Raw genomic sequence first — 72,089 nt, 5'->3', positions numbered from 1 at the left:
AGGGCACCCAAATTGAGCTGATACATCTGCAACAGAGTTCCCTTGCATAAAGCACAGGAAAAAATTGCAGGACAGGAAGCAGAAAGATTGTAAGAGCAAGAGATTCAGAGTGCCTGCTGTTAGTGTTGCCTAACATGACAGGACTTCATCCAAGAACTCTCAACAGTATAGTTCATTAAACAAGATAGCACAATGACAGTATCCATTGATCTGCCAGGATAGTGGGGAAATTGCACATGATTCCAACCCTAGATGAAAAGCTATAGGAGGTGCATGCCTGCTGAGAGAGGGAATATCATTTTCTTCTAGGGATGACCTCTCATATAGGTTGTGCAGCCTTAAGTAGTCAGTCTTGCACATATGTACATACAAGCAAAAGTAAATAGATTCAGTAGATTTTATAATATATATATATATGCATACATATACATGCTTATATATGTATATTATATGTATTTGTTTGTGTAAATATAAACACATTTAGCAATAATAATTTTAATACAGTTTATGAATTTGGGAGGTAAACATGGAAGGAGTTAGGGAGTTACAGTGGTTTCAAGAATAAGTTTCTTAACTTTTATTTAAGAAAAAGAAATAACCATAATTTTACAGAAGCCTTATTGGGGTCACATATGGCTAGAACACCTTTATTTTACAGATGGAGAATTAAGAATATGGTTAGGCAAGAACAAGAGGAACTAGATTTATTTGCAAGTAGTTTAAGAGCTCTGTAGCAGCTCTCTGTGTGAGCCAAACTTCAGTGACTCTCATCCACTCCCCAGGTTGTACTCTCCAGGGAAGCTTTGACAAATGCAGATTTCTCAGAAATAACTCCCAGAGAGACTGAATTAGGGAGTCTCAAGTGGGGTCTTAGAAACTGTTTTGGAATTAAACAAACTGGCAAACAAATCTCAAACAACATCCCATGTGATTCTAATTTTGTTCTGGGTGGTAAAGCACTCACTCAAGGTGACATAACTAATTAGCTTCACAATCATCCTTAGGTTCAATATTTTCCTGCCTTATAGATTTGTAGAGAATATGAAAGTGTTGGACTCTTTTAAGAAGAGGTGTTCTAAATGGCAGGAGATAGTCAGGATTAATATAAGGTGCCCCTATCCAAGGTAGGGGACATTAGTGTGACTTTTATCTGTGACTGTAAAAATTTCACACCCATGTCTTCATCTATGGTCAAGAGATAGTAATCATAATATCATAATATCTGATGCAATTCCTCCTATGAGGTTTAAAGCCATTAGCTTTTAGTAACCACTTACCTCACAAGCGTATTAAAAGTCTATAAGAATATATGTATATATGCATATATGTATATATGTATGTATATATGTATATATACACACACCCACACCTACACGTATATACATATGTATATATATATATGTATAATATGTATGTGTATATGTATATATGTGTGTATATATACATACACATATGTGTGTGTATATATATGTGTATATATATATATATGTATATATATATATATGATTACTGGTAGTTTCTTTAGACTCCCTATTATAATGAGATTGTTTTCTTTGTATAATTCCATTTTGCCTGTGTATGTGTATACGGTATGTACATGTATGTATATTCATGTTGAGTTGTGTGGGCATGGGTATATGTGTGTGGCATGTACATGTAGAAGCCCTACAGTTGACCTTGGGTGCCTTCTTCTCTAAGTTTCCACCTTACTCATTGAATTGGGATCTTTTGAGAGTGCCCACAGTTTGTCAATACTGATAGTCAAGCTAACTAGCTTAATTCCTGACCACCTATCTTCATCTTAGCCTCTGAATACTGGAATTACAAGTAGAGCACCATACCTACCTGGTTTTTCTATGGCAGCTAGGGACAGAACTACAGTTGTGATAAATGTATGGAAAGCATTTTACCCACAGAACCATCTCTAAAGCCCATTTCTCTTTAAAACATAATTATTGGTATCTCATACCCTGAAGTCATGGTTGGTAAGATCTGTATCATATCTCAAAAGTTTTAGGATAATTTTCTTGTAACTAATTTGTATGGTTCCTTGTATCTATGTGTCTGTGTTCATGTATGTGGATGTTGATGAAGTTTCATGTGTACTTGTATGTGGAAGACAGAGGGAAACTTTGAGTGCTGTCCCCACCAGTTTTGTTGAACCCGTGTCTCCCGTTAGCCTGGGGCTCATTCAATGGGGCTAGGTTGCTGGGCCAGTGAGACCTGGGGTCTCCCCAATTCTGCCTCCTGATAAAGGGATGATGAATGCTCACTACCTTGACTGGATTTTTTTAAAAATGTGTTTCTGGGAATTGAACTGCTGTTCATTCTTAGGCTTGCATGACAAGACTTTACTGTCTAGACTATGTCTTCAGGTTCGCTATATGAACGCTGATCCAGACAGATCGTTGTATTCACTGCTTTGCTTGGTAACTGTGATAAGATACCACATATGAAGTGATTTAAGGAAGAAAGAATTCATTCTGGCTTACACATTGGGGAAATGTACTCAGCTTGTGACAGGCATACAGCAGAGGCAAGCCTGCTGGGCATCTTGCATCCACAGTCAGCAAACAGTGAAATGAGTGCTGACATAGCAGCTGGCTTTTTCCCTTTTATCCAGGCTAGAACCCCAGCCAAAAGGAAGGGTGGCACACGCATTTATGATAGTTGTTCACACCATCCATTAACCTAACTTATATTATCTACTGCATACAGGTCAAGATATTTGACTCCAAGTTTACAAATCTGAAAGGGTCCCATCACGTTGAAAACCATAAACTATCAGAGTTGGTAGCCTGCATTTCAGCCTCTCTAGTAAACAAATGTAATCCTGACTCATCAAATACCACCTCGTTATATAGCATTGTAGTTTGCTTCAGTGAAGCACAGTCCTATGCTAGCCCTGGATTTTCCTACACTCCATGAGGCTACTTTCTGCTATATTTTCAATGTCATCTCTATGGTCTTCAAGGAAGCTGAATCAACTGAATGCAATCATTTTAGAAGTTTTATTAGGGAGTGGGGTTAGAAGACGGGAGGCCAATATCTCCTTTGTCTCAATTTAGTATGACACTAATGCTCAGAGAAGACTTGGCTGAGTTTTGAAAGGGTCTTACATAGTTTTTCATTCTCCACCCATGGCACACACGAATCCTCTTAAATGTGTGAGTAGTCTGTGCCCACTTCACAGGTGTACTGTGTTGTACTGTCTGGCACTGTGAAGGCTGTTCAAATGCAAGCTATTCATTTAGATTCAATGAGGAAAAAAATTAAAACTCAAAACCAAAATCAATACTTATCTCTTTGTGCCTACTTAGTGGCTGTAGATGCTGGCTTTCATGAGTAATGGATTCAAGCTCCACTGAGACCAAACACTAAAATTTATGGACTTCTCCATCGTCATTAATTAATAGTGTGCACACATAGAAAAATAACCAGGCAGAACACTTAGAAATGAAATTATTGCTGAAGCACTGACTACATGGTTTTTAAGTGGTCAGTCAGGTGAATAAAATGAATAATTAAATGTGCTGCACAGACAGGCAGCATGAACCAGTATTCCAACAGGTTTCCAATTCTCTCTGCAGAACATACAGCTTGCACCGAGATCTGCATTGATTTTATTCTTATCTATTTCTCATGGCCCCTTTGTAGCTGTGTTTTCTCTGTGCGGGTTTAGAGGGGGCCTGCTTCATAGTGTATGATCTCATAAAGGATGCTTGAGGGATTCCTTGCAGTAAGTAACCGAGGACTTCATTTCAAGCTACAAACCTGCAGAGAAGCAAAAATGAATATGGTCTTAGCATAATGAAAATTATGCTACCTCTTAGCACTCTTTATATTTGTTGCAATGTAATTTCCATGGGGAGCTCGCCTTAGAAAATCCATGTCCTATTGAGAATAGCTGTTCTGAATTGGAGCTATGTCAATTTCATAGCATATTTCTTGAGAGAATTTTTATTCTGCATTTGAAACGATGGAGAAAAAAAATTGGCCCAGGTCACTGGAAAAGGAACTTAAATTATATGGCAGTTTTAAATTTTAGTTTCCATGTATCCACTGCCATTCTTTTTGTTTCTGATGTTTTTATAGATTTATTTGACCATTTGCATTCCAATTTCTTGGTACGGTTTTGGCAGTTTTTATTTTATTTGTATGGGGGTATGTGTGCCCATGTTGTGTGCTAGTTCCCTCAGAGGCCAGAAGAGGATGTCAGTGGTTGTGAGTCTCCTGGTGTGGGTGATGGGAAGTGAACCTAGTTCCTCGTCTAGAGCATCAAGTGCTTTTAACAACTGTGGCATATCTCTGGACTCATTTGTTTTCTGTTTGGGGCTTTGTAAAAGCTGATTCCATTTGTTCTTTTCCAGCTTCATACATGTACATGATGCAACCTGATTACTCTCAATTTTACCTTTCTTATCTTGCTCTCACCCCTGTTGTGCCCCATCTACCCTACAGATTGTTTTTCTCACACCCCCCTTTTAATACAGCCACTTTAATTGGTCCTTCTGAATTCTATGCCTGCAGACAATGCATTGTGATCATATTCACTCTTCCCTTGTCTCTCTAATCCAGCTAGATCTACCTCCCTCCACTTTAATCCTCACCTCTCCTCCATCCTTCATGGCCTCTTTTTTATATTTTTACCACACCATACTGCAATTGGTGCTGCCTATATGACCATTGGGCCATCTACTGGAACATGCTTCCTCTATCAGGAGCCACACCCTTAAAGAAATCTGTCAGTCCCTTTTTTAGAAGCCATCAACCGTCATAAAAATCTCTCAGCTTTGAGTGAGGGGCTAATGAGGCCCTCTACACTCCATCCTGGAATGGTGATTGACTTAGTCTTGGATAGTCTTATGCAGGCACCCACAGCTTCAGTTAGATTATTAATACATCAGTCCTGTTATCTCCAGAAGAAAAAAATAATATTCCCGGGTCTTCTTTGACTCCTGACTCCTATAATCTCTGTGTTGCTTCTTCTATAATGTTTTCTGAACCTTGGGGAAAGGGTATGTGATATGTGGACACTTTTCTTGTACAAGTCAAATGTTAACTATTTTATTTAGTCTTTGCTGAGTATTTAGTCTCTATATCAACTATTCAGTATTGTCAGTACTATAAGAAAGCAGAATAGATAATGCTTAACAAATAAATTCAAGTTTATGCTTACCAAAAATTATTGGCTTGGACATGGACCATGAGTATAGTTTGATGTTCTACCTGAATTACCTGGCTCACAGTGCCAGCAATGATAGCAAAACATGGAACGGTTGACATCACTTGGGGAGAAATGGAGCTGTAAAATGGGTAGTTATTATCAGCCTTCTCTGGCTGGTCTTTTCTTCCTTGCAAGCCATTTTTTCCAGATATCTTGAGTTCAGATCCTGTGAGGCTGGGCTACTGCTGGCCAGGGAGGAAACAGAGAACCCTACTGCCTGTGCTTTGTGAATCAGAAAGTGTTTTCCTGTTCAGGGTCTACAGAGGAACTCCCAAAGGAAAGAAATCACAGTCAGAGTTCATAATCTCTGGTGTTTTGAACGTTTTTCTTTTGCTTTATTTGCAGGTTAGAGTCCAATAGCCTGGGAGCCCTGTAGTTGAGCAAAAGAAAAGACTTAGCCTATGAATTTTGTCAGACTCCAAGGGAAGGCAGAGCAAAGACAAAAGGCTACCATTCATCAGGCAGAGCTCAACAGGAAGAGAAAGCCATGTTCTCTGTAGATGAGGATCCAGGCAGACATGATAGTCCTTCAGAAAGGTAGCCACACGTCTTTGCGGAACACATTGGAGTTGCACTGGTTTGCCAGATCACAAGGCTAATTAGGCCCAGGCAGAAGGAAGCTCAACATTCCAAGCCTGGCTGGTCTTCTTAAGGTGGTGCTTCTTTGAAGTCTGAGCATTTCCTATTGTTTGGTAAAGCTTCAGCCCTTAGCTCTTTCCAGAAAGGATTTGAGGGAGCTTAAACATTAATGAAAATACAAACCATAACTGTGTGTAATGAGCCAAATCCAAGCCTATCCAAATAAAGAAAATAGAATAAATATTGTGGGGGAGGGGGCTGAACTTATTGCTTCATTGGGTACTGGATTTGGCACAGGGGCAAGTTTTGGGGGATTGTTACCAGGGTAGTTCATCATCCAAGACCTCATTTAGAGGAAGATACCTTGTCAGACTGTGGGACTCCTCAGATTACAGTGTCATAGCTGTTCCCTTGTCCTCTATACTAATATTGTCCTTATTTTAGTCAGAATTTGGTTTAAGTAAGGATCACGTCAGATATTATTAACAGTATGAAAGCCAGACACAACTCCCAAGGACAAGGAACTAACCTACTTCCTTCCTTCCTTCCTTCCTTCCTTCCTTTCCTCTCTCTGTTCCCTTCTTTCCTTTCTTCTTTCTTTCTCTCTTTGTGTTTCTCTTTCTTTTTTGTATGTATATGTATATGCACACATGTGTGTTTATGTACATGTATGTGAGAGCACACACCCATATGCAGAAACCAGAGAAAGACAAGATACATGGTGACTTTTTCTATCACTATCTGTCTCATTCTCTTAAGTCAGAGACACTCAGTGACCCTGGGGCCAGGCTGAACGCCATCTAGGCCTGCTGATCCCACCATCCTCTCCTTTCCACACATTCCTTCTTGTTACAGGTTCATACATACCTGTCCACCTTTTCACATGAGTTCTTGATTTTAAACTTGGGCTCTCATATTTGTTCAACAAGTATTCCTCTTCATGAATTTTTACCTGAGCATGGGAAGAGACAACACGAATCCACTCGAGGTATAAAGAAAAATACGTCTTTCTTTCCACCTGGGGACCAGACACCTATGCCAAGCTGGTGATTTCTCAAAACAACTGCAATAATTCTAATCAGACTTGACCTTCCCAGATGTCAGTCCATTTTCTGTCGCTATAACAAAATATACTGTTAATTACTATGCAGAGATCTTATTCAGGTCACTGGTTTTATGGGAGAGGATATGCGTTTATGTGTTTGTTCGTGCAGGTGTACATTTGTACACATATGTGCATGTCCGTGGTGCAGTATGTACGGAGTACAGAAGACAAACCCAGGTGACATTCTTCAGGAGCCATTCAACTAGAAACATCTCTTTGGCCTAGAGTTCATTGATTTGGGTAGTCTGGATGGATTGTAAACCCAAGCCACCTGTGTCTCAGCCTCTTCAGCAATGAGGCTGCAAGAATGTGCTGGCTTTTTTGTTTGTTTGCTTTTTAAACATAGGTTCTGAAAATTTAACTCAATCCCCTGCTTGTGTGGCAAGCATTTTACTGACTAAATTACCCTCCCCCTCCCAACTTCTGGTTTATAGCTTTTAAGGGTGAAAAAACATTTTTTATGTTAGTCTCTAATAATGTCTTATAGAAGATGAGATCACAATTGCAGAAGGAACTGCAGAAGAAATTACATAGTAAGCCAGGAAGCCAGAGAGTTTCAGGGGCCAGGCTTGTTCATTAACCGTAGTTTCCTCTCACAAGAACAAATGTATTCACAGAGCTCAGCCTTCCATTCCAAGGGCAAATCCCCAGTGAGCAACCTTACTTTCACTAGGTCTTAGCTTTTAAAGGCTTCACCATATCTTCATGTTAAGGACTATCCTTCATACTAAGGACTAAACCTCCAACATGTGTGGTGTCCTTGAAGAACAAACAAATCATATACAAACCATGCCACATAGAATGTTGAGACATTCAGTCTTCTCTACCCAATTCCAAAGAGAATGGGCATATCTAGAGAAGTATTATTTAAGATATATAATGTAACTATTTTCAGTTACATTTTAAAAGTCAGTTTGTCACAGACTAGATTCATGAAAAGCGAGTCTCAATTGAATGATTGTCTAGATCAAGTTGGCCGAGGGGCATGCATATAGGAAATTGTCTTTATTGTTAAATCAAGGTAGGAATACCTAATGCATTTTGGGCAATACTATTTCCTGGGCAAAGGTTCCTGTATTATGTAGATCCAGTGACATCTATCAGAAAGCACACACAAATGAGTATGTTTGTTTCCCTTTGCTTTTGATATCGCATACGTATTTCTGTATTTGAGTTTGTACAAATCATCTAACCTTGTGGCCAATAGCATGCTTTTCATTGTCATAATATGATGTATTGTAGTTGTTCAATTGCCTTAAGTGGAAGCTTTATGAACTCTATTTGAGGAATCCTAAGTGAACTTTATAGCTCTTATTTATTTTTCAGTAATAACAGCAGCAACAGTAATAACAACAACAAGAATGACAACAAGAAAAATAATACGCAAAGCCTATAAGAAGTCACTTAACATGGAATACACTAAGCCAGGAGGTGAGTTTGCATGTGCAAGTGTGTGTGTGTGTGTGTGAGGGTACATGTGTATGTATGTGTTTTTAGCTGGCAGTCACTAAAGAGTCACTGTGACGGCACATGTATGTGAATAAACACATGTGTTTGCATGCATACATGTCCCCACTGTACCATGGAAAGTGAGAACTGCTCACTTCAAGTTTAGATATTTGTGCAAATTAGATGTATTTAGAAAACCAGGACACTCCTGCTGTGTCATTTTCTGAGGACTGCTAAAACAAAGGAAAGCAAGTGTGTGGGTTAAAATAAGAGAAATTTATTTTCAGACAGTGGTGAGAGTTGGAAATTTGGAGTCAAGACAGTAGGAGATCCATGCTTTTCCTGACAATTTTTCAAGGCTCTCCTCTGATTCCAGCTTCTGGGGTTTGTTGGCAATCGTTTCTTTTCCTTGGCTTGCACATACCCCACTCCATCAAAGTGCCTACCTTCTCCCACTGTGTTTTACATTTTATGCCTCCTATGTGTAACTATTCTTATATCTAAATTTTTAAATTTCCCTCTTTCATAACAATAATAGGCATAGAGATTGAATCCATACTAATGGTACCATTTTCTCTCACATACTTCTATCATGACTTTTTTTTTCCAAATAAAAGCACATGCTGAGACACTGGATGCTTACGACCTCATAATAATCTCTTCATTTGGAGGGAGGCAACAGGATTGAACTCCTAACTCTTTGCATGTCACCCCTTTAAAAGAAGCCTGGGCTAATGATAAGGACTCCTTTACTGGCTTCACTGCTCATGAGCAGCTCTTTCGTGCTTGTCTGCTTTCTGTCTCAGAAGGCTGGCTCTTTCAAGTAACATTTTGGGAAAGTTACTGTGTGGGTAGGCTTAGAGCCAAATTCTTTTTTCCTTTGAATTTTATAATTTTTCCATAATAAAGACAGAATTTTCTGAGGAACAAATTAGGGTGTGTTGGCATGAGTTCTGCCAAAATCCCAGATGCTGGGCATTTCTTTTCATCATGGAAAAGGGCCCAGGAGAAAAGGTGTGGAGTTCCCTTTAACTTGATGAAAGCCTGGCAGGTTAAGTGACTAGTCCAAGGTCACACACTAAGAGTCAGAGCCAGAAGCAAAAAATAATAACCCTCAGATGATCAATGCAGATCAAGCAAATGCCATTGCTCCCACCTGTGCGCTTATCCCAATGTTAGAATCTCCTTTGAACTTGGCTGTCAGAAGTGCTGGGTTTAGAAGTCAGGCCCTTCCTCAAGCCTCACTTATTGATCAAAAAGACTCTTCCCTTTGACTTTTCATTGCAAACATCACGTGCTTTCCACACAATAAAACAAAACAAAGCGCCAACCTCTCTAGAACCAAGAGTGAAAATACCAGCTTGAGACTATTACTTTATCTTAGTGTAAAGGATGCTTCTTGGTAGACTTTTGGCTGGGCTTTTACTTAAACATGGAAGCACTGTGGGGATGACATCATTGGGGTGTGGGGAGGTATAGGAACTGAGTGGGCACCCCTGTATTTTAAAGTTGGGTCTTCCGTAAAATATGTGCATGGTTTTAGAAATGACGTTAAGCACCAGTTTTTTTTCAAATCTGGGGGTAAAGTCCATCGTCTCTAACTTGTGGTAATGGTTTTCAACTATAACTGGGTATCCACTAGCAAATAATACAATATTTTGTTTGGTATTTGTTAGTTTGCAAATAACCCAACAATAATTATATTTTCTTGATTGCTCTCTGTATAGATAACATTAAGATAGAGTTATGGAAAATCTCAGCAATTCCTCTTATTAGCTATTTAACATTAGCTAGTTTTAACCTTAGTTACATTTTTGTCTGAAAAATAATGGGGAGGATGATATAAACTCTTGTGATAGTTTATATTGATTTCCGATTTGACAGGCTTTGGAGTCACCCATGAGACAAACTTTTAGGGACACCTGTAAGGGAATGTTATGATTATAGCAATTGAAATGGAATTGCCATAATTGAATGGCCTCACCCCTACACAAACAGCAAGCTTGGGGACTGGCGTCCTTTTGTATGCCATGATGATCTACATCATAAATAGGAGAAAGCTATTTGAACATAAATGTTCATTGACATCCGCTTTCTGAGTATGGATGTTATGTTATCAATCTACCTCCATTCCTGACACAATGATTTTCCAGGCCATTCCTAGTTCTTTTCCCTGTCCATTGTGATAGAGTGATTCCTCAAACTGTTAGTCAGAATAAGCCCCTTTCTCCCTAGGTTGCTTTTGTCAAGGAATTTGTATCACAACAAGAAAAAAATGTAACTAACACAATGCTAATACATTTCAAAAATGCTATGGGATTTATTTCCATTTATAATCACAGATTGCATAGTGGATGGTAAAGAGAGGAAGTTAGAACAGAAACTTCAAGTCAGGCCCACCTACAGTGTTATACAGAATCACCACTGACTAAGAAATCACTCAATGATCAAGGAAATCTCTCTCTCTCTCTCTCTACCTCTCTCTCTCCTTTGCTAGCTGTATCAGCTATATCACTGGCTGGCTTATATTCAGTTAGTTTTTTTTTTAATACAGTTCAGGAGTATCTACCTAGGAATCTATTTTCCTTCTAGATGCATATGTTCAGTTTGAATAATAGTGTTTGTTGAAGATGCTGTCTTATTTTTTTCACTGTTTATTTCCAGCTTCTTTCTAAAAAAAAAAATCAGGTATCCATATGCGTGTGAATTTATGTCTTCATATAACATCAGTTCAATTCTATTGATGAGGGTATCTGTTTTTATGAACATAGCATGCTGTGCTTATTATTATAGCTTTGTAGTACAAAAACCCCAAATGGATCAAGGACATCAACATAAGACCAGGTACTCCGAATCTGACAGAAGGAAAACTTGGGGAAAGACTTGAGATTATCAACACAGTTCTGGACAGGAAGCACTAGAACAAATCGTTGTTAAACATTATCTTATGAAGGTGAAAAGCTACTGCATGAAAATGGACAACAATGTTAGGCAAAGGCTTCTCAGGAAGCTGGGTATCAATCAACCTCAAGTTCTAGCTATATCAGTCTTGTGTATAAACTCAAGGGACTCTACACCACACCATGCAGATACTATAGCTTTGTACTAGGATATATATATATATATATATATATATATATGAAAAGAATATAAATGAATTCCACATAATATGGAAGACAATTACTCCAGTTAAATAGTCCAAATAGACATCTTAAATCACCAAGTAAAACTTGTATGTATGTATGTATGTATGTATGTATGTATGTATATGTTACATATTGTTGCAGCCTTTCAAAGGGGTCCCTTGGAAACCTAAATATCAAAGGCTGTGCAAAGGGCACAAGTTACTCTCCTCGGTATGATTATAAGGGCCTATAGATAAAGGCAACACTTTTGGAACTGAATATGGAGAAGTCAAGCTAGTTAGAAGTTTCACCCCTATTGAATAACTAGCGTTCATGGTATTACAATATATCATCATGTTATTAGAAGAGCAATATAATCATCAGTATCATCTAGCTGTAAGCTCCGTGTCCTACAAGTGACCTGCCTGAAAGATGTATTTGTAAGATAGTGGCACAAATGTTATAGCAATAACCAAACAGTATTTTTTTTTTAAATTGGACTTAAGGTCCCCTCAATGAGATGTAACTCATCCTTGCTATTGCTAAAGAGAGCAAGAAACTATATAGGCCCACGAAGAAAACCTTTCACCCTCAAACTCCTTTACTCAGGACTCAGGGATTGACACAGAAGGGGGGATAGAAAGATTATGGTAGTTAGAGATGATAGATAACTCCATCTTTCAGACCCAAGGCTGGTGTACATGTATACTCCTAGAGCTTGAGTCAGTAGGCCCAAGACCGCCACAGGTTTCAGTGAAGTCCAACTACTGAAAGAGGGAAGTGAACACAGGGTCACACCCCTAACCAAGGAGTTACTTGGAATAGATAAATCCTGGCGAAGGGAAATCCATTTTCTCCAACAGAGTGTTGCTGAATCCAATATTAACAACGTGGCAGAGCAGGCCCCATGTTTGAGGTGAACACAAAATAACTTTTTTACTTTATTTTTTGGTTGTTTCTTTTGAACTTTTGTTTTGTTTTGACACTTTTTTGTATCATTGATCTTTGGTTTGTTTTGACTTGTGTGTGTGTGTGTGTGTGTGTACTGGAAGAGTCAGTAAAAGAGGGAGAGAGAAAAAATAACAAAGTTGGGTGGATATGGAGATCTGGGATAAGTTGGAGGAGAGAAAATTGATCAAAATATATTGTATTAAAATTGTAAATAGAAATAGAAAAATAAAAAGAATATCAATTTTTAATACTTGTGAATGTAAATTCACTTGGTTATTCATTTTCTGACTCAGTTCTTTCTTTTCTTATCTCTAGGCCATTTTATTTCATTTTCTCTTTGATCATGGTCTTCTCTTCTATGCCTGTCTGAAATCCATACCAATGACTAGACTGAGCTTAACAGCTGATTATATTACAAATTTTTCTATTTTAATCAAAGAAGAAAACCTCTTTGATTACTCAGGAATTTTATAAATTGACTTAATCTTTCAGGTCTTTTTATCTATCTAATAATGAATGTTATTTTCCACTAATTTAGCTGTAGTTCTTTTGAACTTTTGAATTTATATAATCTCAAATTAAAGTTGGCATATTTAGAAAATAAAGGTATAGAATGCCTACTTATATTTTATTTTAGATCAACAGTAAGAATGTTTTAGCATCAATGTTCTCTCTCCAAATTCTGGGGCATACTGTGATTAAAATTTTTTTGTTATTTATCTGAAATTCAAATGTAATTGGATATTTTGTCTGTTGACTCTGAAATATATATCAGCCTTTGCAGCCATTGCTGTGACAATTTCTTGATCCAGAAATATCAGAAACAAGACAACTCTAATCTATTACTCTTTGAAATTTCCTCTACAGATAGCTGTCACATTGTGCCATAGCTCTCTAAGGAGATCACACAGTAAAGAATGCATCTGCAATCTTATGGTCTCTTCTCCTTGAAGCAATCAGAAAACGTAACAATTCCTGTTTCATAGAGGAAATGGCTATCACTAATAATGTATAGCTTGCTCATTAATGTGTTATTGAGAATCTTAGTCTAACTTGGGGAATATGTTTTTGTACTAAAGATCACTTTTAAATGTTTGATTTTTTTTGAAGTGTGTGTGTACCTGTGTGTGTGTGTGTGTGTGTGTGTGTGTGTGTGTGTATGTGTTTATACATATACACATGTATGTACAAGATTGTATGTGCCCACAGAGGTCAGAACAGGAAGCCAAATGAAAAAAGTTTTCACCAGATATTTAAAACTATGGCAATATTTTATTGCTTTACCTAACTTGACTTGCAGTTTTCTTGATGACAAAGGGTGACTCTATGGAGAACAGAGAATAATAGCAACCTTTAGAATTGAATGAAACATATGTAAAGCCCTGAGAATGTCATCTTTGACATCAGAGCTCATCTACCAGAAGGATATTTTCATGTAGCTTCTGTATTCTATGCATTCAGTGACACGATTTGCATCTGTCTCCCTAAAAGCTTACCAACTAAGAGGCTAAAGCCAGTTTAAAGATGGTGCATATCAAAACCCCCTGCACTCCCAAATACCACTCCCCTTCCTTTTGTCCTTTCCATCACTTCAGCTTTGTCCTTGCTGCTGGGGCAGACTCCTAGTTGGTCAACTCCCAAGAAGATTCCACATCCCAATACATCCTAGAGGACCCGCTGCACTCACAACAGTTGTGCCCACTGAACTCAGAGCAGTTGAGGATCCACTGCTCTCAGGGACGTTGAGGATCACCTCACTTAGCACATCTGGACAACAGCTTGACTGCTCCACTGAAGACCCAACAATCTAAAGGCCTCCCAGGAGATCTCTTGCAGCCAGGGCAACAGTTCATCAGCTTTTCTGCCACGGTAAAGAACCCCAGTTGGAAGGCCCCACAGACAGTCTGATACAGCCAGGGCCACGAGCCTACCAAGAGTCCTAAAGCAACCCAGGGACAAAAGAGGCAGACTCCATACAGTCAGCAAGATCAACAAACAGCAGAGATATCCAGACAGTGAAAGGCAAGCACAAGACCATAAGCAACAGAAGCCAAAATATGCAGGCATCATCAGAACCCAGTTCTACCACCACAGCAAGCCCTGAATACAGCAACACACCTGAAAATCAGGAATCTGTCCTAAAATCTTATATCATGAAGATAATAGAGTCCTCTAAGGAGGATATCAATAACTCACTGAAAGAAATACAGGAAAACAGGGAAACGAGTGAAGGACTAGAATAAAGCAATACAAGACCTAAAAGTGGAAGTAGAAACAATAAAGAAAACACAAATGGAGGTAAATATGGAAATGGAAAACCTAGGAAAGAGGCCAGGAATTACAGATGTAAGTATTGTTTAGAATTCAAGAGAGAGAAAAGAGAATCTCAGAGTAGAAGATAGAGTAGAAGAGATTGACACAACCATCAAAGAAAATTCTAAACATAAAAAACTCCTAACACATCCAGGAAATTCTGGACACAGTGAAAAGACCAAATCTAAGAATAATTGGAATAGAAGAGAATGAAGATTTCCAGCTCAAAGGACCTGAAAATGTCTTCAACAAAATCATAGAAAAAAACTTCCCCAACTTAAAGAAAGAGATGGACATAAAGTTACAAGGAGCCTATAGAACACCAAATAATTGGGACCAGAAAATAAAATTTTCTCAACGCATAATTATCAAAACACTAAATGCAAACAGCAAAGAAAGAATATTAAAAGCTGCAGGGAAAAAAGGCCAAGTAACATACAAAGGTAGACATATCAGAATTACACCAAACTTCTCAACAGAGACTATGAAAGCCAGAAGTGCCTGGTCAGAGGTCATGTAGGTCATTGAGAGCTTTTCTGGATATAGTAGACTGGGCTGGTCACAAATGCCAGCCCAGTCTACTATATCCAGAAAAGCTCTCAATCAACATAGATGGAGAAATGAAAATATTCCAGGACAAAACCAAATTCAAACACTATCTACCTACCAACTCAGCCTTACAGAGGCTCCTGGAAGGAAAACTCCAACACAAGAAAGATACCTACACCAAAGAAAGGAAAGATATTGAGCATCTCACAACAAAGTCAAAAGCAGAGAGCCACAAGCACATAAAACCACCTATAAAAACAAACATATCAGGAACCAACAGTCATCTCTCTTTAATATCTCTCAATATTAACAGATTCAACTCAACAATAAAAAGACACAATCTAACAGACTGGACACGCAAAGATCTAGCATTTTGCTGCATACACGGAAACACATCTCAACAAGAAGGACAGAGTAAAAGGATGAAAAAAGTTCTCCCAAGCAATTGGTCCCAGGAAACAAGCAGGAGTTGCCATCCTAATATCCAATAAAATAAGCTTTCTACCAAAAGTTATCAGGCATGATAAAGAAGGACACTTCATACTCATCAAGGGGAAAATCTACCAAGAGAAAGTTTCAATTCTGAATATATATAAAGAACTCAAGAAGTTAATCTCCAAAAACCAAACAACCCAATCAAAAATGGGGTATAGAAACTAAACTGAGAATTCACAACTGAGGAATCTCGAATATTTGAGAAGCACCTAAAGAAATATTCAAAGTCCTTAGTGATCAGAGAAATGTAAATCAAAACGACCATGAGATTTCACCTTACACCAATCAGAATGGCTAAGATCAAAACTTCAGGTGACAACACATGTTGGAGAGGATATGGAGAAAGAGAAACACTCCTCCATTGCTGGTGGGATTGCAAACTGGTACAACCGCTCTGGAAATCAATCTGGAGGTTCCTCAGAAAATTGGGAATAGATATACCAGAAGACCCAGCAATATCACTCTTGGGAATATAACCAAAAGATACCCTGCCATGCCACAGGGGCATGTGTTTCATTATGTTCATAGCAGCCTTATTTGTGATAGCCAGAAGCTGGAAACAACCTAGATGTCCCATGACAGAAGAATGGATACAGAAAATGTGGTTAATTTACACAATGGAATACCACTTAGCTACTAAGCATGAGGACAACTGTAACTCCTTCCATGGGTATTTTGTTCCTTATTCTAAGGAGGAATGAAGTGTCAACACATTGGTCTTTCATTTTCTTGATTTTCTTGTGTTTTGCAAATTGTGTCTTGGGTATTCTAAGCTTCTGGGCTAATATCCACTTACCAGTGAGTGCATATCAAGTGACTTCTCTTGTGATTGGGTTACTTCACTCAAAGTTTGGAGCTAAGACAAAAGGATGGACCATCCAGAGACTACCCCACCCCCAACCTGGGGATCCATCCCATAATCAGCCACCAAACGCAGACATTATTGCACATGCCAGGATGATTTTGCTGAAAGGACTCTGATATAGCTGTCTCGTGTGAGGCTATGCCAGTGTCTGGCAAACACAGAAGTGGATGCTCACAGTCATCTATTGGATGGAACACAGGGTCCCCAATGGAGGAGCTAGAGAAAGTATCCAAGGAGCTGAAGGGGTCTTCAACCCTATAGGTGGAACAACAATATGAACTAACCAGTACCCCCAGAGCTCATGTCTCTAGCTGCATATGTAGCAGAAGATAGCCTTGTCGGCCATCATTGGGAAGAGAGGCCCCTTGGTCTTGCAAACTTTATATGCCCCAGTACAGGGAAATGTCAGGGCCAAGAAATGTGAGTGGGTGGGTAGGGGAGCAGGGTGGGGGAGGGTATAGGGGACTTTTGGTATAGCATTTGAAATGTAAATGAAGAAAATATCTAATAAAAAAATTGAAAAAAAGAATGAGGATATCCTGAGTTTTGCAGGCAAATTGATGAAACTAGAAAATATCATCCTGAGTGAGGTAACTCAGATCGAAAAAGACATGCGTGGTATGTACTCAATAATAAGTGGATATTAGCCAAACAAACAAACAAACAAACAGCCCAAACAAACCAAATCCAAAACCAAATCCATACAGAATACCCAAGATACAGTACACAGAACTCAAAAAGCTGAACAAGCTGAAGTGCCCAAGTGAGGATGCCTCAGTTCCACTAGGGAGACAGAAGAAAGCAATCACAAGTGGGGAGGGAGGGAAAGTGAACAGGGTAGGGGGAGGCTGGGTGAGGGAAAAGGACTGAAGCCCTGAGGGCCCGAAGAAAGAATGTAAACATTATTGTCAGCAAATAGGAGGTTGTGGGAACCCCCCAGAATGCACCAGAGACCTGGGAGGTGAGAAGCTCCCAGGATTCAAAAGGAGGGACCTTAGATGAAACACCCGACAGTAGGGAGAGGGAACTTATAAAGTCCACCTCCAGCAAGAAGACAGTGAAGGATGAGGTTGCCATCTCAGTTACATCTCTGACCCATAATTGTTCCTGTCTGCCTGAAAGAATTATAGGAATGGAAATGGAGAGGAGCCTGAGTAAAAGAAGGTCCAGCAACAGGCCCAAAGTGGGATCCACCTCAAGGGAAGGTCCCAAGGCCTGACACTGATGCTGTGAAGCACTCACAAAAAGGGATCCATCATGACTGCTCTCTGAAAGACCCAACAAGCAGCTGAAAGAGTCAGATGCAGATATTTGCACCTAAGCAATGGACAGAAATAGCAGACCACTGTTGTTGAATTAGGGAAAGCTGAAAGAAGCTGAGGAGAAGGGTGAGCCTGTAGGAGGACTAGCAGTCTCAATTAATCTGGATCCCTGAGATCTCTCAGACACTGGACCACCAAACAGACAGCATACACCAACTGATATGAGGCCTCTAACACACATACAGTAGAGGACTTCCGGGTCTGTGTTTATTCAGAGATGATGCACCTAACCCTCAACAGACTGGAGGCTCCAGGGAGGTTAGAGGTCAGGAGGGGTAGAACGTGGGGGTATCCACATGGAGATGGGGTGGAGTGGGGAGGAGGTGTAGGATTTGGGGGGCAGGTAACAGAGTATGGAGTGTAATAATTAATTAAAAAGAAAAAGAAACGTCATGCAGAAAATAAAATAAGATAGTACATATGATCTCACTGTGAATGTGTATGGTCCTCAGTCCCCTGCTCTTTTCCATTCATTTGAATATTCTCCATCACTCAGGTGTGGGATGCTAGATGAGTTCTAAGGAATCAGAACAAGCTTCTCTTTCAGCTTGTTATAATTATGCAAATATTAGCAGTTCTAAAAACGTATATTCACAAAGGAATCTAATGAAGAAAACAGCCTTCAGTGCTGTAAATGAAGCCAGGAAGTGAAATGTCTTTTCTAATTTCAAATAAGTTGTCACTATCATAATCAAGATATCCAGATCTACATATGGCTAAGGAAATACTTGTGATTTATGTCAATTAGTGTTTTGTTTTATATAAAAAAAAGAGAGAGAGAGACCAGGATATGTTTGGTAGAGGCGTGGTATGGTGAGGTGGAAGGGAGTGCTTCGGGGGCCCATGCTGAGGCATCCCTTCCCCTGATGTACCAGCCAAGAATAGAATTTATTTAAGGGATGGGAAGGGTAGTTGGGAAGGGAGCACACACACACACACACACACACACACACACACACACACACACACACACAGAGGAGGGAGAAAAGGGGCAGAGTAAAAGAGGAAGAAGATAAGAAAATGAGGAAGGGACAAACAGTCCATTTTTTAGTGAGTCAGGCATACCTGGCTGTTGCCAGGTAACTGTGGGGCAGAGCCTATAAGGAAATGATAACTTTTGGGAATGTTCTTTGTTAGAGGCTGCATCTAGAAGTCTTATCTTTTTACTACATAGGACTTTTATTCTGAGGACCTCAATAACATTGTAAGCATGAGCCCTTGTTTTGGCTCTTCTGACCAAGGTACAAGTGAACACGCAGGTGACTGGGACCAATGTAAATTATAGCTTGAGAAATTGACATAAATTACTAACAGTATACTTTGTCCAAACATATTTTGCCTTTATATGCATTTTTATTACCTCCCACTTGTCCCATGGTGATGGACATTAAGGAAGATTTCTTCCTTCACTTTGGTTGGCTTGGCAGCCATTTGTTTCTATATAGTCTTTATTGGTGAGCGTTGCTTGTGATCTTGATGGAGGGATTCTAGAAGTTATCCTTCTAGTGTTATAGCATATTTCCTGAGATGCTTGAAGGACATATGTTTTCTCTTTGGAAAATGTCTCCAAGTTTAAAACAGGCCTTGCCTTCACTTGCTTTTGTAATAAAATACCACAAATTAGGTCAGTTATGAATAAAATATATTTAATCATAGTTCTGAAGTCATTAAAATGAAGGTGCCCATGGATTCTATAGATACTTTCTTGAAGCCGATCACATAATGAACATGTCAACAAGTTCCTTGGCTTTATTTAAATACAAAATAGTACTTATGAGCAATCTGTCCTTAAGACATTAACTCTAAAATGCACCTCCCTCAATCCTATCACCCTGGAGGTTCAGATTTCAAAGTATATTTCTCCAAAGATATAAACAATCAATTTTTAATGTTCTTTTAAACTGACTAAATTCTCTACACATAGAGCCTGAGGCAAGTTTTTTGGAACTGATTTATGATGAAATGGAAACCAAGGGACTTATGGATTGAGACAATGGTGGGAAAAGGAGGCATGGTGTATTGGTTACTTTCTTGTTGTTGTGATAAAAGTACTCCACAGAAGCAACTTAAGGAAGAGGTGGTTTCCTTTGGCTTATAGTTTAAGTGAAGTCTTGGTGACAAGGGCAGGAGGAGACTGGTCACATTATGTCCCCAGTCAGGAAGCAGAGAGTCATAAGTGCCTGGGCTCAACTTGTCATCTTTCCATTTAGCTGTGGACCTTGGAGTAAGTGTGGAACCCGTGGAATAGAACTGTTCACATTTCTGACACTTTTCCCACTTTAGTGAACTTAACTTTCCTCTCAGCCGTGGCCAGAGATTTGTTTCTGTGGTGACTCTAAACCCCAGCAGACACAATCAAGTCGAACCATCACAGAATTAATGCCAAATGGTTACCAGGCTGCTGCCAATTCAGGACAAGCCAAAAGGGAACACGATAGCTTTGAGAGCAGGTATACTTGTCAGGCTCCTCCAGGCAGGCTACACATCCAAACCACACACAGTCCAAAGGAAAGAGAACTGAAGGGAAGGTGTCTTTCCAGGTCCTTCTCGTCTTTTATTTCTCATGGATTGAAGTTTACCCATTTGGAATTAGTGTCGCACTCTCTTTGCAGCCCCTTGGAGCAGCTTCTATCCAGATACAGTTCCCAGTCCTGCAATCTACCTTTCCTGGTCAAGTAGGAAGGGAAGTAGTTGAATCTATGGTGTTGATTATTCTTCAGTCATGTAACATAGGCTGAGCAACACATTTCCCTTTTATTGAACAGTCTTTCTCTACGCCTATTGCAGCGGCTATCCTTGGGCAAATCTAGGAAGTGTCACTCAGTGGTAGACAGGAATGGTTTAGAAAGATCATTTGTTTGATTGGGCTAGTAGACCTTTAAAGCTTGTTTTTTGTCTGAGTTATTTTGAAGTGTTAAAAGGTGAAGCATAAAATTACTTCATTGCTATTTTATAATTGCAGTCTTTACTGTTATGAATTGTACTATAAATATTTGACATGCAGGATATCATATGTGGCTCCTATAGAGGTCATGACCCATAGGTTGAGATCCACTGCTTTTAAATACTAAGGTCTAACATTTTCTGAATAAACTCTATGAACATGAAAAGTTCCCAGGGTGGATCTGTGTGCAATTTGTATTCAGATTTCTGCATGAGTAGACATTTTTTTAACTCAGCAGATTATTAATGGGTCTTCATTATATCACCAATATGCATGCAATATGGCAAAAAATTCACTAAATCATTAGGAATAATTGTTGCTAATTGCATGGAATTATAGTTCCTCTTGTTGAGTAAAAATTCTTTAGTGGGGTTTTCAGCTCATCAGAATTTCATAGCATAGTTAATTAATTCACACCATTAATATATTAGAGCTATGATACCATGCATGCTTTCTTTTATGGACGTTGATATGGAATCAGAGAACAAGTCTCCCAAATGTCCACACTGAAGGAGAGTCAGAGTATGAGGTGCTGATCCTCACAATATGGTTGTTTATGCCTGGATGCCGTTAGATAGGTGCTTCCTGATAAATTAGAGCCATATAGGAGATGGGAAGGGCTTTTAATTTAAATTATCCATTCTTCATGGAGAATGGAGGTGAAACATAGGTCAGAGTTAGTGTCTTCAACCAAGTTTCTCATGCAAACTCTTAATTCCTTGGCCTGGGAACCCAGACAGGGGAATGAACTCTTCTTGGTTTTAGTCTCCCACTGTCAGCTTCTTCTTCAGCAGAGTGTTTCTCTTTGAGTTGGACTTTGTCTGTTGCTTTGTACCTGCCGGGTCTCTAATGTTGTCTCATAATTCTTGGACACCAGTGAAACAGCAACCAATTCATTATTATCTAAAGCCAACTTAAAGTTCTTCAAGTTGGACTTTGGTTCATGTACACCTGGAAGAGGAGTTGTTTATGATGGCAGGAAGCATCTTTCCTTGAGACAGGCAGACTGACATGGAGTCTCTGAGTAAAAGAGCAGGACTCCAGTGCTAGACTTAAAATTCTGAGGTGAGTTTATCTATTCATTCCACAATGTTTTATTGAGTTACTATAGTGTCTTCCAGAGGTCCTGAGTTCAATTTACAGCAACTGCATGGTGCCTCACAACCATCTATAATGCAATCTGATGTCAGCAATTCTCTGGCATGTAGGCATATATGCAGATAGACATTCATATACATAAAATAAATAAATATTTTAAAAAAGATTATGCTTGTCCCTGAATATTTACATTTAAGGGATATTCTTATATTCTACTCTGATTTTTGCTGCCTATTTACATATTTATTCATCTATTTTCTTCATTTATTTAATCACCAAGTTGATTTATGTCTTCACTATCATATTAAAAAAGCAAAATGCTAGTTATTACTCATTTATTTTGTGTGTATTTAATTTCCTGGGTTATTTATATATTTGCCATCATATTTTTTGAAAAAAAAATCAAACTATTAGAAATCAAAGTACGGTGATTGAGTTGATTTTCTTATTTTATTTGAGGCTGTAAAAAAAGAGGAAGCCTCTATATACCCAGTATATAGCTTTCACATATATTTGCATGCATATGTTTATTTAGACTCTTGGCTATGAATATATGAGACAAGGATTATTAAATTCATCTTTAGATAGAAACAGCAACTCAGAAAGTTTAAACAAATTACCTAGTCACATAGCTCACCAGGCAGAACTGTGATTCAGGCATAGATAACATATTTAAAAATTGATACCTTTCTATGGGTTCTGAGTGAATAGGGTTCATTTGCAGAAATGAATTACTCATAAAGTGGAGGTAGCATTCTTATCACTCAGTCTTGACCTAAAGGAAATTAATTATCAAAACAAAGCATGATGTTTACATATTTGTACCTGGTCCATTAAGGACTCAGAACAGAGGAAATTGGTGACGATAAGAGTGGACCTAAATTTTATGCTCATACTGAAGTTTAATAAGTGCAAAGAAGCTAAGAGTGTTTGCTGAAGAACCTCTGGGAAAGAAGATGACCTAGTGCTACTCTGGGGGTCTTTACAAGATCGCTGTCCTCTCCAGAGTCTACACTTCAGTCCAATATCCTCTCACAGGAGTTGGAGCCCGGAGACAACACTCCTTGTAATCAGCCTACCTATGGCAAAAAAGGCCATCCTCCTGTGGCAGCTGCTCTAGTACAGACTCCCATGGAGGAGCCATCTGTAGTCTACTCACTAATGCCAGCCGGGTCCTGTTGAAGCCACTGGAGCTGGGGATGACCTTGTGGAGTAAGTACATCTGGCTGATCTTGTTAATGTGGTCATTAGGCTTGATGAAGAAGGCTGTTCTTCTGAGGTGGAGTTAGAGCAAAGAACGCAAGCACAGAATCAGCATTTTAAAGTTAGTATCAGTAGTAGTAGTTTTAAATTGGACAAAGTCATGCTGTGCAGCTCAAGCTGGAATCTGGGACTTTTCCTCTCTGGGTGTCCTGATGTGGAAGATGGGAAGCAAATGCCATACTGCTGAACCAAGATAGTTATTTCTGATGGGGCACATGCTTCTCTGAAAACCAGTCATATTATTTGACTTGATTATTGGCAAAGAGAAAGAATATTGCCTACTATTTTTTCTTCATGGAGTTTTTTTCCTCCATTTTTATCTTTAATCTTTTAATTTTTTTTAAATTTACATTCCAGTTGTTATCTCCCCCTGGTCTGCCTTCAGATCGTTCCAATAGTTTCTCATCCCATCCCCCCTCTCCCAGTCTCTCTCACTGATACCAGAGCAGGCAGTCCTCTCTTGTATATGTGTCAGGGTCCTCAGACCAGCTCATGTATGCTGACTTGTTGGTTGGTGGTTTAGTGTCTGAGAGATCTCAGGGGTCCAGGTTAGTTGAGACTGCTGGCCTTCCTATGGGGTCACCCTCCTCTTTAGCTTCTTCTGCCTTGATCTAATTCAACAACAGGGGTCCCCAATTTTAGTCCACTGATTTTGTGTAAATATCTGCTTCTGTCTCTGTCAGCTGCTTGTTGGGCTTCTTGGAGGGTAGCCATGCTAGGCTCCTGTCTATAAGCACACTATAGCATCAATAATAGTGTCAGGTCTTGGAGCCTCCCTTTGAGATGGGTCCCAGTTTAAGCCAGCCAGATGTCCTTTCCCTCTGTCTCTTCTCCATTTTTATACCTGCAGTTCTTTTACACAGGGACAATTCTGGGTCAGAATTTTTGACTGTGGGATGGCAACCCTATCTCTTGATGCCCTGTCTTTCTTCAGGCAGTGGACTCTACAAGTTTTTTCTCCACACTGTTGGGTATTTCATCTATATTGCTTTGAGTCCTGAGCATCTCTTACCTCCCAGGTCTCTGGTACATTCTAGAGGGTCCCCCACCTCTCATCTTCTGAGGTTGCCTGTTTCAATTCATTCTGCTGGCCCTTAGAACTTCACTCCTGTTCCCCCCATTAGTTTACATACCAGTCACAGTCTCCACCCCTCCTCTCCTCTGAATCTCCTTGCATCCTCACATAACTTCCCCTCATTACCTCCTCATCAACCCAGACTCAGAAAGACACATATGGTATACATTCACTTATAAGAAAATATTAGCCATAAAGTACAGGATAACTATACTGCAGTCCATAGAGGAAAAGAAGCTAAGAAACAGGGAGGGCCTAATGGTGAATGCTTGAATCGCAATCAAAAGGCGATATAAAATAAACTTTGGCTATAATTTATAACATTAAGGATTTTTTTTATTTAATAAAAAGGGCTACATCCAGAGTGATTATTAAAAGAAAAATAGTTACAGGAGACACCCCTCTCTGCCGCCACATACACACTTAATTTGCTTTTATGGCTTTCTGCATTTCAAACCCTCAAATCTGATCTTAAACTTATAAATGAATTAAAATATTCAACAATGTGAGAAAATAATCATGAAACGAACATGACTCTGCTAACAGATGTCTGTGTACTCTGCAAGAGATCATTCATAAAGATGTCTTTTGAGTGACTGGTGGCAGAGCAGATTTCAAATTAATGCTGCTCAGAGAGAGAAAATTGAGATTTCTGTTCAAGAGATGGGGAACCATGAAAATCTGAAAATAAGCTGAGTATGGGATTTGCAAAGGAAACCTACATATCTCAAGGTTTCAGGGTTATCATCATGTTGAAACAGAATGACTAATTTATGTTAATGACATTTTTCTATTTTGTACTAATTTATTTAATGTGTGTGTGTGTGTGTGTGTGTGTGTGTGTGTGTGTGTGTGTGTGTGTATGTGTGTGTGTATGTAACCAGTAAGAACTCTGACTACAGCTTTGTTCTTATGGAGGTGAAAAAATGGTGGCAATGAATTTTAAAATTATTGCCATAAACAAAACAAAACAAAACAAAACAAAACAAAACAAAACAGAAACTACCAGTAGTCAGTAGTACCTCTTTAGCAAATGAACTCCAGCCATCTGAAGAATGCATTTTTATCTTACCCTGTATCACTAATAAGCATGAGTTATGGCATCAGGGTGAATTAGGCTTGAATCCTACCTCACACCGGGCAAATGTAAATAAGATTTCTAATGTTCTTGTTATATTCAAGGCTGACTTATGTGTTTATATAAATAGAAAGTGCCTGTGTAATAAGGTGGAGGCTAGAAAGAGTAAGGAAGGGAAAGAAAGGTGAATCCTGAGTTATTTAGTGAAGAATTTCTAGTCTTCCCCTGTATGTGTCCAAAGATAGCTATTCAAGTGGCCCAACACAAAATCATAAGTGCATCTAAACCATGAGATTTTATTTAACTTTGTTACTTAGCCTTGTAGATGGCAATGTTGTGTTGCAGTGTCCCAGATAGTAACATCCTATCTGGGAATAAAATTTCCCTTGGAACATTATCTTTATGATCAAACAGACATGGCTAATATACAACAAAGACTGGGAGTATGACAGGAACCTTTCTACTTCCTTGGACCCTCTGGCTTCTGATCATGCAGTCCAGCCTGACTCATAGAGGCTATTCCAATGTTCTTTGTCTCTCAGTTGAGCAATTGTCCCTTGTCACTCTTTGCTCTGACATTTCTATAGTCCTGCCACAGTAACTTTTTAAGCAAAAAAATTTTTTGTGTCCATTTTGCATTTTATCATGAGGCCACCACTATCAAATAATCACTAATGTATCTGACACTTTTGCCCTGATGTGTTTTCTGGGCTAATGACATGCTTAAATTATTACTGACAGATGTATAAATATTTGCATTGGTCTAAAACAAAACTACCATCTACCATATAAAAAGAAACTGATCTGGCAATAAATTGTGGTGGTTGGGAGGTTGGGAGTTGGCATAATGGCAGAAAAATTAATTCAGAAAACAATCAACGTAGGAAATGAACAATTAATCAAATTATAGGTATTCTCTAATTTTAATTTCACTGGAGTCTTCATGATTTCAAACATTATTCAGATCAACATTGTTAGCTTTAGTAATGTCCATCATTTTATTTGGGAATGGTTGGGCTATATAGTAGATCTAATAGATTTATGCTCTTCCTGGGTTTTGAATCTCTGCTGGCCAAAACTCTGTATATTTGTGTTTTTAATTTTTGGCAAACTGATCATATATGAATAATCTCTAAATTGCTGCCAATGAATCATTGTTTAATAAATTGGTGAAGATTCAAATGTTTCACTTTGACATTGACTTTTGGGATCCATTCTCCAGTTTTGCCACCCAAGTTACCTCATGTGTTCAATGCCAGCTTTGACACCACGAGGTAAAATGAGGAGGGCCAAGTATGGAGTCAGTGATTAGGGGCTGGCATTGTTAACAGCTGATAGGGGCCAGCACTGCTAATGTTGACAGGAGCCAGTGATAGCAATGACACAGGCTGGTGCCAACAGAAGCCAGTGACTAGAAAACAAAATAATACAGAAGGGGAGCAGTTAATCATACACACACACACACACACACACACACACACACACACACATACTGAGTATGTGAAACAAGACAAATCTAAGACAAATTTCTCTATACAGGAAAAAGATTACCTCATAGATATAAGTTAGATATTTTCTAAAAAAAAAATGACTAAAACAAAAACCGGAAAAAAAAATCACTACACAAAAGGAAATTACACCAAGATTGTTGATTATACCTAACTAAACATTTCCAATTCTTCTCTCCATAAGTTCAATAAAGCCTCAAAGCAATAATTTCTTTTATCATTTATTAACAATTTAAGCAAGCCAGCCTGTAAGAGCAAGTCTTTTTCTATTCTTAGCTGATGGCAATCTATATTTACCAAGAAACAGATCATCAACTATCTTTCATCTTATTTTTGAAGTCTTGTTCAGCTCACTGGCTAATCATCTATTCTCTATTCTTATACCCATAATGGAATCATTTACCCTCATAATGACGTGCTTGGAATGCATGGAAGCTCACTGTATTCCCATTCTAACCGATGCAGCCCTCACTATTCTACAAGCGAGTGGGCACATCCTGATCTAGTTCTAGCTTCATTGTATGTTTCTGGCAAAGCAACTTAAACCATCTCCTTAAATTTTCTATCAATTTCTCTCCCTTCCTAAAACTATGTAAACCAGATCACTAGCTCAGCTAGACAATGCTGTTTTATAAAAGTTCAGCTTCATGTTGAGCTGCAGGAAAACTGCCCAATAGAGTAGGCTGTCATCCAGGAAATAATCACAGTAGGCTATAGGCAGTAAGGGTCCCCTCATGTCCAAACACACCATGCCAGATACATATAACAGTATATGATTATAAACAATGGCAACCATCAGAAGGCACAGTAGCAGCAGGAAGCAACCCTGGGACAAAGACCCCAGCAGGGTTGTGCGTCTCCAGTGTATACCTATCAAAGCTGTACAAAATAGCGGGCCATCTCTGGAAAGCTCACCTGTCCACTGTAGCTGCTCTTGGGTGGTGCCCATCAATTTTACTTCTATAAGGTTCCTCAATGCGAAAATTACAGCTGAAGCAATGGATCAGAGGGTTAATCAAACATGGGGATTGAGATTACCAGCATTTATGTAAAAAGCCAGGTACACTTGTGACACCATCATTGAGGAGACAGAAAGATAGGGAGTCTATTGGAGCTTGCAGGCCAGGTACCATGGCCCAAAAGATGAACTCAAGGTTCAGTAAGAGACACTGTCTCAGAAAATAGGATGAAGAGTGAGAGATTAAGATACAGAATATTGACTTCTGGCTTCTGCTCAGCGTAAGCACGCCAAGCTCCACCCACATTCACATATATGCACACATGGAACTTTTGTCTGAGAAATGAACAAAAGTATCCATGCTTTCATAGAATATCCATCACAGGCCTGAGATCTGAACATCTGTCTAATTCTAAATCCACTGACCTTTAATGGACTACTATGAATCTCTTCTGATTTGCGTGTTTGTAGTGATATTTTTTTTACTAGTTTGCATGTATATTTAACTTTTAAAACTTTTTAAAATTATCTTTGATCTTTTAAAAATATTTTACTTTTTAATGTGCTGACTCATTTAACTCTGCTGTGGTTTCTGAAGTTAGAATAAGTGTAGTGAACAATGTGACTATTCAATGCTACTTGAACTTCTTTCTGAGTCACTTTTAAGGGGTTTTATTGATATGATTATACCTTAGAGTCAAAGAAATATGCATTTATAAAACTGTATCATTCATAAATAGTTCTGTGCCTCTTTAAGGCAGGCAGGTGGGTTCTGGACAAAGACAGATAAAATCAGAAGAACGAAATGGATTATTGTGGTAATATCATTCTATATCTGTAAAGTCATTACCACTGTCAGTTACGGGGCCCTTTTCTCATTCATTTACCTAATTTAGCTATTTAAGGATGAAAGAGAATAAATTATCAATCTCATTTTGCAATTGAGAAAGCACTATCTCAGAGTGGCTAAGTGATTCAACCAAGGTCATATAATTACTATATAGTAGAGCTGTGAACAGAGCTTAAATTTTCCCAGGGCCTTTATATAATACCTCAAAATCATGTTCTAAGTGTTAAGAAAAAGATTACAATTATGTGAGAGACTTCGAGAGATGTCCTAAGATGGATTTTCTTTATTCCTTTTAGAGAAAAGACTTCTATTGCCGAAGCATGCAGCATTCCCGAAGAGGAATAGTCTGAGCTGAGGTTAAACGTCTCCTCAAAACCTTCTATACTAAATAGAAGACATGTGTTTGCTGTCTTTCTTACCTTTACTTCATCCATTCCTCCACCTGGAACAGATGTGAAGACTGACATTCCATCTGGTCTGTGCTCTTGAAGTTCATATGTGGAGAAAGACATGTGAAAAGCTAGAAAACCTAGACATGTTCCAAGTGTTTGAATGGAGTAATATAATAGGAGACCCACCTACTCCTTTGTAAATTCCCTTGTTTATGCTACCAGAAGGTCAGCAAGCTGACATCTTTATTAATATGGCTTGCATTACCACTTTTATTTTTGAGATGATAGAAGGTATAGAAATCTGAAGACCAAAGAAACTAGACAAACAGAGTGAAAACCGGAAGGTAAACTTGACTAGTTTCCATAAAAACTTGTGGATTATATTGCCAGGGTCAAGGTGCCAGAGAGCTCTCAAAGAAGCCGGAAGGAGGGACTTATGAATAAATAGCAAGTAGAATGAGCAGGTGTCCTATGCTTACGGACACTAAGATATTATTGAAGTTGATTCCTATGGGACATAAGACACTTTCTTCACAAGGTGTTTGCATTCTGCCTTTGTTAGGAAATGGGATGCAGAAGACGTGGGCCAGACAGTGTTGATTGAGTACTCTTTCCTTCACTGGAGTAGTCTGTCATACTTCGGAAGAAATTTCACACCATGATCACTCGAACTGATCATCATCTTTGCCTTTTATTCACTGGAGTCTCCAAAACATTCTTTTCTAAATTCGCTTAGTTGTGCGATATGTTTCTTCTGTTAAAAAACATTTACTTATACCAGCCCCATAGAGATGCAGGAAACATAATCTTGTAAGCCAGAGTGTTTGTCCAAAACCACACCACAGGCAGGATGTCAGTCATCTTGTATCTACAATAATCAGACTCTATTGCTTATTCTTATAGATGCCTCTATCTTAAATGGGTTTATAATAACTAATGCATGAAGAGAGTTTCTAGACACTCTGCAGTTTCCCCATCATTATTGCTTTAAATGACAACAGTTTGTTATAATTAATGAAATAGCAGTGACCATTATGAATAGGAATTTATATTTTGATCAAATTCTTCTAGATTTTGCCCATGGTCTTGTTCCATTCATACCTGTCCTGGATGTCCCCATTGTCTTTAGTTATATAATCTTTCTAAGATCTTTCTAACTGTGAGAGACTCTCCAACATTTTCTTTGTTTTAGGTTTTTCAGAACTGGTGGTTTGAAAGAATACTTATTGGTCAACTATTTTATAAATTTTCCTTTCTTTAGGATTTGTCTGATACTTTCTCCCATGTTTGCAATGGGGCAATGGGTTTCGGGAGCACCAAGGAGGTAAATTATCATTTTATCACATCGTCTACCAAGGGAATATGGCATCCATATAATTTGTCATTGAAGATGTTACCTCAGTCATTTGGCTGAGGTCACCTTATCAGGGTCCTCCAGCACAGCAGAGTTTCAGTCATTAATTTTTAACGAATGCCTTTATGTCCTCCTTAATATCCAGAATAAACTAAGGTGCCTCTCTGTATATAGCATGCAATGTGAAAAGGACAACAAGCAAGACAAGTAGGTGGAATGAGAAAACAGTGATGGTGAAGAGAAGCAGAAGCAAAGGCAGTTTACAGAAACATTTACAGGATATACTGTATGCCCTGGCACTCAAAATATAGGCATGATCCAACATTAGTCTTCTTTATCACCAAAGGACATAAATGAAATTGTTTATTATGGGTCATGTGTTCAGCTATGAATTTTGGTCAGATTTTTGACTTAGTGCTTTCTTCTGCCCAACAATTTAATGTTGGTCTTCTAAAATAATTATCTAATGTAGCATTAAGCATTAAACATTCTAGGACCTTCTTGCATCTCTCTCTCTCTCCTCTCTCTCTCTCCCATTGGTATATCTATACTAATACTTTCATGTAAGATAAAGGTGTGCTAACTAAGCAATATTTAATATAATTACTATGGCACTATATTAGATCTATTAATGTAATTACATATTTTTATGTGTGTTGGTGTTTTCTCTGCATGTATGTCAGTTCCCCCTGAGTGTCTGATATTCTTGATACACTAGAGGAAGGGTTACATTGTACTGGAGATAGTTGTGAGCTGCTGTGTGGATGGTGTGAATATAACCTGGGTCTTCTGGAAAAGCAGCCAGTTCACCTAAATTCTAAGCCATCCCTCCAGTCCTGACTTCAGTAATTTTTAAAGTCTAATTTGTCTAAGGTTGAAATTCACCATGGTTTTAAGAATGAAACTGTTAATTTTGGACACTTCATGTCAAGATGACTACTGGTTAATTGACTTTTGGGAATAGCAGCCTAAATACCTAGGGATATTTAGGTTCTATCTTCTGACAAAGTCAAAATCAACAATGCAATATACTGGAGTATGGGCATTTCCATGACACCATGGCTTATTCTCAAACTGAAGGGCTTATACTAGGTTCTGAAAAAGAGGCACATGGGCTAGAATACATGGCCATGGAAAGTATTAGATAGAGATGCAGGGTCTCAAAGAGGCACTGATGGAGACCCATGCCTCCTGGGTACTACAGGTATCAAGATCCATTTTTATTCATGCTTTTTTGTTTTTGGAGGGGATGATATTTGTATACAGATCAGCAGAGTTTACGCTAATTGTTTCAGTGCCGTGTGCTTTAGCCAGAAGAGTCAAATGTCCTCATTTTATTTTTGACAATTCAAAGCAGCATGGCCTCAGGGCCCAAGCTTTAGATCTGTGTTTGAAGTCAGGACCATTATTTTTCAGGATGCTCCCTAATTAGAGTATTCAATGTGTGTGTGTGTATTTCTATTACAGTAACTCAAAATGGATATTTATTGGTTATTTCAATAAATGAATAAAATCCAGTCTTAGATGTTTTTTAGAACTATGATATTCATCTACATAAGAATACTGGCATATTAGCATCCCCTTGTGGAGAAAACTAAAGGAGATGAGACACACAATATCACCTGACATCTCTTTTTCCATCTAATAGGACACGTGCAAGGGAAAAAAAAACTCATTTATGTGTTCAGAGATTATTGAGGCATAATAATTTTTAATGTCTGAGATTTAACCAAATATTAACTTATCGGTCTTTGCAAGGGGTTAGAGCAGGAAAATGTTAGGAGATACTCCAATTTCAGAAATTCCAAGATATTGTTGGGAGGGAGTAGATTCAAGGAGGCTAGTGATGGTGATTAGACCCTGGAGAGTATGACATTTCTATTTTTGATTTATTAAGTTAAAACTTTCAGGATTGTAGGAGCTTGAGTGGTACCAAGCCATTTTCTCTGGGACATATTACCCTTGAACAAACAGGCCTTGAGGTTTCAGCTCTAAGAGGTGAAAAGCTTCATTTCTGATCCCCCACACCACCCCCCGGAGAAGCAGCAGTGCTCTTGTGAGCTTGCCTAGTAATCATCCAACCTTGGTTACATCGGCATCGGGCACAAGGGGCACAGATGTATCCTGTAAGAATTACTCCCAAGGGCATGTACGCACTCCATGGTCTATTTGTGCTAAATGTATGAAAAAGCTGGTGCCAAATATGCTGTTTGCTTAATGATGGAATAAAGACCACTTAAATTAATGGATATTTGAAACCCATCCTTCCAACACAATTACTGGAGCAGGAGATGTTAATTCTTCCCATCACTTGTCTACCCCTCTTCACCTTCCAACAGGCTGCTCCACTGACTCTGGATGGCAACTCTCTGCTTTGTTTCCAGTGAACTCAATTCATCAGGTGGCTCTCCTCCCAAGCTCTTAGCACCTCACTATAACACTTCAATTAAATTGAGAAGAGTAATTACTTGAACTGACAAACAGAGGAATACTAATTAACTAAAAAGTTCATTTCAGGGCACTTAGACTGGAGTCCTGCAAAGGAAAGGGGTCATGATTTAATGTATTTTCTTGACTTGTTTTGTAAAACACAATTCTTCATTGTAATAATGCCCGAAGAGCCAAAGTGTGTTGCATTAACAAAGAATTAATGACTCTCAGCTACGGAAGAGGTGCCATTCCTCTTTGTTTGGTTCTTTATAAATTCACATATCTAATAAGATTCATGACCAGAAATAAAACTAATGATCCTAGATTTTTATCCTTGTTAATTATAAATATATCAAGTTTTAAATTTATCAATTATATCTTCAAATATATCTTACTAATGCTTTATTTAGGAAGCTAAATCTATCATATTAAAAATTTACTCTCTATTATCTACAACTCAGATATAGAAATATATCTACACATATGCATACACATATATGCATATTTCCATTCAAAGTATATATTTTCTGTAACATACACTTACGTATCATGAGAGTGTCTTTAAAATATAAAATATTTAGACTTCTCGAAGATAGGGCTTTAACCTAGTTAAGTAATGCAAATAGGGACAGAACCCACCAATGAGCAAGTATTCATGAATCAAAACAAGTGAAGTAAACTGTTTGCCAAAAGAAATCATAGCATATGTTTTACTTTTAATTTGACACAATATTTTGACATAATCTGTAAGTATAAGCATTAAAATGCTTAGCACAGAACAACAGAGAACACAAGAAGGTGAATTAATTAAACGTGTTGAGTTTAGCTTAATGGCATATTTTTATGTTATAAATAAGATTCTCTTTTCATAAATACTTTGGTGTCTAACATATGATAGTTTTTTGGCATGTACCTGATGACTGAATTAGATATAATCTTTATGGATTCAGAGAGTAAGAATGGAAGCAGCTTTGGTGTTACCAATGGAAGTAAACCCCAGATATTTAAGTATGATATCAGTCTGCTCTACTGGAAAGGAACAAATGCCCATGAGGTTATTTGTATTATCATAATTACAGTCAATGTTTATTGGTCAGTTTCAAGTAGGTAGATCCTCGCAGTGCTCGTTTCTTTCCTTACAAATGCAACTTCTTCATCTACCAGCATCATAGGCTCAGCTGTATCACTCTAAATAACATACTTAAGTATTAACACCCAGTGTGTCAAGATACGGCTGTTTTGGGAGATTGTGTTTTAGATGAACAATTAAACTCAAACAAAAATAGTGGGGTCTTCCCTAATTGAATTTGACTAGTCTACTTAGAAGGAGAGGACATTAAGATACACAAAGAAATAATAAAGACCAGTTGACTACGAAGGCAGGCAAAGCAACCTTGGGAGGAACTAATGGTGAAGAAGATACCTTGGTCATGAGTCTCGAGTCTTCAGAAGTAAAAATAAGCCTAATAAATGAACAAACAAAAAACAGCCTGTAATTAAACTACCTACTCTTTGGTATTTTGCTTTGGCAAACAGAAAACTGACGTGATCAGCTCTCCTACTCTCATATTTTACTGTTCTCTTTTCTTTTCTGTTTTTTAATCAGGACGCAATTACAAAATCAAGTAAAAGAGAACATTCCCTAGTGATCTCATTCTGGTCCTCTTTATGTATGGGAGAGTAAATGTCACTACTGCAGTGTTCCTGATTTCACTGTGGGTTCTTTTTATTTGTTTGTTTGTTTCCAGGACACTTTGCAGTGCTAGGTGATCTTGCCCCTTCCTATAACTTGATAGATATTTATATTTACATAAAGAATGATCTGCATCTCTAGAATATTCTCCTATGTCTTCTTCCTATGAAGATCACTTAAACATCTACAAGCCCAGCTTCCCTCACCACTTCCTCTGTTTCTTTAACACTTTCTCATTAAAAAAAAAAAATCATGGCCTAGTCTACGCATCTGACCTATTTCTTTTCACTTTGAATCTGTATAGAAGCTTTTCCTAAGATGAATGACCAAAATTACAATTATAACAACTCTCTAGTTAAACCAAGTAACACAAAAGGATAGTTCTTAGTGTTCGGAAGTAAAAATATGGTGAAACTATGCCCCCTTGATCAATCTGGAACTTCTAATTTGGCCCAAGTTTGTCCCACACTCATTATCCCTCTGCCTCAGCATCTCAACTCCTGGCATTAGAGGCATGTACACTACACTTAACTAAATCATTCTTGACAGATTACTTTTGGCTTGACCATATTCTGGCAGTGACATTCCAATGAGGTAACTAAATATAGCTCTAAAAACAGTCCTTCATCTGTGATGAATGCAGTGTGACCTTTTGTGGTTTTTTTGAGAGCAGGGAAAGAATCAGGCATTGAAGCCGCCAAAATGTGTGAATATAACTTTCTAACTTAATAACTCCAAAGGAAAAGATGCACCATCCTAATTTTACACTTTTCATATAATTTCAAGTTCTTATTCATTTAATTATCAACCATTGGGGTGAGGCTCTCCGATAAGATGAAATGTGATATTGTTGATTCCCCAGGTGTTAGGGAATAGAAGCTGTCTGCAGTCATTTAAGAAGGCAAAGAGCACACATGGAGGGACCCATGGCTCCATCTGCATATGTAGCAGAGGGTGGCCTTGTCTGACATCAGTGCGAGGAGAGGTCCTTTGTCCTGTGAAGACTTGATGCCCCAGTGTGGGGGGGAACACCAGGGTGGTGAGGTGGGTGTGGGTGAGTGGGTGGGGAAATGCCCTCATAGAAGCAAGGGGAGGGTGATAGCATAGTGGGTTTGTGGAGGGGAAACTGAAAAAAGGGGAAAACATTTGAGATATAAATAAATAAAATATCCAATTAAAAATAAAGATGAAGGCTTCTCTAAGAAGAATTCAAAAATATGAGCTATACTCCCAGAAATGAGATGGGTAAAAGGATTATAAATGCATATGAAGAAAGGAGTCATGTCAACTGATAGTTTTCTAGAGTCAAGAGTTGTAGGAGGGAGAGTTCTGGCAGCTAAGTTACATGTTGATAAAGTTAAGGGAAATGAATCTGCTTCGCTTCTTTTCTTTATTTTTAAACAGGGTGTGAATTACCATCTCAATACAGGGATCACTCTAAGATTAAAAAACAAAAAAACAAAACAAAACAAAAACTAGACAAGAGACCATATTTGTGAAAGGCCTGAGATCCCTCTTTTCACATTCAATAAACTTAACATCATTGCTGATAGCCTTCCACTCTAATCCTCTTCTTCTGAGGGGATTTTCCTGCTGGGTAAGTCTACTGTGTAAAACTCTCTGCTGGCTGCCCAAATTGAAATGCTGTGATTCAAATTCAACATCCTCCTGTACATTATATCCATATGCTGAGACAAGCTTTTAAATGCTCCTTGAATTTGTATAGTTTTCTTCATTCTTGTGCCCTTGATTTATGGCCTTATCATGGTTTTTAAATGAACTGTTTACTTTAGGTATATGCCACTAAATAACTCTTTTATGAGCATTAAAAATAGTAGTACAAAAGTTTAAGTATTGTGGCCCTCTCACATCACTAGGAGACTTTGCTATTGGGAAAATAAAAAAAGTAAGAATGCACATATTCCTTGTAGTTAGATCTTGCCTTGTGGGCCTCTTAAAACCACAACATTCTGAAAATCCAAGCTAGAGAATCATATTACACACTGTGTTCCAGCTCATCACACTGAACAACTTTTACAGATGGAGTCGTGCTTGTTCCTTCTGTACTTTGTGTTTTTCATGTTTATGCAGAAACTTTGTGTCCTGATAGTAGAATTTCATGCCATTAATACCAAACCATCGAAACAGTAATCCCTAATTCTTGGCATACAGGAGACATTGCATAGACTCACTTTGGTTATTTGGATGTCTATCCAAAATGGTGCCTCCTATGAAGGAATTCTATTCTGAGAGCCCATGAATCATATCCAGCCCTTACGGGTAATAGTAACGATGTTGTGTTTTATGATGATTCAACAAGGTATCATAGAGCTTTGTATTAATAGTACCGCCTCTGTTCTGAGAATATATCCATAACGCATTCCTCCTACTACAAAGTGGCAAGCTTTGAAGTACTTCTTATATAACAAAAGAGACTGTGCATGTTTTATTGTTAAATAATTTACTTTTTAAAAAAGTGTTTAAATGGTTTCATAACTAATTTTCTGTGACTTTCTAAATATTGTACTTTGACAAATACATAATATCTCATATCTAGTACCCAGTGCTTCTAACAGTCTATATTCAGTGTTCTCAGACCTTGGTGATTATAACTCTTATATGGATCTCTATTTTATATGCATTAACTTTTAGCCTACAATTCTACTGACTAACAAAGCTGAGCAGTTGTTACATGCGAGGATACTTATTTTCAGCAGAAAAAAGTGTGCACACATGGATACATGCTCTGTACATATGTGAAAATATGCAATCTATATTTGGGGATATATTCAGATAAATACCCTTTCCCTCCAGAAGAGATTTCATCGCTTAAGCATATATTTAAATCGGTCCTGGAAAGGTACCATCCTCTAAGTGGAAACTCCGTCAATGTGGTTACATCATCTGCTCCTTTAACCGAAGGCCATTTGGTTGCGGTTGAACGGGTTTAGAGTCATCCACTTAGTAGGTTTTGGAAAGAGAACTTTGTAGGGAGGAGTCTGGGAAGATTTGAAAAAGAAATGGAGACTGATTTGATGAAAGCACATCACATGCATGATGGAATCTCAAAGAATAGGAGAAAAGGCTAGATATTAGAATTTCATTTATGACCCTGTAACCATAGCAGATCTTATGCTTGTAATGCCTAGCTGTTTTATTTTTGAGATTAAGATATTATTATGAGATTATGATATAATTTCTTCTTCCCTTTTCTCTTGGAGCCCTCCCATATATATGCTCTTTTCAATCTTATGTTCTCCTTTTTATTGTTATTGTACTTATATATGTATATGTATATACATATATTCTTAAATATAGCCTTCTTAGTCTATTATAATGTTACTTATATGCATTTTTTAGGGCTGACAATGTGATATTAGATAACCAGTTAATGTACTCTTCTTGAGAAGAGTATTTATAATGTATAATGTATAAAAATTAGTATATACATATGTATAATATGTATGGGTGTTTAGAGATATGTCTGTAAATGATAATAAATACAGATATATATTCTCTTCTTTCTACCAGAAATTTTATCTTCACTTGTCCTAGAAAGAATAAAAAAGCATTGGCCTTGGAGCATATGATGAAATCCTATGAACTGGTTTCAATCTCTACTCTTTATATTGGTGCATAAGTTTCTTGTCCTTATTAAGCATGCCTATGCACTAAAAGGCCCTGCCATTCATCAGTATGTCCATACTGAGAAACTCCAAACCTTAAGCTACTATTTGAAATTCTTTTGCCTGAGGTCATCCTTGGGAGGTGCAATATAAATAAAATTAGTAAAATTTAATACTTGTTAATTTCCAAGATGTCTTGGAAATGACTCATAGCATTATGTGAGCAAGATGTTTAATGGAATACAGAAGAACTTTTCTCCATGATCCTGGTAATATGTCCCACAATTACTTCGTGGAATAATCTGTGTCCTGCCACAGTTTTGCAAAGGGCAGAGATGCCTGCTTTGCAAACATCTAGGTTCATTCTTCATTTTGTGTAGATGTCTATTTGGTGGCTAATACTTGGAGACCTACAAAGACCTTATGTATATGTTACATCTATTAGTTGAAGGGAACTATTTTTTCATCTCTTTGCTCACACAAACATGTGCTGTGACACATATGGGCCTGTGACATTCTGTAATAGACTGAAATGTACTAAGATATCTGCTTATTCTTGCCTGTATAAACTTCTTCTAGATAAAGATACTATCCCAAATGGAAAAAAATACCATCAAGTTTCGTGACTATGTGTTTAGATGAGCCTTAGAAATGATTAATCAAAACTCATCTTTATGGGCAGTAGTGGTGCATGTCTTTAATCCCATCTCTTGGAAGGCTGAGCCATGTGGATTGTGAGTTTGAGGCCAGCCTGGTTTATGGAGCAAGATCTAGGCTACACATAGAGACCCTGGCCAAAAGACAAAACAAAACAAAACAAAACAAAACAAACAAACAAAAACAAAACAAAAAACTCAAACCAACTAACCAACCAAACAAAAAAACCCAACAACAAAAAGCTCAAGCATTTTGATGGATATCCATCACTGGCTGGAAAAATAAATGAGAGAACAGCTAACTCTGCTTAAGAGTGGGGAGCTATCAGATTAAGGAGCAGAATGAGTCTTTGTCATCCAGGATCTGTAAATGTTTGAGGACCATTGATGAGAAGTAGATGAGAACCATGCTGTAGTTTGGGATGTACTGTGATTGATTAAGAGTTTGTATTCATTTTTATGGAGCTTTAAACAGCTAGATCAGGCTAGGGGAAATCTCCAGGAGAGATTTATGGAAGGGAGTGACATGAACTATACTGGCTGAAGCTTGGAACATCTTGAAGTGTTAGAAGGCTGGAGAGGATCAAGGAATGTTATCTAGCCATGCTGGGCTGATAGACTCTAAAACAGAAGTGATTGTGTAAAGATTTTCCACAAATAACAACCTCATTTCTTCATAAAACATCAGTATCTTCATCCTTTACAGTGAATGTATTTCTATACTCTACACAGATTATCCTTTTCTAAGGAATCCTACATTGTTCCTTCCATTTGTTTCTTGTAAATACTTGCAGTGAGATACAGAATAGCTATTATTACCATCACCGAACCCAAGGGAGCATTCCACAGCTTCTTCCTTGTTGGATATAAGAATATTGGGCTTTTGGTTGGTCAGGTAACCTTATAACCTATGGTTTTATATTATGTGTATAATCACACAATATATTGTACCCCAATCTCCTTTTAAACTTCTCAGTACTCAGAGTGGGAGAGATAGGCCAATGGTTAAAAGGACTTGATACATAAGCATGAGGGTTTGAGTTTGGATCTATGCAGTCCCATAAGAAGCTGGGTGTGGCTGCATGACTGTAACCCTGGTGCTGTTGAGGTAGGAGACAAAGGATTCTTTAGGGCTTGCTGGTCTCCACTCTATTGTTCAAGACAAGCCTAAGAGTGATATCATAGGTCAGTCAGTGTCATCTTCTTGTTTCCATAGGCATGTGGAAACACACACACACACACACACACACACACACACACACACACACACACACACAAACACACACAAACACACATCAAAGTACTATGACCACTTCCTTCCTTCCTTAAACTTCCCAGATGAATGAAACTGAAGTGATTGTTTAGCTATGAATCAGCTTTTGTATTCAATAGCAAAATCTTAAGAGATAATAAGTTGCATTCAGAAGACCAAGGATTGTTCACCTCCCACTCCCCCAACTCACTCTTAGTCAGGTTTGTTGATATTGCACCAGCATTGAGTTTCTAGGTGCAAACTTTGTTTCGCTTTCCTTTTAGCTGAATGGACAGTTTCTCAAGCTCCAACTTGAATCAGCGATCATAGAATTCCCACTATGTATTAATGCAAAAGTAGTACAAGTCTGCAAAGGGAAAGCGTAATGCTGCTCTGGGTAGCTCTGTCTGTGAGCAACAATCATGGACTTGTGAGAGGAGGATGGAGGCTGAACTGCAAACACTTGCTCAGAACTCTAATTGTCTTTCCGAAAGCATCAGCTCAAATGCATTTGGACAAGTTAAATGCTTCTCCTTTTTTTTTTTTCTTCCTCGGAGGAAGTTCATTTCTGCATAGCAGTTATCACACAGCAATACACACTGAATTATGGGCCTGCTCACTCAGCCGATTGTTGGTGTGTGTAATGGAGCACCTGTTAGTCAAGAAATCCCTGGGATACAAAACTGTTCAGCCAAGCAGACTTCTTCAGACAGACGGAGGGCCTGCAGAACATTCCCGCTGAATTATGCAAGATTTTCTGGTTTACGGTCATTAAAGGCAGTGATAAAGCAGCTGTCGCTGAGGAGGATGTTGTCAAATATCAATGCAAAGACTAGAAATCGCTACCCAGACACCATTCCTCTCATTACTGCGAGCTTCTTGCTGTTTTTTTTTTCTCTTTATAAATCCTCCTTTTGATAAGATTATAATTTGCCTGACTAAATATTTGCTCCAGGCATCACCTTGATGTGGAAGTTTAAATGAGCAAAATGTGTAATCCATGTCTGTGCACTGTAGATTTTAAATTGAGTTTCCCAAGAAAAAGGCTTTAAAGTGATGTTGTGGTGGCTTTTCTTGTCTTTCTTTTTATTTTCCACTTGCAATGCAGTTGAGTGGCTTCTTTTAAACTAGTCCATTCGTTTCTAGTCTGCTTGCCAAGACAAACTGGTTTGAACTGGGTGAGAGGGAGGATTGAGAAAATGAAATGTTGCAAAGATGAATATTCTTTCTAATTTGCTAATGGCACCTGTCTGGGATTTTAAAGATTACTAGTGTTTGATCTGTGAATGGTGGGAAAGAGAATGCTTCAACATTGCCCAGGTGTGAGGCATGCTAGGCACCATGGGACATCCTGGGGACAGGATGGTATGCTCAGTAAATAACAACTTAGGTTGACAGTGATAGAGCAAATATTTGGATGTCTCTGAGGTGCAAACCACACACAGAGGCAAATGTTTATTGAGGCAGTACAATAGAATCCCATTCAAGGAACACGGTTTTGTATCATAAGAAGTGGAGATCTGAAGATTGTATGCTATTTCCATATCAAGTGGCCATGCTCGGTCACTAACAGATGTCAAGTAGTGGCTGCGAATGTTCTTGTTAAGTTAACGGGGCTTTTTGTTTCTGTGTTTTATTAAAGGCATTGAAGAAATGACTTCTATAGTGAGAAAAGACACCTTAAAAATATGTTGTAAAGATCGGTAAGCCCAAACAACAATAATAGTTCGCAACTATAAGTATAGTTTCTTATCTTGTCTCATGTAAATTTGAGAAGTAAGGTTTATTAAACAACTGATAATTTTTATTGTAAAACACATGCAAGTAGAGGGGTAATGTTGGAGAAAGAATAAGAGGCTCAAGAGGAATGAAATGGGGATGAAAGAAAATAATTGGGGTGGATATAATAAAATACATTAGATATACATAGGAAATTGTCAATGAATTGAGTTCAATTCCAAGGGATGCATCTATGATACAACTCCAAAACTGAGGCAGGAGGATTTTGAGTCGAAAAACAGCTTATGCTATATAGCAAGACTTAGTGTCAAAAAACAGAAAGAAAATAATTGAGGTTATCCAAAGTTGTGTTCTATCTTGTTAGTAAAATTATTGTGTAACATCAAACAGTATTATAGATTTAAAATACTACTATAAAAGAGAACTTTGAGATAAAATAAATATTTGCTAAAATTTTATTGCATTTCTGAAGAACAAATTGTAACAATGAAGTTATCATTTCATGACATTTGTGGGGACATTCTATTTCTCAAATGATCTAGTCATGTGCTTCTCAAAGAACGGGAGGAATGGGCAATAATATATGTAATGCATAGATCGTGGCACGTCTATGTGTGTTTCATATGTGTCTCTCCCCAAAATGGTAATTCGTATTTTAATGTGCTTTGCTCTACATTTACTCAGTATTTTACCTTATATAATTAAGTACTTGGTCAAATTCAATAGAAACACTCAAAGGAAAACAAAAAGCAGGAGGGCAGTAGAGTATGCATTGCAGTTTCATGCCTCTATCCATAGACAACATGGGAAATATGAGATGGATAGGAACATTGAAAAGGGCTTTGGCACTATCAGTGTCTTACAAGCTCAGGTAAAGGACTTGTACCTGTGGTTGTTGGAATTTTAATTCCTTACATTGTTTTCTTCGAGTTAGAAATACAGAGAGTTGGGAAATAAGATTTTAAAATCTCATATGATTTAAATTTAGCTTCTTTATTCTTTTTGATATCTGGTTCCTCATTTGTATTTTCATAAAAGTTTCAGTAAAAACAATGCATTTGATATTTAGGGACTATTCTAGTCATTTATGTGCATGATATGTAATTATACTGTGTATATGTACCTCACAATGTTTCTGAAACAAGTTAAGTTTTGCATTACTAAGCATATCATAATACCAAGAGTTTCAGGTGGGTTTTATAGGTACATGAAAGGTTACAAACATATCCTGATATTAAATAGATATACAGAGTCATTTAAAGGAGTCAATTAGTTTAAAATAAACCCCAGTTGTGATATGAAGTTTTAAGATCTATTCTTTGAAAATTTAAAATGACGTCTCCATTTCCTCAAACAATTATGAGACAACAAAATGAAAGAAGTCAACAAATCAGTCATTATGTACTTTCTATTTCCCAGTCATTGTTCTAAATGAAAGTCTCTCTAAATCATTTGTATGAACGCTGATTGCACTCTTTCTGTATTAGTTTAACTGATGGACTAAAACCTCCAGGGTTATTCTGTGGGAAGCTGGAGAAACCAAATGCCTCTGAGTCATGGCAGTGGTAAAGGCTTCCCCATAAGGATCAGGCTCAGAACTGACAAATCCTTCCTCTAGTCTGTGTGCGAATATTGACAGTATGTGCAAAAGTTAGCAAATGCAACTCCCTCCTCTGGGATGATTGCAAACTAAGATTTAGCTCCTCCTCTCAATGCTGTAGAGAGAGAGAGAGGGGAAGAGGGAGAGGGAGGGGGAGGGAGAGGGAGAGGGCAAGTGGAGAAGAGGGAGGGAGGAGGGAGAGAGAGAGAGAGAGAAAGAGAGAGAGACCTTGAGGTTCAGTTTGTTGCTTAGTTGGTGTTGCTCCAACAGAGTGAACACAGCCCACCTGATCAATCTTCTCTATATATGTGTCTGTCCTTTCTCTCTACTTTCATTGCATCAGTCAGGTTTCTAGGACCAAGCCACATAGGACACAGCAATATTAAGTTATCAGTCCAAAGCCACCAATTTTCTGTGGCAAAATTGGAATACAGGAGATGAACTCTTTTTTTTTTTTCATACTGGTGGCTGTGAACAACATACAGGACTCTTAAGAGTATGTGTTGGACATAATACATAAAACAAGTTAATATAAATCTCCTTGGAAAAATATCCATGGAAACGATGAGACATAGGATGATAGAGACAATAATGACGAGAAAGAGTCATAAATTCTTATTGTGAACATCAGGCTGGAAATCTCAACAGAATCCCTAAAAAGAAAAGCTTAGGGGCTAAAGTCCAGAAAAAGCTATCTGGATTAAAGACACATAACTCTAAAAAGCTTGAAGTTATCCATTTTGCATAATAGGTTGATTCTTTATCATGTGCATGAATAAGTTATTTTCATTCCCAAATCATATATTAAAAGTTTTAATGAAATATTGCACTGAAATATTTTGGCATACAATAAACATGCCACCTCTGTCTACATAACTAAATAAGATATTCATGGGGAAGTTATTCATAGTTTGGATTCTATGAAAACACATCGTAGGGGTGCATAATTTGTTATTCTATGACCAAGGAGTAGACGAGGATGGCAGAAGTAAAGAAAAACTGAAGTGAAGCATGGGAAGTGAAAGAGTACTTGGGAAGATGTAGTCGATTGGATGATCTTAAACTTCTCCCTGTAAGAAGTACATTCTGAGAAAAAAGAAGTATGTAGCTCCTATCTCCACTTGGTCATTTGTTTATCTCACTGGGTGCCCATCAAGTTCCCACAACTCCAAGTTGAGATCATTGCTTCTGAAGCAAATAAACCAATACTAATTTATTTTACCAAAATCCAGAAATAAATACTTCAGAAGTGGTTTTTGATTAAATACTTTGTATTATTTTATTTTTCTTATTAAAAAAAGATTTATTTATTCGTTTTATGTAAGTACACTGTAGCTGTCTTCAAACACATCAGAAGAGGGTGTCAGATCTCATTAGAGATGGTTGTGAGCCACCATGTGGTAGCTGGGACTTGAATTCAGGACCGTCTAAGAGCAGTCAGTGCTCTTAACCGCTGAACCATCTCTCCAGTCCCCTATTTTTCTTATTTTTATGTTTATATTTTGAAGTTTTTCATTAAAATAAAATAATGTCATTAGATGCAGTAAAATCCTTCGACAAAACCCCAACACCCCTTCATGATAAAAGTTCTGGAAAAATCAGCAATGCATAAGATATACCTAAATGTAATGAAGGCAATTTACAGGAAGCCTATTGCCAACATCATATTACATGGAGAGAAACTCAATGCAATTCCGCTAAAATTAGGAATAGCACAAAGTTGCTCACTCTCTCCATATCTCTTCCATATACTACTTGAAGTTTTATCTACAATAAGACAACTTAAGGAAAGAAAAAGCCAAATGATCTTTATTTGCAGAAGATATTTGTATGCAAAACTGACTCTAAAAATTCCACCAATGAATTCCTATAGCTGATGAATACTTTCAGAAAAGTGACTGGATATAAGACTAATTCAGAAAAAAAAAAAAAAAAAAAGGAAAAAAAACCCAAAAATCAGTAGCCTTTCTATAAACAAATGACAAATGGACTGAGAAATAAATCAGGGAAGCACTACTTTTCTCAGTAACCTTAAATAATATCTTGGAGTAACACTAACCAAGTTAAAAAAAAAAAACTTAAATGATAAAAACTTGACGTCATTGAAGAAACAAGTTAAAGAGTATATCAAAAGATGGAAAGATCTCCTGTGCTCATGGGTGGGTAGGATTAACATAGAAAAAATGTCCATCCTATTAAAAGCAATCAACAGATTCAATGTAATTCTCATCAAAATTTCAGCACAATTATTGGTGGATCTCAAAAGGGCAAATATCAACTTCATATGGAAAAACAAAAGACCCAAGATTAGATTAAAAAAAAAATCCTGAACAATGAAAAAAAAAAAAAAAAACCAAAACCTTCTGTAGGTAATACTATCCCTGATTTCACAATGTTCTACAGAGTTAGAGTAATAAATACCACATAATATTGGCATAAGATCATCTGAGCTAAATGGAACTAAATGAATTGAAGAACCAGAAATAAATGCAAAAACCTATGAGCACCTGAGTTTTGAGCAAGAAGCTAGACATACACACTGCAGAAAATATCTTTAACAAATGTTACTGGTTAAACTGGATATCTGCATGCAGAAGAATGCATATAGATCAATTTTTATTACCAATGCACAGAACTCATGACCAAGTGTATCAAGGACCTCAAGATAGAAATATATTCACCTGATAGAAAAGAGCCTTGAACACATTGGCACAGGAGGTAACTTTTTGAACAAAAACACTGAAAACGAAGGCATTAAGATTAATAATTAATAAATGAGACCTCACAAAAACTGAACATCTGTAACACCAAGGATGCCATTAATCAGACAAAGTGGTAGCCTAAACAATAGGAAAAATTTTTTAGCAACTCCACATTTGACAGAGGACTGATACCCAAAATATATAAAAGCAATGAAACTAAATATCAAACGTCCCAAATAATCCAATTTAAAATGGGGTACATACCTAAACAGAATTCTGATTAGAAGAAATTCCAATAGCCGAGAAATAAAGAAATGTTCAACATCCTTAGTCATCAGGGAAATGAAAATCAAAACTACTTTGAAATTCCATCCAACATCTGTCAAAATGGCTAGGATCAGTAACACAAGTGTCATTTCATGTCAGAGAGAATATGGAGCAAGGAGACCACTCCTCCATCGCTGCGAACTTGTACAGCCACTGTGGAAATCACTACAGTGGCTTCTTAGAAATTTAGGAATCAATCTAACTCTAGAGCCAGCTATATATCTTTTTTTTTTTTTTTTTTTTTTAGTGTATACCTACCACATTTTCCAGCCTTAGTGTGAGAGCTTTTGCCTTGTTTCATATGTATTTTGTTTTGTTATCTTTGGTTGTCTCTTGGAGGCCTGTTCTTTTCTGAAGAGAAAGGGAGGGGGAGTGGATCCAGGAGAGAGGGGAACTGGAGGAGCTGGAAAAAGTAAGACAGTGTACTTGGGATATATGATATGTACAAGAGAAGAATATGTTTTCAATATTAAAAAATAAAATAGAATTACATTTCTCTTCCCATTTCTCCCTCCAGCTCCTCTCAGCTACCTTCTTTAGTACCATGGCCCCTTCAAGTTGATAGCATTTTTTCATTGATTATATGTGATGTGTGTGTGTGTGTGTGTACACAAAAATACTAAAATACCACCTACTGAGTCTGTTGCTGTTTGTTTCAAGATGGACAACAGTGCATCAGCCAACCAATAAAGAGACTTATCTCTTGGTGAAACTAGCTCCTCGTCTTCCAGAAGTCAAGTGTTGCCTATAGTTCTTTGTCTTGGGGTGGTGTTCCAAACCAGGAAACCCTTCCACATTAACATGTCATTGAGACTGCCATTGTGCTTGGTTGTGTAACTATTTCTAGGAGAGTTGTTTCACAGCAGACCTCTTGGTGTTCTGGTTCTTATATTCTATCCAAACCCTATTTCATAATGCCTCTTGAGCCAAAGCTTCAGGAGCTGTGATATAGATACATCCATTTGGCCTAGTCTCCTCAAAGCCTGTTGATATCTGCATTGTGTCCAGTAGTGGTCTTCTTCAATGCTTTCCATTGGCTATAAATAAACGTTTCTTTGATGAGGGGTGGTAAATACACTTACCTGTGAGAATAGGGATAAAACCATAAAATAACTGACAATAAATGTTAACAAGGTTGTGAAGAAAAGGGACACTATTTCACTATTGCTAGAATTGCAAATTGCTATAAATGAAATCAGTATGGAGAATCCCTCCAAACCAAACTAAACACCCTCAAAAAAAATCTATGGACCTAGCTATAACACTCCTTAGCAAACCATATGCCCAAGGGATTCAACATTGTACTTCACAGATACTTGGACAGACATGTTTGTAGATGCCCTATTTACAATAGCCAGTAAATGAAAGCAACATAAATGTCCAATAGATGGGTGGATGATGAAAATGTTGTATATATACACAACAGAATGTTATTCTGCTATAAAGAAGATGGTATAAAGAAAGTAAAATCATGAAACTTGAAGGTTAATATATAGACCTTAAAAAGGTTATACTGAGTGAGATAACCCAGACCCAGAAAAAGAAATGACACATGTTTTGTCTCATCTACAATTCCTAGGTCCAAATTCTTCAGATTGAGTATACTGTAGAAACTAGGAAAATTTAAAGCAACCACAGGTTGTGATAATGCAGGGCTCAGAGCAGAATATAGGTGATATGAACTGGGAGCTCCAGCTGTAGATGAAGGAGACATGTTACTAAAGCAGACAAAGAGGAACAAATAATATCAAGGTTTTTGATATTATCTTATCTTTGAATTGCATTTTAGAATTGCAGAGTTGACTTGCAAATATGTTTAAAATTCTTATTTAAAACTTTTCTATTTGAGAATGAATTTCATACTGCTTATGTGTTTTCTAATTTACCACTGCTCATTCACTACTACCCCTAACCTGGGTCTCCCACCTTGATATTCTTTTTTTTTTTCTAACTCTACTGTCTACTCAGTACAGTTTGTATATCCATAGAACATTCTACAGGAACATTTACAGCCCCTGAAGAAAACTGACACGTATCCACTCCAGCAGCCATTGACATTAGCTCCTTAGGTAGAATTGAGACTTCATGTGGCCCCCAACACCTATCTGTGAATTTTTGGCTAGCTTGATCATATATAGATCATGTTCATGTAGTTTCAACTATTGTGACTTCATGTGTGCAATGTTTCTGTCAGGTCTGGAAAATAGTTGTGTTGCAGACAATCATTGCATATGGCTCTTCAATCTTTCTGCCTTCTCCTTCTTGATGATTTCTGATACTTAGGTATAGGGTATATGATATAGCCATCACATTTAGAGATGGACACACCACAGTCTCTAATTCTCTGTATCTTGTTTCTCATTCCCCAACAAATATTTGTTAGCATGGTTGTAAGAATTAAATTTACTTTCCTAATATTAGTAGCAGATCCATAACTTGAAGTATTCATAATTTTCAGTTATTCAATTCAATCCCCCTTTTGTTAAAAAATAAACAAAGAGCTAAATATTACCATGTAATGAGAATGACTGTTTTATAGCCTTGAAAAGTGTTATTTAACTTACCATTTTCTACTGGTAAGTTAAGACTTTTAACTGGGACTTTGATAACATAATGAAACACCAGGTGAAACATTTCTCATGAGATAATAGCAACTACGATAAGGTCATTTAGCCTACCTTCAGTTTTCCAGTAAGGCATAGTTCAAAGACTGCCATCCATACAAGTAGTCAAGAACACCAAAGTCTTTCAAAACAAATCACTCTGCTTCTTCAGAAGTCTCAAAGTTTCCCTCAAATAAGAGTTTACGTGATTCTGATCAGTTGTGGACATGTTTAATTGTTTCTTGATGCTGTAAAGAATAAAGCATATTTAACAAGGGATGAGAGCAGCATCCATATATGTGTATGGGTCTTTTGAATGCAGTTGGGAGTTATATTGGTTTAGGAATATGGACATGTCAGGTTCTTCTCAAGATTTCATAAGCTTGCCAGTCATACATAGGTGCCTAGGTTTGTAGTACAAGGTATGACTTCTCTCCTATTGAATATGCCTCAAGTCCAAGTAGACAATTAAATGGCTATCAGCTATCCCAACATGTTCTGTTTGGCACCCATTCTCAGTTAATGGATTTACAATGCAGCCCTACATCTAAGCCTCAGAAAACATCACAAAATAGGGGATGTAAAATTTGTAAGAGTCATAGGTCCAACATGTCTATTGTCAGTGAATGTTGTTGGTGTTCCAACGCGGATTAGGAAAATCTCACAGGACTCTACACATAGATGAAAAGTTATAAGCAATTGATGACTGCTGAGGAAGAAATAATCAGTCATTTCCAGGGATAATCCCCACTATAGGTTTTCCAATCCTAATTTTCCAATGACTCAGCAGAGTGTGTGTGTGTGTTTTTTTTTCTGTGCTGCTTGGCTGACATGATTGCTACTTGTCATCTTCATGCTGTCTATCTATCTATCTATCTATCTATCTATCTATCTATCTATCATCTATCTATCTATCATCTATCATATATCTATATATCATCTAGATATAGAATGGTAGATATAAAAAGGATCCTACAGTATATCCAACATCCATTTTTGATGTAGGATAGTATCATTTGCAACACACATCATTTTTTTTTACCTACATTAGTTGTTGTGTTAGTGTGACACTATAGATGGACATCCCTAATCACCACCTATCATCTGTGTGTCGATCCTGCTGTAATTACTCAATCTAGATAACCCTAATCCTGCTTCTGCTTCATATGCTTGTTTCTTTGAAGACTCTGGTCATAACACGGACATTTCTGTTCCATATGCCCTGTAGCCTCTTCTGCTTCTTTCTGTGACCCCCTCATGATATTACTGGCTCTCTTCTAATCTGGAAGTATAATAAATGATCTTTTGACTATGTTGGCCTTGCCATGCTATAAACTACTTGTTTTAAAATTGACAAACTTCTTTCTTTCTTTCTTTCTTTCTTTCTTTCTTTCTTTCTTTCTTTCTTTCTTTCTTTCCTTCTTTCCTTCTTTCTTTCTTCCTTTTTTCTTTTGATTTTTTTGAGACAGGGTTTCTCTGTAGAGCCCTGCTGTCTTGGAACTCACTTTGAAGACCAGGCTGGCCTTGAACTCAGTAAAATTGACAAATTTCTTATGTTCAGGTTGAATTTCTGTCCTTACTGTGCTACTGGAATTGTAGTGAACATTCTATTCATATCTCTGCTTTTTCACTTATCTTTTCAACCATTCATCTGGAATAGATGGATGAATGGATAAAATATAATAGTTTGATACCAATTTAAGTCTACATAAAATAAATTGTTGGATTACCCTTCCTACACTTAATTTTGATTACTAAAGACTTATGTATATGATATCTTATTTCACTACGGATCTTTTATATTTTATTCTCAATTATATACTTAGAAAAGTATATTTTACTTTTAAGAAAAAATTTCCATGTTTCATAGTAACTTATTTTCCTTTTTATAGTTTGAGTGGATTTTTGTTTGATAAAACATTTGGTTGAGAATAAAATGTATTTTATGCTGACATATAATTCCAAGTACTGCTTGCTATGATTATCCCTAAATAAAATTAAATAGAGCTTCAACTGTCTTGTGATCTGACAAGACATGGGTGATTTGCATGTGAGATTATTCTAGGAGATGACAAGACGCAAGGGCAGTCTATTTTGGATGTTTGAGCTGGCAACACTCACTTCTCTGCTGGTCACACCTGCCATATGTTGGCTCCGCTTTTCTTCCAACTGTTTTCCTCCCTAAGAATGACTTCAAGGCAGGAGACATCACTTCCCACTTCTGGATCTGAGAAGTGTTAGTATTTGCATACCAAGCAATTTGCTTTTTGCTAAAGGATCTCAATGTGTGTTTTGATCCCAGGGTCTTTTCTTGGGGTAGCTGAGAAATTCATAAGTAAAGCCATTTTCTCCCAGTGCCAAAAAGCAAAATTCATTTTGCTTTCAAATCTATCACTGAGGTCTTCGGCTCCTAAGAAAGATTGGCATGCCTGGAGAATGAGATTGGGTTCTTTTGGGAGATGAAATAAGACTTTCAAGGCTATATTGTAGATAAAAATGTGAATTCTGCAGCATGAACTAGCACAAGGAACTTATATGTGATGGGCCATATTTGGAATTGAGCAAAGCAGATAGAAATAAAAACAAAGGTGTATTAGGGTAGCTTTTGTCACTGATCATGGTTTTGAACTGAAACATTGCTACAGTTTGAATTTCCCCCAAGCTAGAAATGAGCACTTTAGATATGGACTAAGATATTTCATACATTCCTTAAAGTAATTTTCTTTTATCATTTTTAGTATGTCTTTTAAAAATTCATTCTTCTTGCTACATATTAGTATGAAGCAAACTCTCAAAATCTCAGTTCTTGTGAATAAAAAGGAAACCATTAGAAGCCAAAATAGCTTAAATTTTTTAACTTGCAATGTTGAAATTATGAACATTAATATCAAGAGCCATTAAGCTGATCAGATGTTTTGAGCCTTTCTACAAAAGGTGTTTTTCTAGGGGATTGCTTATTCAAAATTGTTTCTATCTGTGTCGTAGAGTTATGCCTTCAGGTGAAATATGTCCATCATCTCAGAAAACAACGAGTAACAATACTTGGTGGGATTAATTATCTTAGACTTTAACAAAAATGCCTATGAGATATCAGGTATGTGTTGACATGTCTCAGCTTCCAAATAATTTATCATCTGAAAAGAAGGACAGACAAGAGAACAAGTCCAAATTGAGAAAAAGGGTATCTTTGAAAGACATAGTGATATAGGAAATGTAAATGTAATATGTTTTGAGTGCAGAGACTGTAGCCTCATACTTGAGCTATATAAAGAGAGAGCTGTTTAGAATATTTATTTACTTTCTATCAAGATTATTTGACAGTAGTAATAAAAAAGGGAGAAATTAAATCTAAAGAATGAAATATAAACTATATATGAGAAACCTGAACGCAGCAAAATGTAATAGCTATGTGGTTAGTAATCAGTCCTTTGCCTAAGATGGTCTCACAGCTCTGGGCTGTTCTACCACTGCTGCCTTGTGATATTCTTGAAGTCTTAGGAGAGTTAGAGGAACCAAGTTAGCATCTTTTCCTTGTAGTTCTGCAGCTGGGTACAGTTCTTTCTACCTCGATCATTTGTGCTATGAAAACTGGTTCAAGAGGATCTTGAAGTGTCCCAATTCAGGAACACTCCCCAGTCCAGGGTATATAGTGAGATCCTGTCCTGAAAAACTAAAAAGGACTTAAAAGTGCATGATTTTTATAATCAAGATGAGAAAGCAGATATCTTGTCTACCATGATTTGCGCAATCATGTCTCTTCTTATGTTTACTCAATGTAAAGAATGAGTAGTTGAAACATATATAAATCACACAGAGTAGCATCTGAAACACAGTGAACACGCAGCACCTATTGTATGTTGGCTCATCATAAATACTCAGTAAATCAGGACAATTACTCTTGAGTACCTGTAGTAATGTTAGAAAGAAAAACAACAATTCTTTATGGACATCAGTAATATATTGCCACAGTTGATATCTTCTGGGAATAGTTTCATAATATGAAAATTGTTGGAATGGAAGAAAAAAGAATGTGGATATTTTCATTAAAAAAAAAAGAAAAAGAAAAACACTTTTTGAAGGAGAGATTGAAGAAAATGGCCATCCAATAAGTGGCCCAGTCTGAGACAAATCCCATGTAATAGAGTGTATCTTTTACAATATTAATGTTACTCTGCTATGTTTGCAGATAGGAACCTAGCATAACTGTCTCCTGACAGGCTTCATACAGCAGTTAATGGAAACAGATAGAGAGACCCATAGCCAAACATCAGGCAGAGAAAGGGGAGTCTTAAGGAAGAGTCAACAAAAGAACTGAGGTAGCTGGAGAGATCAAGGATATGACAAGAAGCCGCTTTTCAGAGTCAAATAACCTGAGCCAATGAGTTACTGAACCATGAGCCCAGCATACTTGTAGCAAAAGTGCAGTTTGGTCTTATTTGAATCCCTTAAAAATTGAAGAGGGCCTGAGATTCTAACCCCATTAAAATTGGGCTCAGAGCTAAACAAAGAATTCTTAACTGAGGAATATCGAATGGCTGAGAAGCACCTGAAAAAAATGTTCAACATCCTTAATCATCAGGGAAATGCAAATCAAAACAACCCTGAGATTCCACTTCACACCAGTCAGAATGGCTAAGATCAAAAATTCAGGTGACAGCAGATGCTGGTGAGGATGTGGAGAAAGAGGTGGGATTGTAAGCTTGTACAACCACTATGGAAACCAGTCTGGCAGTTCCTCAGAAAATTGGACATAGTACTACCGGAGGATCCAGCAATACCTCTCCTGGGCATATATCCAGAAGATGTCCCAACCGGTAATTAGGACACATGCTCCACTATGTTCATAGCAGCCTTATTTATAATAGCCAGAAGCTGGAAAGAACCCAGATGCCCCTCAACAGAGGAATGGATACAGAAAATGTGGTACATTTACACAATGGAGTACTACTCAGCTATTAAGAACAATGAATTTATGAAATTTCTAGGTAAATGGATGGATTGGGAGGATATCTTCCTTAATGAGGTCACCCAATCACAAAAGAACTCACATGATATATACTCACTGATAAATGGATATTAGCCCAGAAACTTAGAATACCCAAGATACAATTTGCAAAACACATGAAACTCAAGAAGAACAAAGACAAAAGTGTGGACACTTTACCCCTTCTTAGAATTGGGAACAAAACACCCATGGAAGGAGTTACAGAGAAAAGTTTGGAGCTGAGATGAAAGGATGGACCTTCTAGAGACTTCAGCACCTGAGGATCCATCCAATAATCAACCTCTAAATGCAACACCATTGCATATGCCAGCAAGATTTTGCTGAAAGGACCCAGATAGAGCTGTCTCTTGTGAGGCTATGCCAGTGCCTGGCAAACACAGAAGTGGATGCTCATAGTCAGTTATTGGATGGAACACAGGGCCCCCAATGGAGGAGCTAGAGAATGTACCCAAGGAGCTAAAGGGGTCTGCAACCCTATAGGTTGAACAACAACATGAACTAACCAGTACCCCCCAGAGCCCCTGTCTCTAGCTGCATATGTAGCAGAAGATGACCTAGTCGGCCATCTTTGGGAAGAGAGGCCCCTTGGTCTTGCAAACCTTATATGCTCCAGTACAGGGGAATGCCAGGGCCAAGAAGTGGGAGTGGGTGGGTAGGAGAGCAGGGGCAGGGGGATTGGGAGGGTATGCGGGACTTTTGAGATAGCATTTGAAATGTAAATGAAGAAAATACCTTTTAAAAATTGGGAAAAAAATTGAAGAGGGAATATCTCTGACTCTGTTACCAACCATTGGCTCCCCTTCCCTTAACTGAACTGCCTGGTTGGGCCTCAGTGGAAGAGGATACTCTTAGGTCTACAATGAAGCAAAGTCCCAGGGTGGGTTGGTAATCAAGGGGGACTTCCTTTTCTCTGAGAAGGGGAGTGAGTGGGTAATGGTCAGAGAGTCTAGAAAGGTTGGGACTGGGAGGAGAGGCGGGACAGGGCCCACTATCAGGATGTAAAGAGAATAAACTTAAAAACAACAAACCAAACAAACAAAAAATTTGTTTTGAAAGCCAGACAATGGATGGGTTCAAATATTACGTGTTTCTTCATTATACTTTTCCTTGTGCCACCTGTTCAGATTGCTATATCTAAGGGTTGAGGAGCAACTGAGAGCACAGATATGAGCAACAATTTATAAATTAGGAAACTAGAAATGTTAGACATTTAAATTGTGATCTATTTGATGAAATTCTGATATTTAGAAATAGATACAGAGGAAAGGAAGGCACTAATTTCAGAATTACGCTTAGAATTATGATTTAAGTCCTTACTTCTCTCTCAATTGGATGAAACTTTTCTGAAGTGGCAAGTTTTGTGAGCAGTGCCTTGTCATTCATTCTCTGTAGTCTATGACCTCGGCCTCTGGGGATCCTGTGGGCTTATTCCAAAGTACATTCCTACCCGACTGAAAATTCTGCAGTAGTATAGAGCCTTGCAATCAGAGTTGAAGGCTTTGTCACCAACATGAATTCTTAAGAAAAAATTATCTCCAAATGTATGTAATTGTCCTTCCATGGAAGGCCATTTGAAATTTCTATTAAGCAAGCACAAATATTCTCTGAAAACCGGGATTAGATCTTCTTTGAAGGTCTGGTAGAACTCTGCACTAAATCCATCTGGTCCTGGGGTTTTTTTGTTTTTTGTTTTTTGTTTTTTTTTTGTTTTTGGTTGGGAGACTATTAATGACTGCTTCTATTTCTTTAGGGGATATAGGACTGTTTAGATCATTAACCTGATCTTGATTTAACTTTGGTAACTGGAATCTGTCTAGAAAGTTGTCCATTTCATCCAGATTCTCCAGTTTTGTTGAGTACAGCCTTTTGTAGAAGGATCTGATGGTGTTTTGGATTTCTTCAGGATCTGTTGTTATGTCTCCCTTTTCATTTCTGATTTTATTAATTAGAATGCTTTCCCTGTACCCTCTAGTGAGTCTGGCTAAGGGTTTGTCTATCTTGGTGATTTTCTCAAAGAACCAGCTCCTCATTTGGTTGATTCTTTGAATAGTTCTTCTTGTTTCCACTTGGTTGATTTCACCCCTGATTTTGATTATTTCCTGCCATCTACTCCTCTTGGGTGAATTTGCTTCCTTTTGTTCTAGAGCTTTTAGGTGTGTTGTCAAGCTGCTAATGTGTGCTCTCTCTAGTTTATTTTTGGAGGCACTCAGAGCTATGTGTTTTCCTCTTAGAAATGCTTTCATTGTGTCCTATAAGTTTGGGTATGTTGTGGCTTCATTTTCATTAAACTCCAAAAAGTCCTTAATTTCTTTCTTTATTCCTTCCTTGACCGAGGTATCATTGAGGAGAGTGTTGTTAAGTTTCCACATGAATGTTGGATTTCTATTATTTATTTTGTTATTGAAGATCAGCCTTAGTCCATGGTGATCTAATAGGATGCATGGGACGATTTCAATATTTTTGTATCTGTTGAGGCTTGTTTTGTGTCCAATTATGTGGTCAATTTTGGAGAAGGTAACATGAGGTGCTGAGAAGAAGGTATATCCTTTTGTTTTAGTATAAAATGTTCTGTAGATATCTGTTAGATCCATTTGTTTCATAACTTATGTTAGTTTCACTGTGTTCCTGTTTAGTTTCTGTTTCCATGACCTGTCCATTGGTGAAAGTGGTGTGTTAAAGTCCCCCACTATTATTGTGTGAGGAGCAATGTGTGCTTTAAGCTTTACTAAAGTTTCTTTAATGAATGTGGCTGCCCTTGTATTTGGAGCATAGATATTCAGAATTGAGAGTTCCTCTTGGAGGATTTTACCTTTGATGAATATGAAGTGCCCCTCCTTGTCTTCTTTGATGACCTTGGGTTGGAAGTCGATTTTATTAGATATTAGAATGGCTACTCCAGCTTGTTTCTTCAGACCATTTGCTTGGAAAATTGTTTTCCAGCCTTTAATTCTGAGGTAGTGTCTATCTTTTTCTCTGAGATGAGTTTCCTGTAAGCAGCAAAATGTTGGGTCTTGTTTGTGTAGCCAGTTTGTTAGTCTATGTCTTTTTATTGGGGAGTTGAGTCCATTCATATTAAGAGATATTAAGGAAAAGTAATTGTTGCTTCCTGTTATTTTTGTTGTTAAAGTTGGCATTCTGTTCTTGTGGCTGTCTTCTTTTAGGTTTGTTGAGGGATTACCTTCTTGCCTTTTCTAGGGCGTGGTTCTCGTCCTTGTATTGTTTTTTTCTGTTATTATCTTTTGAAGGCTGGATTCGTGGAAAGATAATGTGTGAATTTGGTTTTGTCGTGGAATACTTTGGTTTCTCCATCTATGGTAATTGAGAGTTTGGCTGGGTATAGTAGCCTGGGCTTGAATTTGTGTTCTCTTAGTGTCTGTATAACATCTGTCCAGGCTCTTCTGGCTTTCATAATATCTGGTGAAAATTCTGGTGTAATTCTGATTGGCTTGCCTTTATATGTTACTTGACCTTTTTCCCTTACTGCTTTTAGTATTCTATCTTTATTTAGTGCATTTGTTGTTCTGATTATTATGTGTCGGGAGGAATTTCTTTTCTGGTCCAGTCTATTTGCAGTTCTGTAGGCTTCTTGTATGTTCATGGGCATCTCTTTCTTTAGATTTGGGAAGTTTTCTCCTATAATTTTGTTGAAGATATTTGCTGGTCCTTTGAGTTGAAAATCTTATTCTCATCCACTCCTATTATCCATAGGTTTGGTCTTCTCGTTGTGTCCTGGATTTCCTGGATGTTTTGAGTTAGGATCCTTTTGCATTTTCCATTTTCTTTGATTGTTGTGCCTATGTTCTCTATGGAATCTTTTGCACCTGAGATTCTCTCTTCCATCTCTTGTATTCTGTTGCTGATGCTCGCATCTATGGTTCCAGATTTCTTTCCTAGGGTTTCTATCTCCAGCGTTGCCTCACTTTGGGTTTTCTTTATTGTGTCTACTTCCCTTTTTAGGTCTAGTATGGTTTTGTTCATTTCCATCACCTTTTCGGACATGTTTTCCTGATTATCTTTAAGGACTTCTACCTGTTTGGTTGTGTTTTCCTGGATCTTCACAAACTATTCCACAAAATAGTTCCACAAAGTAGTAGAAGGTACTCTACCCAACTGATTCTATGAAGCCACAAATACTCTGATACCTAAACCACAAAAAGACCCAACAAAGAGAGAACTTCAAACCAATTTCCCTTATGAATATTGATGCAAAAATCCTCCATAAAGTTCTTGCTAACCGAATCCAAGAACACAGCAAAACAATCATCCAGCCTGACCAAGTAGGTTTCATCCCAGGGATGCAGGGATAGTTAAATATACGGAAATCCATCAACGTAATCCAGTATATAAACAAACTCAAAGACAAAAAACACATGATCATCTCCTTAGATTCAGAAAAAGCATTTGACAAAATCCAACACCCATTCATGATAAAAGTCTTGGAAAGATCAGGAATTCAAGGCCCATACCTAAACATGATAAAAGCAATCTACAGCAAACCAGTAGCCAACATCAAAGTAAATGGTGAGAAGCTGGAAGCAATCCCACTAAAATCAGGGACTAGACAAGGCTGCCCACTTTCTCCCTACCTTTTCAACATAGTACTTGAAGTCCTACCCAGAGCAATTCGACAGCAAAAGGAGATCAAGGGGATACAAATTGGAAACGATGAAGTCAAAATATCACTTTTTGCAGATGATATGATAGTATATATATATGTGACACTAAAAATTCCACCAGAGAACTCCTAAACCTGATAAAGAGCTTCAGTGAAGTAGCTGGATATAAAATTAACTCAAACAAGTCAATTGTCTTTCTCTACACAAAGAATAAACAGGCTGAGAAAGAAATTAGGGAAACAACACCCTTCTCAATAGTCACAAATAAATAAAATACCTTGGCGTGATTTTAACTAAGGAAGTGAAAGATCTACATGACAAGAACTTCAAGTCTCTGAAGAAAGAAATTGTAGAAGATCTCAGAAGATGAAAAGATCTCCCATGCTCATGGATTGGCAGGATCAATATAGTAAAAAATGGCTATCTTGCCAAAAGCAATCTACAGATTCAATGCAATCCCCATCAAAATTCCAATTCAATTCTTCAACAAATTAGAAAGGGCAATCGGCAAATTCATCTGGAATAACAAAAATCCTAGGATAGCAAAAACTCTTCTCAAGGATAAAAGAATCTCTTGTGGAATCACCATGCTTGACCTAAAGCTGTACTACAGAGCAATTGTGATAAAAATTGCATGGTACTGGTATAGCGACAGACAAGTAGACCAATGGAATAGAATTGAAGACCCAGAAATGAACCCACACACCTATGGTCACTTGATCTTTGACAAGGGAGCAAAAACAATCCAGTGGGAAAAAAGACAGCATCTTCAACAAATGGTGCTGGCACAACTGGCGTTTATCATGTAGAAGAATGCGAATTGATCCATTCATATCTCCTTGTACTAAAGTCAAATCTAAGTGGATTAAGGAACTCCACATAAAACCAGAGACACTGAAACTTATAGAGGAGAAAGTAGGGAAAAGCCTCAAAGATATGGGTACTGGGGAAAAATTCCTGAATAGAACAGCAATGGCTTGTGCTGTAAGATCAAGAAAATTGACAAATGGGACCTAATGAAACTGCAAAGCGTCTGCAAAGCAAAAGACACCATTAATAAGAAAAAAAGGCCACCAAAAGATTGGGAAAGTATCTTTACCTATCCTAAATCAGATAGGGGACTAATATCCAATATATATATATAAAGAACTCATTAAGGTGGACTCCAGAAAATCAAATAACCCCATTAAAAATTGGGGCTCAGAGCTAAACAAAGAATTTTCACCTGATGAATACCAAATGGCTGAGAAGCACCTGAAAAAATGTTCAGCATCCTTAATCATCAGAGAAATGCAAATCAAAACAACCCTGAGATTCCACCTCACACCAGTCAGAATGGCTAAGATCAAAAATTCAGGTGACAACAGATGCTGGTGAGGATGTGGAGAAAGAGGAACACTCCTCCATTGTTGGTGGGATTGCAAGCTTGTACAACCACTCTGTAAATCAGTCTGGCAGTTCCTCAGATAACTGGATATAGTACTACTGGAGGATCCTGCAATACCTCTCCTGGGCATATATCCAGAAGATGTCCCAACCGGTAATTAGGACACATGCTCCACTATGTTCAAAGCAGCCTTATTTATAATAGCCAGAAGCTGGACAGGACCAAGATGCCCCTCAACTAAGGAATGGATACAGAAAATGTGGTACATTTACACAACGGAGTACTACTCAGCTATTAAAAAGAATGAATTTATGAAATTCCTAGGCAAATGGATGGACCTGGAGGGTACCATCCTGAGTGAGGTAACCCAATCACAAAGGAACGCACACAATATGTACTCACTGATAAGTGGATATTAGCCCAGAAACTTAGGATACCCAAGATATAAGATACAATTTGCTAAACGCATGAAACTCCAGAAGAACGAAGACCAAAGTGTGGACACTTTGCCTCTTCTTAGAATTGGGAACAAAACACCCATGGAAGGAGTTACAGAGACAAAGTTTGGAGCTGTGTCAAAAGGATGGACCATCTAGAGCCTGCCATTTCCAGGGTTCCATCCCATAATCAGCTGACACCATTGCAAATACTAGCAAGATTTTGCTGAAAGGACCCAGATATAGCTGTCTCCTGTGAGACTATGCCGGGGCCTAGCAAACACAGAAGTGGATGCTCACAGTCAGCTATTGGATGGATCACAGGGCCCCCAATGGAGGAGCTAGAGCAAGTACCCAAGGAACTAAAGGGAACTGCAACCCTATAGGTGGAACAACAATATGAACTAACCAGTACCCCTGAGCTCTTGACTCTAGCTGCATATGTATCAAAAGATGGCCTAGTCGGCCATCACTGGAAAGAGAGGCCCATTGAACTTACAAACTTTATATGCCCCAGTACAGGGGAATGCCAGGGCCAAAAAGGGGGAGTGGGTGGGTAGGGGAGTGGGTGGGATAGTATGGGGGACTTTTGGGATAGCATTGGAAATGTAAATGAGGAAAATACCTAATAAAAAGTATAAAAATATTCTTTGAAAACAATTTATTGAAGTACTTTTAGCAACTTGTTCAATAACAAGATGAGTTTGTCAGACAGATGTATGTTTGCTTGTTGATACATGCTGGAGCTTTTATCAATGATCTAAATAACTGGAGCGATTTTAATAAAGAAATTCCAAGGCAGAATCATTGGCATTATGAGTAGAAAAAAAATCACAACTGGTGCTTAAAAGTTAGTTCACGTTTAACTCTCTTGTAACAGTCAACCTTGTTTGTAAGATGCAGTAATTATTGCTTTATTCCTTATAGTGTCCCTTAGCCACCCAAATATGGTATACAGTTTTTATCGTGGAGTGGAAAACAGACACCAGTTATAAAAAGTGAAAGAAGCTATTCTATTCAAGAGGCTTGGCTCTAAAACATGCATATTAAAGACAGAGAAAAATCTATTTTCATCCCAATTTTCCTTGTTCCTAATGGGTAACCATTACCTCAAAGAAAAAGTCTCAAGTGAAAACCCTTGTATTAAGTCTCAATCAAGTTGTGAGTCTCTGAATTTGTCTTCTGCAGGAGAAAGCATCTCTGAAAATGGCTGAGCCTGAGCAATACACTAATCTTTGAATATAGCAGGATGTCATTAGGAGTCAATTTATTGCTACTTTGCTTTAGCAGAATTGTAGCGTTTTGTTGTTTCTTAGTTCCTGGCCTATGTAGTCTCAGGTTCTTGGCCTCACGAGCAATGTCTGGCATGAGTTCCATCTCACAGAGTAGGCCTTAAATTCAATTAGGTGTTGCTTGGTTACTCCCACAATGTTTGCTCCAGTCTTGCAGCAGCCCACTTTGCAGGCAGGTCATCACTGCAGATCAGTGGCTGATAGTTCCTCCGCTGGTAGCCTGCAGAGTTCTTTCAGGCACCATGAACACTAAGTGAAGGCTCTAGGTACAAGCTTGATTATTGCATGTCCAGTGAGGTAGGTACCTATTGCCTTTAACAATATCACCTTATTATCCATCTGTGCAGAGCAACCAATAGCTTTGGCTACAGCTTGGAATGTTTTGGGGTTTCTATGGGGCCCTTTCACCACAATTTAATGAGATATAACCTAGTATTTGGGGCACTGAAGGTTTCATTTGGGAGGTGAGAGATATGTAACTGGTGCTTTCTTTACACTATTATTTGATGATTCCATTGATATATCTTCCACGTATATTTTAAGAAGCTTCTACATTCATAGGCTTCTATGACCCCCGGCAATGGCTTTTAGTTTTCGTCTCTCTCCATATTCAGTCCCTTCCTTCCTTTTTCCCTCCTCTTTCCATCTTGATCCTCCAGTTCCAGTCTTCACTCCCCGCCCCCCACCATTATCTAAAGCTAATTTTTTTCCTCTTCCTAGGGTACTCCTTTCCCTGATAATATTTTGTTCTATACCTAACATCTTTGGTTATGTGGATTATAGCTTGTTTACCAAACATCCTGGAGAAACTGCAGAGAGTTGGATGCCTTGAAACACTCAGTTGCACATGGAATGTTCCTATCAAATCTCTCCTCTCAAAGATCATGGGACTATGCAGAAGAAGAGGAAGAAAGATGATAGAAGAAACCATGGACACAGGGCCTTCTAGACACAGCAGAACTAATACACATAGGAACTCAGAGATTCTGGAAGTGTACACAATATCTGTACAAGTCTGAGCCAAATGGGGTCCCAGCATCAAGAGAGGAAGTGGACATAAGCCTCCATCTCTAGCCCAGAAGCTATCTCCATTTGATAACTACTTGAAAAGGAAAAAATATGCTCCCCCGCCCCCATGGAATCTCACTGGGTATGCGAGTCACACTTAAGGGCAGAACCCATGGCCAACAGAAGGTGGCCAACACAAAATAAACTCAGTGTTATTTTTGGAGGTCTTTTTTTTGGGTGAGTGGAATCTCCTGATGCTTTGTTTGAGCTTTTTAAAAACCCTACAGGTCTTTTGCTTACATATTATGGTTTGTGATTTTGTGTCTTCATGAGCTTTCTTTGTGTGAGAATTCATGTCTCCGTGTCCATGTTTTTCTTTTTCTTTGGCATTTTTTTCTATTCATTTGTTTGTTTTCTCTTATTCAGGATTTTGTTTATTTTTATTTTCTATTGTCATTATTATTAGTTCTCATTATTATTAATACCTGTTTGTTTCCTAATAAGAGGTAGAGCAAACAAAAATGTTGTGAATTTGGGTGAGTGGGAGGTGGGGAGGATCTGATAGGAGCTGAGGGACAGGAAACCACAATCAGAATATATTATATGAAAAAATATTTTTATGGAAAACTCTAAAATCTAATTTAATGATATTTCAAATGAAATGTACATTTTATGTAATGTATCTGGCCAAATAGACATGTGAGGGAGGGAAGTTTTTTCTCTGCTTTGGAATAATGCTTCTATAATAGCAGTCACTGGCTAGGCTCCTCTGCTTCTGATGGAAATATTTCTGCCGCATATTAGCTTAGGTGGTAATAAATGGTCTATCAAGAATGAATTTCTAGACTCTCACAACTCCATATTAGCAAATAAACACACAAATGATGCTGATATATTTGCCATATTTATAAAGGTACAAACCACTCTCTCAACAGTTTTCTCATAAGGAGGTATAATAACAACTAATATTGTCAGAATTTGAAGAGTTTGGGGAATCCAACCTTCTCAGGGCTGTTGTATAGATGTTAAGCAATGTGATAAATATCCCCCCCAAAAGAAAATTGATTTCATTATTTATGACTGTAGTAACCACAGTTTACAGGTTTTCCTTCTAAACTACAATCAGCTTTGCTGTATAACTGACAGATGTTAGATTCTTCACTCATACGGTTCCATTGTCTCTAAGGTAACTGGCTGAATGTGCCAGGCTTAAAGAAGAGATCAGATTGGAATCACTTCACATGTTCGTATGGTTCCAGGGTTTGATGGGGTAGCGAATATATTGCAGCTTCTATTAAATGTCCTGCAGACAGAAACATCTACCAGGCACAGGCATATCTATCAACAGCTAGAAAGTGTTTGAAGAGTTCCAGAGAGTAGCTAGAATCAGAGAGCACTGAAGAGATCTAAGCTATGAGAGTGAAGGGCTGTGAAGAAAGAGAGCTGCAGGAGATGTGCAGGATCCAGCCATTGAAAGCCCCTGGGAAGTACAAGTATTTGCTGTGAGGTGCTTCAGCACTAATAGCAGAGGATCTTGAGACTCTAACCTGAGAGTTATAGCATTAGCTGTCAAGTACATAAACACTTCCTTAAAGAACACAGCTACTTCCTTAGAATTAAGGATCCTGACACTGAGTCCAGAGATGCTGATACCAGGAGAGTTACACTTTTCCTATCTGTACTTCTCATCCCTATAGAGCCAATAACGCAATCATAGCAGACTGAAATTTTTTTTCTAAATTTTCAATGACTTCAATGTGCTTCATGAATAAAAGTAGTTCCAGAACTCTTTGAAGGTTAATGTTATTCACCACCAATAACAATCGTAATGTCTTCATCCATTGATCTTATTTCTAAACTAAATTTATATGTTAAACCTAGTAAAGAAAGATCACAAAGACATATGCCAAATCCCTGCTGATATTCCTAAGAGCGAGAAGAATAGTATGAAGAATAATATCATTAGAAACCAGTTACTTATAATATCAAAAATGCCAAAATCACCAGATTAATTTAGGATACCTTTAGTGGAATTGTCATGGTAAACAAAATAGGACTTTGTATTACCAGGTAATCTTGATTAGAAAATCATTACTAACCCTGTCATGGCTACCTTACTTAGTGACATTAACATTTATAACTTTTCAAAATAGAAAACAACGTCCCATCCTTGACATGTTGAGCCTCGATTACTACTTGCAAGCATACAGACATAGTTTAAGTCATTTTAAAATTTAGATTATCTTTGAATAACCATAATTTGAATACCCAAAGCTGTAAGAGTAAGTTTGAAATTATATGATAAAAACAGCAAAAAGGTGTGTGTGTGTGTGTGTGCGCGTACACACAGGCATGTGTGGGTTTGTGTATTGTATACATGTGTGGGGGTGATGCATGCACCTCAGATCATGCTTGTTGAGGCCAGAGGAGGATGTTCGGTGTCCTCTTCTGTTATTCTATATCTGATTCCTTTCAGATAGAGTTTCTTGCTGATCTTTTAGCTCTGCATTTCACTAGGCTGACTGGCTAGTGAGTCCATGGGTAGTAAGTCTACCCTCTCAAACTGAGGTCATAGAGGAGCATGGCCATGCTTAGCTCTTACATATGTGCTGTATCTGAAGACCATGCTTGGCTAGGAATAGCTATTAGCCACTGATCCCTTCAGTCAAGAAAACTATATCCTAATACCATACATTGTTTCCCACATCCATATCAAGGCTCTAGGCTGAAGAGGATTCCATGGGTACATTGGGCATCAAATAATGTCTCATGCAATAATTGTCATAAGTGAAAATTCCCTTGGGTTAATTGCTTTGGGTAAATATTTCAGTACAATGTGGACCTAGTAAACAGCAGCAGCAGCAGCAGCAGCAGCAGCAGCAGCAGCAGCAACAACAACAACAACAAAATCGTGGGAATGAGGCTGGACTGGGTTTGTTATGGTATCCATGGAGGCTGAGTGTAGAGATGTCCTGCCAGCTAGGTTGAGTGTGGCATTAAGCTTTCATAGTAATGAAGTTGGGTGACCTTGGAGATGTCGTGACAATGAGGTTGAGTGGGGAATGTGACTTTCTGACTTTTGTCATTGTCAAAGTTTTGGTGGGCTACATGAGTGGTAGGCAAGTCAGTTTTCTTTTCAGTAGATCAAAAAGCCTAGATCTGTGCTATAAACATGAGAGGATTGCCAATTGCTTAGCATAATCTCTTCATTGTATATTTCCAGTTTGCCAGCAATAGTGATTGCTCAGGACAAAAACAAAACAAAACAAAATGCACTGTGTTCAAGTGAGTTAAGGAACAAGTTCAGAACCTCCTGAGTTTGAAATTAACTGGTTAAATATTTTATCCTGAACACTTAGCACTGCCAATGTTTCTGTCCTCTTAACATTTTTGTTGTTATTAAAAATGATGCTGGAAACAAAAGGGAATAAAGTTCTTTAATAACACAATCATGACAAACAGTGCCCTTTTCTTCCCTTCTCCTCTCTCTCCTTTGTCTCTGATTCTCTCCTTCCTGTCCTGATTGTCCTTCTTGTCCTTTAGCTCCTCTCTTTCCCCTTCTCCCATTTTCTTTTCCTGTCCCTCTCTTGATTCCCTGTTGATACGGTTTCAATGGAGAATCTTGACCAGAAGGCATGCAATTTCAGGGAGTCTTATGTGTGGGGTGCTTATAGTCTCGTTTTTTCCCCCTTGTTTCAGATTATTTGGGGCCAGCAAATTTCAGAGCATATTGATCCTTAGGGCAACATGGCAATGGGATGATTTTCTAAACTGGATTTTGAATTCCTAGTTATGAATGCCTTTCTAGCCTGCAACCTGATGTTATCTCTGCCCTGTTGCTCATAATCTACTTACAAACAATGGCTGTAGGTAGACATATCTCAAGATCATAGAGGAGGTGTATATAATTGGAATAAGGCAATTAAAAAATTAAGACTTCCACCAAGTTTTAGAGCAGTGGTGGTGATATGTATCAAGATTTCCTTTACTATCTGATTCTGAATTTTTATGACAATGAAAGTGACTTCTAGATGAGAAAACTAAGAACTTTTCTCTCATTTTGAACTCTGGCATGATTGGAACAAGGGAAAACCCATTGAGTTTGTATGAATCATTGACACCATCTTGTGACTTTATACTTATTCCCAAATATCCTGAGAGATGGCCACCCCACTTCTGTTGGAACACTGCTATGATTCATCATCTGCTTCTCAAGTCCTTCTGTATCATTCACTCACTAACTCCCCCAAACATTTACCAAACCTGACAAACAACTCAAGACTAGGAAGAATCAGGATATAAAAAAGAAACATAAGAAGGAAACAGTTATTCATCCATATAGAGTTGACCAGTATCTTAAAGAAAGAAAAAAAGATATTTGCTCAAATATATATGTTACAACACAGTACCTCTGAGTAATGCTTAAACTTAGGGATTCTTTTTAGGCAGTGAATCTCTTAAGCATTAAGGTAAACACTAACGTGGAATTTGAAATAAAATCGACTTAAATTACTACTTGTAACCTTGGAGAAGTATCTTCCCAAAACTAGAGGATGGTATAATTTTCATTTCTACCTCATGAGATGAGGATACGAGTTAATCAAAAGAATGCCTGCTAACACCCATAGAGCAAGCACCCCAAATATAGTGAGCATTTATACATAATTATTAGTTTGAGTGGATTATAATTTTTCAAGGATTATAAAGAGAAATGCACATTTATTAAATGTTTACTTTATTTCATGCAGTATATTAGAAGTATTTTATGTATGTAATTCAATCAAAATAGAGGTACAATTTACACTGTCCTCTAAAGGATCTAAGATATCAGATTTTTTTCCTCTAAATTGAAAATGACACATGATTTCAGCCATAGAAACCCATTCCTTTAATCCAAGCATGAGGAAGGCAAAGGCACATGAATCTTTGTGAGTTCAAGGCCAGCCCCAGTCTACATAATGAGTTTCAGAGGAGCCAAGAGCATATAGACTTTTTTCCCAAAACAACACCAAAAGAGAGAAAGAGAGAAAGAGAGAAAGAGAGAAAGAGAGAGAGAGAGAAAAAAGAAAGGAAGAAAGAAAGAAAGAAAGAAAGAAAGAAAGAAAGAAAGAAAGAAAGAAAGAAAGGAAGGAAGGAAGGAAGGAAGAAGGGAGGGAGGGAGGGAGGGAGGGAGGGAAGGAAGGAAAGAAGAAAGAAAGAAAGAAAGAAAGAAAGAGAGAGAGAGAGAGAGAGAGAGAGAGAGGAAGGAAGGAAGGAAGGAAGGAAGGAAGAAAGAAAGAAAGAAAGAAAGAAAGAAAGAAAGAAAGAAAGAAAGAAAGAAAGAAAGAAAGAAGAAAAAAATGCACAAAGAAAGAAAGAAGAGGGAACCTTGTGTGTTTGGCTTCCTGGGACATTTTAGTGAGCAATCTGAAACATATTGGAGGCTCATTCATCTACCATAATTACTTTACAATAAAGAATAAAATGTTCATGTCTACAAATGATTCTTTACAGCAGAGATTTTTTTGTATGCCAACACAACTAACATTCAAATGTCTCAAGTCTGTGATGAGGCACTGCAAGTATTTTTTTCCCAGAAACAATCTAACTTTTCTCTAAACCTGCATCTGCAGGTGGAACTTATTGCCAAAATAAGTGGTTGCATGCATGCAGCATCAGTAGAGTATGGAGCTGTGGGACTGACTGATGCTAGCTGTGCTAGGCAATTCCTACCTATACTTTTAGCATTAAACAAAACATCTGCTTGTTAATTTAAATTCCCACCCAGAGACTGTACTCTCCACCTAATAAATATTAATCAGAGCTGGCTAGATTCAAAGCAAGAATCATCTACATATTTGCATTTTGGTTATTTGGTTCATCATCCAGTGAAAGGACTCCTGATTCTGTGCATTGTTCTGTTGCTCATAATTCCTCATTCAGTCATACAAGCAACTATTCATTCAAATAAGTGTGCAATCAATAATTCTAGTCATATATATATATATATATATATATATATATATATATATATATATATATCCAGAATTGGTGTGTGTGTGTGTGTGTGTGTGTGTGTGTGTGTGTGTGTGTGTGTAATACTGAACTGTAGAGATCTGCCTTAGGTAGCAATGTTCACTATGTTACATAAACAGCAGAAGAACTTCTGGTACTAATTTCCATGTATAATGAGATTCTGTTTTTTTTTTCCCCCAAGAGGAGAAGCAAGCCAGATTAAGCAGCTGAGACAAAATCAGATCTCTAAAGTCTCTCTGCACCGATTTTGCCTTCAGTTCAGGAGAAGTACTAATGTCTGTTTAATATCCAAGGAGTGACTCATCAGACAACTGCAAGAAATATTTAACTCCTCATTTATTTGATCACTCAACAAATAGCTATCAAGTGGTTTTGTGGGTTCTCACATTGCCAGGCAGTTGACGAGCAGCAGTATATAAGGGAGACATGAGCTCATCTTTCCTGAACTGAAAACCAATGCAAGGCCAAAATTAAACTAAGATGAAAACACATAGGTATACCAATAACCTGATGATATATTAGCCATGCTACCACTTTGTAATGAAATATACTACCATGTGCTTGTGGTGGCATTGGTGTGAACCAACCAACTGTGCTGCCAGCCACATAAAATATGACACATAGAATTATGTTTAGTACATAATTCTTAACACTAATAGCTCCTTGTGTTGCTGGCTTGTAGATTTGGCATATATTTTTGTTGTTATTTTGGAATGTACTCTAGGTCATACAAAAGCATTACTGAGTCCTGTGACACTTTGTGTCAGAAGTAACCTCATTTGTCTCATGTCTATCTGCTTCCTAGCCACACTGTTTTCTCCTGAGCAGTATTTAATCTTGGGCTGTGTTGCTCAGAATGGCTGCTAAGTGTACAAAAATCCCCTACTAATATTTCAATAGGAGACAACGCCATGTGATTGATCTGGGTATGACATAGAAATGATCAATGATGCCAAGGGAGACAATCAGTAATGGTTGATGTTCTGCTCATCAGTCAGTTGTGTGCCACTCTACTGAAACTTTGAACTTGTGATATTCTCAGAACAGTGAAATTGCTGAACAATGCATGTCTCAGACTATATCTCAGTTGTTAAACAGCACATAACAACATATGTATTTAGTAAACATTTTAAATGAAATAGAGAAGATCTTTGGATAGAGCTAACATACATCAGGTATAAAGTCTTCAGAAACAAAAGCAAGTCTAATAGTCATAAGAAATGAGCAGATTGTATGTTTGTGTGTGTGTGTGTGTGTGTGTGTGTGTGTGTGTGTTTATGTGTGTGCATGTGTGTGTTCATGCATTCATATACACAAAGAAGGGACATGCAGGAATAAGAAGATAAAATACAGGTCTGTATTTGAAGCTAAAAGGAAAATTTCTAATCTCTAGGGTATATTTGAATTTGTTCCTTTTAACACTTTCATCATATTTTGTTTGTGCTTTCTTGGTTCACAATAACAGGGTTTCCAAGCAGTGATACTTTTGCTAAATAGGATGACTTAAAAGGAATGAGATCTTCTTATCTTGATGATACTAGAGCTTTGATGCTCACTGTCTTTGGTCCAACTAGAGATATTTCCCTGAGGCTAATGGGGCTGAATAGCCATTTCTCTGGGATATAGCCTTGGCAGACATTTGCTTTATAATTCCCCACAAAAGCATGATTCTTGGCTTTTTATCAGGAGGGAGCATTGCTCCTTTTATTTCAAGGTCACTGACAATGTTCTCATAAGGTCAAAGCCACTGTAAATGGAACTCTCTCCTGGAACAACAAACCCCAGAGATTGAGCTTGTTTATGTTTTTAGATAACTCATTACTGTCTTTCCCTGAAAGCCTTCCATGTTCTTTATGAGCAGCCGACATCTCTTTAGAGCACGTTTGAGCTAGATGTACCACTCTCTCTTTCCAATTGCTTCATGCTTATTTTCTAATCAGTAATATCAGAACTCCCTGTAATCTTTCTCAATATTGTAATGACAGGATTTTGATTTATAGTTATAGCCCATTGTCTGAAAATGACCATTCTCTTTAGGTTGTTACTTTTTTTTCCCAGATACTCAATGCACATTAAAGTATTAGATTTATGTGTTCTTTTCTGCATAAACAAATTACTCCTTGCTTGAATGATCATTTCCTTCATATCTAATCCAATTTCCATCTCGTAGGAAGTTCTCCAGAAATTTTCAGCTGTCAGAGGTATCTTAATAGGTGTAATGCTTATTCTCTGAAATTTCCTTGGTTCTGGTAACACTATATATCCGTGTTGGAGTCTGAATAGGTCTGTTCTCCAGAGATAAATGTGTTTTCCTGCTTGGCATGTAGGGAATGGCACTATTAAGAGGTATGGCCTTGTTGGAGGAAGTGTGTACCTTCAAGGGTGGGCTTTGAGGTCTCCTGTGCTCAAGCTATACACAATATGATACACAGTTTCTTTCTGCTTCCTGAGACTCAAGATGTAGAACCCTCAGCTCCTTTTCCAGCCCTGTGTCTACCTAGATGACACCATGCTTCCTGCCATGATGACAGTGGATTAAAGCTCTGAAACTGTAAGCCAGCACCAAATTAAATATCATCCTTAATGAGAGTGGCTGTGGTCATGTTATCTCTTCACAGCAATAAAACCCTGACTAAAACAATCAGTATTTGGATATATGTCCAAGCTTGTCTAGCTCACAGCTACCTTGTATAACATAGGTACTCAATGATATCTCCCTTTACTCAATTTGAGTAAAAAGGGGGGCATTTTATCTTATTAGAATTCTATGTAGAATTTATCACCACCTAACATGGAGCATGGATCACAGAGGCTTCAATTCAGTGAGACCTGAGCTTGCTAAATCCTCTTCTACTCATTAGTACAGTTACCCCAGGAATGAGATCTCCTTGCATGTCTGAATATTGGGAGAAAAAGAAAACTTTCCCCTCTACACAGCAAGTGTCGATGATCTGGTCCTCCTATCTAGGACTTGCAGACTCCCTAAAGCGCCACTATGATCAAGAGACAGCTATTACTATGCTGACCCTTTTGTAATGTCCAATAGAAAGTAGGATGTTATCCACAACCCAAGGCTCCTGGGTTTTGAACAGAGACAAATGGTCTACTTGGTTTTGGTGACTGTCTCTGCTACGGCCTCTCTTTGGATCTATTTTCTGGGATCACCTTTCCAACATTTAATAGCTACTTTTTGAGTTTAA

This window comes from Mus musculus, chromosome 12 (genome assembly GCF_000001635.26).
Source record: "Mus musculus strain C57BL/6J chromosome 12, GRCm38.p6 C57BL/6J".
Classification (NCBI taxonomy): domain Eukaryota; kingdom Metazoa; phylum Chordata; class Mammalia; order Rodentia; family Muridae; genus Mus; species Mus musculus.
This window is presented reverse-complemented; position numbering follows the sequence as displayed.